The sequence below is a fragment of the Myotis nattereri genome (genome assembly GCF_964212035.1).
Source record: "Myotis nattereri genome assembly, chromosome: 10".
NCBI classification, from domain to species: domain Eukaryota; kingdom Metazoa; phylum Chordata; class Mammalia; order Chiroptera; family Vespertilionidae; genus Myotis; species Myotis nattereri.
The window spans coordinates 73,171,907-73,224,158 of NC_138085.1; the positions used below are offsets into that span (position 1 = coordinate 73,171,907).

At 47.7% G+C, this 52,252-nt stretch overlaps 1 protein-coding gene across 1 annotated transcript; it reads left to right on the forward strand.

The window, feature by feature from the left end:
* The first annotated feature begins 20,000 nt into the window (after positions 1 to 20,000).
* On the forward strand, positions 20,001 to 51,621 carry KIF3C (kinesin family member 3C). Its single transcript, XM_081101368.1, has 8 exons — positions 20,001 to 22,379; positions 40,275 to 40,376; positions 41,075 to 41,197; positions 42,250 to 42,368; positions 42,818 to 42,934; positions 49,481 to 49,589; positions 49,782 to 49,954; positions 50,176 to 51,621. The coding sequence occupies exons 1-8, from the start codon at positions 20,844 to 20,846 to the stop codon at positions 50,267 to 50,269; spliced, it is 2,373 nt and encodes a 790-aa protein (XP_080957494.1). The 5' UTR covers positions 20,001 to 20,843; the 3' UTR covers positions 50,270 to 51,621.
* The last annotated feature ends 631 nt before the right edge of the window (positions 51,622 to 52,252 follow it).

The window sequence follows — 52,252 nt, forward strand, 5'->3', positions numbered from 1 at the left end:
CCCCACACCCCTTTCCCCCAAAGAATTGTCAGTCCACTCCCTTTCTATGCCCCTGATTCTATTATATTCACCAGTTTATTCTGTTCATCAGCTTTTTTATTCATTTGATTTTTAGATTCACTTGTTGATAGATAGGTATTTGTTGTTCATAATTTTTTTTTTTTTATTGATTTTTCACAGAGAGGAAGGGAGAGGGATAGAGAGTTAGAAACATCGATGAGAGAGAAACATCAATCAGCTGCCTCCTGCACACCTCCCACCAGGGATGTGCCCGCAACCAATGTACATGCCCTTGACCAGAATCGAACCTGGGACCCTTCAGTCCGCAGGCCGACGCTCTATCCACTGAGCCAAACCAGTTAGGGCTGTTGTTCATAATTTTTATCTTTACCTTTTTCTTCTTCTTCCTCTTCTTAAAGAATACCTTTCAGCATTTCATATAACACTGGTTTGGTGGTAATGAACTCCTTTAACTTTTTCTTATCTGTGAAGCTCTTTATCTGACCTTCAATTCTGAATGATAGCTTTGCTGGGTAAAGTAATCTTGGTTGTAGGTTCTTGCTATTCATCACTTTGAATATTTCTTGCCACTCCCTTCTGGCCTGCAAAGTTTCTGTTGAGAAATCAGCTGACAGTCATATGGGTACTCCCTTGTAGGTAACTAACTATTTTTCTCTTGCTGCTTTTAAGATTCTCTCTTTGTCTTTTGCTCTTGGCATTTTAATTACGATGTGTCTTGGTGTGGTCCTCTTTGGGTTCCTTTGTTTGCGGTTCTCTGCGCTTCCTGGACTTGTAAGTCTATTTCTTTCACCAGGTAGGGGAAGTTTTCTGTCATTATTTCTTCAAATAGGTTTTCAATATCTTGCTCTCTCTCTTCTTCTGGCACCCCCATAATTCGGATGTTGGTACACTTGAAGCTGTCCCAGAGGCTCCTTACACTATCTTCATATTTTTGTATTCTTTTTTCCTTTTGCTTTTCCGGTTGGGTGTTTTTTGCTTCTTCGTATTTCAAATCTTTGACTTGATTCTTGCAATCCTCTAGTCTGCTGTTGAATTTCTGTTTAATATTCTTTATTTCAGTCAGTGTATGCTTAATTTCTAGTTGGTCCTTTTTCATATCCTCGAGGGTCTCACTAGATTTATAGAGGATCTCACTGAATTTATCAGCGGTTTCTAGAAAATTCTTGAAAAACCTTATAACCGTGGTTTTGAACTCTATATCCAGTAGTTTGCTTTCTTCCATTTCTGTCATTTGTGACCTGTTTCTTTGTTTCCACATTTTGGCTGCTTCCCTGTGTTGATAGAGTGGCTTTCTGTGCTAGGTGTCCTATAGGACCCAGTGGCTCAGCCTCCCCAATTACCTGAGGTGGACACTCTTGGTGCACCCCTTTGTGGGCTTTGTGCATAGTCTTGTTGTAGTTAAGCCTTGATTGTTGTTGGTATCAGTAGGAGGAATTGACCACCAGGCCAATTGGCTGTGAGATTCAGCTGTGTCTACAGTGGGAGAACTTCTGTGCTGGAGACACCCTTATGGGGCAAGACTTGCTTCAGTGGGGCTTTGGTGCTCACTGAGTCTGTCCCCTGAGTGTATCCCTTATGGATCTGAGGAGTTGTAATCTGGATCGTCCCACTCTGACCACTGGGTACACTGGCTCTTGGATCTCTAAGGAGGTGCTAATTTAGCCTCTGTCTGAGGCTACCCAGCAGAACCTACGGAGAGATTTGCAGATTCCTCTTCTTTGTTTGGGGTTTGGAGGTGCCCAAATGAGGCCCAGCTGTGAAGCAATGCAAGCTGCTGTGGGGCCTTGGGCCTTCTTTTGGATGTTCTGGATCTCTCTTACCCAGCTGCAGTTTGTTAGGTAATTTTAGATTGCAAAGGGCCAGATCATTCATATGCAAAAGCCTCTGCGCACAACTTGGGTGGGGCGGGGTCTCAGGGAATCATCAGGGAGGAGCAAACAGCTATGGCTGATCCTCAATCCTACCCTAAGAGGCCCCGAATCTCAGTCTCCCGGTAATCGCTGGAAGCACCTCTGAGAGAAAGCCGCCCTCGAGTTCCGCCCTATGCCAGACAGTCCAGTTTCTCCCCATATGAGCCTAGGTCCCCAGAGACTTGCCTGGAACTGGAGTTCAGAGCCTTCGGGAGCTTGAGACTCCCTCCCGATTCAAAAAGACAACCGCGTCCTCAGTTGCCAGCCCTTTCTCCATGTGTCTCCTTACCTCTGCACTTTACTTCCACACCTCCTCTGAGTCTTAGTGTGCTTTTCTCTTTCCTTCTAGCTGTAGAATTTCCACTCAGCCAGCCTTCCTGTGGTTCTGGATGATGTCCATTTTGTCTTTTAGTTGTATTTTTGAAGTGGTTGTGCGATGCAGCAATTTCAGGTGTTTACCTATGCCGCCATCTTGGTTTCTCTCCGAATATACATTTTTGTTGTTGTTGTTCACTGAGATATCACTGGCACCTAGCAAGTACATGGCAGCATAGTTGCTCAACATGTATTTGTTTTAAAAAAAAAAAAAAAGCCCAGCTGGCATGGCTCAGTGGTTGAGCATCGACCTATGAACCAGGAGGTCATAGTTCAGTGACGGTGAACCTTTTGAGGTCGGCGTGTCAGCATTTTGAAAAACCCTAACTTAACTCTGGTGCCGTGTCACATATAGAAATTTTTTTATATTTACAACTGTAGTAAAACAAATATTTATATTTTTGATATTTATTTTATATATTTAAATGCCATTTAACAAAGAAAAATCAACCAAAAAAAATGAGTTCGCATGTCACCTCTGACACGCGTGTCATAGGTTCGCCATCACTGTCATAGTTCAATTCCCAGTCAGGGCACATGCCCGAGTTGTAGGCTTGATCCCCATTGTGGGGCATGCAGGAGGCAGCCATTCAATGATTCTCTCTCATCACTGATGTTTTTATCTCTTTCTCCATCTCCCTTCCTCTTTGAAATCAATAAAAATATATTTTTTAAAAGATGTAATAGAAAGATGATCTTCTGAATACTGAAGCATAAGAATGCAATTCCTTCTTTGAGGTCCAGCATCTGCAAAACTGAAAAGAGAACATCCTGGAAGGGGGCCACACTAGACCAAGGTCTCCTGTCATTTATTAGCACCAATGTGAACTACAAAGACTGACATCTGTGCTCATGTGGGAGAGAAGATGTCAGAGGGAAGGAGACTTCTGAGTGGTCAGTTATGAAGGGCAGAGAAGGCTCCATCTGCTGCCTTCCCCCACCCCCTCCCAGGTCCTGCTGGTATTGTGTGGAGAAGTTGGCATGGAGACCTGAGACATTTCTGACAAAATGTCTCATTTGGGAAGGTGTGGAAAGAAAGGAGATTTGACATCTGCACCTCTTGCCTTTTCTCAGGTGACTGGTAGGAGTTTCTCCTTAGGAAGAAGTGAGGTTTTAGGAATCTTTACCCAGGGCCACTAGGAACATTGAAGGAGGCAACATACACGACCAACTTGAGTGAAAATAGGTAAGCAGCTGTAGACATTCTAGGCCTCTGGGCTGGAGCAGCACCCATCTATGGAAGCCCCCACTAGCACACACAGCTATGCACAGACTTGAGAGCAAATGCTTGTATGCGCTCACAGCCAGTGCACCGCCATGCCTGTCTCAAAGGCACTGTGGTGTAATTGAGGTCTCATCTCTTACCAGCTGTTCCTCTCAGAGGCCCAACTTCTCACACTCCCCCTCCCCCAACTCTAAACTTGACATAGTTCACCTAGAAGGCTGGGGGGAAGGGTGAGGTGGCAATGAGCTGTGTGGGAGAGAGCAAGGGTGTGAGTATGCCTGGGCCCAATCATGGATGTTCCATGCTAGGACCCTAGAGGGCTGCCTGAGTCTAGCCAAGGAGCTGAGCCTGCATATGCCACTGTACAGGCTGTGCAAAAAATATACTGACAATGGTTTTTACTTGAGGAGGGGGACACTTTTCCAAATGTGCAGAAGGTAGTGGAAGCCTGGGCCTTGCGCTACATGCCTCCACTCCTCTTTTTTACATCTTTTTTTCCCCCCAAAATACATTTTATTGATTTTTTAAAAGAGAGGAGGGGAGATGGATAGAGAGTTAGAAACATCGATCAACTGCCTCCTGCACACTCCCTACTGGGTATGTGCCCGCAATCAAGGTACATGCCCTTGATCAGAATCGAACCTGGGACCCTTCAGTCCGCAGGCCGACGCTCTATCCACTGAGCCAAACCGGTTAGGGCCAATTCAATGAGTTTTGACAAATGCAGCCACTGCCACAATCATGATACAGAGTGTTTCTATTACACCAAAAATTTCCCTCATGGCCCTTAACATTCAATTTTCCAACTTCTGGCCCTTGGCAACTACTGACCTACTTTTTATTACTGTTGCTTTTCCTTTTCCAGAATTTTATATAAATGGAACCATACATTACAGAGTCTTGTGTCTGGCTTCTCTCTCTTAGCATAATGCTTGTAAGATTCATCCATATTGTGCATGTAGTCTGTTCCCTTCGATTGCTGAGTAGTGCTCCGTTGCATGGGCATACCATAGATTGCTTATCCATTCAGTGAGGACAGTCCGAGAAGTGAGTAGACTGTCCAATTCTGTTTTTTTCTTTAGTATCTTTAGGCAGTTCCTTTTGTTTTAATCCCAGGTTTTATGACTGTTTTCTGCAGGCAAGAGTTGTGCAGTATAATCTTTAGCAAACCCAGAAGCAGAGTTTCACTTTTGTATTTCTGAAAGCCTATTTCAACTTCATTTTTGAAAGATATTTTGTTTTTGGTTGGCAGTTTTTCTTTCAGTGTTTTAAACATGTTTCTCCACTATTTTCTGGTTTGCAATGTGTCCAAGATGTTTGCTAGCATCCTTATCTTTGTTCCTCTGCACATAATCTGTTTTTTTCCTTCTGGCTGCTTTTCACATTTTCTTATCATTAGTTTTCTTCAGCAATTTGATCATGAGGTGCCTTGGTGGAGTTTTCTTTATGCTTTTCTGCTTGGGGCTTGTTGAGCTTCTTTGGCTTATGAGTTTATAGTTTTTATCAAATTTTCAGCCATTGTTTTTTTAAAATATTTTTTCTGGCCTCTCCTTCACCCCCCTCCCCCCTTTCTGGGACTCCAGGTACATGTATGTAAGGCTTAAGGTTGTATCAGCTAACTAATGTTCTGTTCATTTGTTGTTTTATAATCTTCACCCAAAGATATATTTTTTATTGATTTTTTTTTAAGAGAGAGAAAGAGAAACATCGATGGAAGAGAGAAACATCAATTGGCTGCTTCCCACACACGCCCTGACTGGGGATCAAACCCACATCCTGGGTACATGCCCTGACCAGGAATCAAACCTTTGGGTATATGGAATGATGCTCCAACCAACTGAGCCACACTGGCTAGGGCTATTGTAATTTCTAACACTGTAGTGTCTGTTTTTGAACTTTATATAAATAAAATCACGTAGTGTGTACTCTTTTATGTCTGGCTTCTTTCACTCAGCATTATGTTTGTCAGATTTATCCATTTTATTGTGAAGCAAGAATTCATTTCTTTTCATTGCTCTATCACATTCCATTTTATGAATATACCATATTATTCATCTATTTTGCTGCTGATAGCATTTGAGTTGTTTCCAGTTTGGGGCTATTATGAATAGTGTTGCTATGATCATGTTTGCTCAGTTTTTTTGTGTGTTCTCTGTTTGTATTTCTAGGAATAGAACTGCTGAATCATAGGCTAGGCTTCTCTTCTACTTTAATAGATGTCACCAGGCAGTTTTCCACAGTCGTTATTCCAATTTACATTCCGACTGGCATTGTATCAGAGTTCCAGTTGTTCCATATCCTCACCAACACTTGCTCTTATGTCTTTTTCTTTTTAGCCATTTGATAAATTTTATTTAAATTGCCTTTCATCAAACACCACAGGCATAATAAAACTACCAGGCAGAAGGAGCTAACAGTGGGCTGTTTGAGACTCTTGTATTAAGGTGTTTCTTCTCAATGGCTTTGAGCACTTCCAAAAGCATTCCGTTGTTACATACGTGTTCCTCAGCATTGTTTGAGAGTCTGAAAGCTAACTGTGGGATGGTTCACCAGGTGAAGAGATGATGGGAAGAAAGGCAAACAAGGGTGTTCTTGGCAGAGGGTGCAATATATGGGAAGGAAGGAAGTCATAAAACGTCTTGGCTCAGGGCTGCCTGGTAGAGTTGTAATGGTTCTTGGAGGCACAGGTCACTCTTTTGTCTATGGGAATGGCACCTCTAGGAACTGTGTAGTGCACTACCCATGAATCTGTACAGCAGTCATGCCCGTCATGGTCAGGGGTGATTAGAAATTTGGTGTGATTAGAGGGCAAAGTGAGGAGGGTAGAGGAACAAGAGAAGCCAGATCCAGAATTGGAGCAATATAACTGACTCAGCCTTTGTTAAAAGTCACTATAAAACTCCACCCCACCCCCACCCTACTAGATGAGGGATTGTACAAGCTTCCTCCTCTTGGATCCCTCAGCCCTCTGAACCAAGAGAGCTGCCACTGAACTGGGGCCGAGGTGAAACCCAAGTCAGGAAGGAGAAATGCTGATCATGCTCCAGCTTGTCTTGCTACACAACTTTGGTCTCAACAAGTTGAGAAAGCAACACCCTGTCCTTCCTCTGTCTTGGGCTTCCTCTCTTGCCTGCGGCCTCAGCACACTCCTCTGCCTGGGAAAACTGGGTAAACCTGGATGGAAAGCCGTGCCCCATCTCTCTAAACGGAGTGAGCCACTAGGGGTGGTTCCTGAAGACACAAGGAACTGAAAGGAAAATCCCAGGGCCCCCACGTGTCTTTGCCATGGCTTGCCAGAGTGAAGGGTACCCCTCTGGAGGAAAGAGACTCTTTGGGTTGATGCTGTTTGTCTCTAAGCCCTTATTACATTTTGTATGTACTAGTATGTGTGTCTTGTATGCTTGTGTAGGGCATTAAATGGTTGAGGTGGGGCTCGCCGATTGGGCTGTAAGGAACGATCCATTCTCTGAAAGGCCTCTTCTGGAACATGAGGTTCATGTTCAAGTTCTGCCTTCCTTCTAGTTACTTTGTTAAACACACACACACACACACACACACACACACACACACACACACACACACAAAACAAAAACACACACCCGTATTCCTTAAAGTAGAAATTGGGGCTGGTGGAAGAGTTCCAGAGAATGGCAGAATGAGAATCTCTGTTGGCTCTGGTTACAAAGGCAGTAGCTCTGGGGAAATAAGTGGTAAGTTGGCACCCCCTCAAGGAAGAGACAAAAGCCAGGACAAGGAACCTGGGAAAGGTGCCCATAGTTTCACCAGAACTTTGGAACTAAGTATATATCATGAGACCAGCTGTCAGCTGGAAATTTGTGGGCCCTGGGACCAAGTTGACTATCATATGAGTAGAAACCTTTCCAACCTAGCTAGTCAACTCTCGAATCAATCAAAAGGAATATCTTGCACGCTTAAAATGTGTTCACTGTACTTGTGCCTTATACAGAGTAGAGGACTGTCAGATACATTGTAATATTCCTAAACAATAAATAAACAAGATAATGAAAGGCCATATCTAAGTAATTGCTAAGTGATGCAGGAGAACTAAATGCTGAGGGGACCCACAGGTACCCAAGAGGCTCTAGGTGCTGGGGAAAGTCCAGTTCTCACTGGACTGGGGAATAGAGTCAGCTTTGGATAAAATAGTCAAAGGGCATTCTGGATAGGTGATCAGTGTGATAAAAGGGTAAACAATCGTCTTCAAAATCACTCCCATTTCTATTGAATTTTAAAGTTTTCAAAAAACCTTCATTGCCCTAATCTTCCCTCTCTCCGAGCCCCCACCCCCACCCCTAATATCTTTAAGCATTTTGCAGAACAGATTCCCACTCACAAAGGAAGTGAGAGCTGGAGAGTATCCGTTGATTTTGTCTGCTCAGCAGCCCTCTCTCCCACCTTCAGCACCTGGCACCCTGAATTTTTTTGGGAAGGCATCTCTCTCCACTCTCAGACCAACCACGGGTTCTGACTCCACCCTTAAGTCCAAGGTGAACCTACCAGGCCTAGCTCACCACTGACCACAGTAGTTTAGGGATGGACATGTGATCCAAGCCGGTGAATGAGACATCCAGACCTTTCCTGGAACAATTGGGGAAGAGGATAAAGCCAACACAGAGGAAAGCGGAGCCAAGAGACTTTGGGTCTTCAAATCCAGCTGTGCCTGAAGCTACAAGATACGCTCCAGTTCTAGTCTTGTTTCATCCATTTATGGTTCACTCATTGATTTATTCAAAGAATATTTGTTAAGTGCCAAGTACTTGCCTGGTACTGGGGATATAATATTGAGCAAGATCAATTAGGCAGAGGTTTTCTATGGAGAGAGTGTGTACTTTTTCCTCCCAGGATATTACATACTCATGCATGTGTACACATACACACATCAGACACATGCATGTATACAGACATATGCATACAGGCACACACACACATGCTTATACTAGTATGCACACACGCACACACGTACACACACACAGGCTCACCAACCCTTTCTGTTTACATCCTCTCCAAAGCCTCTGACTTGGGACCCAGCGGCCAGGCATGCGATCTATGTGGGACACAGACTATGGGAAGGAAGTTAGGCCAGTAGGCTAAGGAAGAGAGTCAGACAGCCCAGAGGGAGCTGGCCACTCCGAATAGCAGTACCCACTGGAGAAGGGCACACGCTGGAATCCCAGTTCTGGGCCACTTCAGGCAGTGCCTAAGGCATGGTCCTTCCCAGGAGGCCAAAGAGCTGCGGTTCTCAACCTGTGGGTCGTGACCCCTTTGGGGGTCGAACGACCCTTTCACAGGGGTCGCCTAAGACCATCGGAAAACACATATTGAATATATAATTACATATTGTTTTTGTGATTAATCACTATGCTTTAATTATGTTCAATTTGTAACAATGAAAATACATCCTGCATATCAGATATTTACATTACGATTCATAACAGTAGCAAAATGACAGTTATGAAGTAGCAACGAAAATAATTTTGTGGTTGGGGGTCACCACAACATGAAGAACTGTATTAAAGGGTCGCGGCATTAGGAAGGTTGAGAACCACTGCCAAAGAGGGACCTGGGGACCTGGTTCCAGCATTTTGGGAGGCAAGCGGTCCAGGGCTATGCCTGCTACAGCGCACTTCTTTCCTGAATCCTGGTCTTGCTCCTGGAGCAGGAAGCCCCTAAAACTGTCCCCCTAGAGAGGGGAGTCCCTGAGCAGGACCCTGGCATCTTATAAATGCAAGGAGCCTTTTAAAAAAAACCACCTTGGAAATCTGAACAAAACGAGAACCACAACTTGTTGTTCTCATCGGAAACTGAGGTAAAATAAATAAATAAATAAATAAATAAATAAATAAAATAAAAAGTAAGTTCAAGGAGCCGGCCAGTTAGGGCTCCAGCTAGCTGGGCACTCAAGAGTTCTCATGATGGAAGGTCCCAAAATTTTCTTTTCTTTCTCTTCCTAGGGAATTTTATAAAGTAAATGAAGAATAAAAAGGAGAAAGAAGAGGGGAGAAGGAGAAGGAAAAGAAGTGGAGAAGGAAAGTATTTTTAAAAACGTATAGCCTTGATCATAGCATTTCTCTGCCTAAAAACCTTTAATAACTTCCCATTGCTCATGAGATAACCACACCCCCTTTTCACTCTGCTCCCCCTTCCTGCCGCACCCCTTCCAGTCACATGGGGTTCTAGGGCCTTGCTAGGATGTGTTCATACAGGTCTTATGGGAAATTGCCTCATGGGGTTACAGCAACTGAAACAGAGAGAACACCATAATGGGCCCATCATGAGCATAGAGAGCTGCATAGGGTGGTTTTAGTCCTAAGGCTGTGACTATAGGGCCATGGGAAAATCATGGTCTTTAAGCCTCCTTTTCTTCATCTGATCAGTGGTCAAGGGAAATAATCCCCACCCAGCCTGCCTCGCTGAGTCACTGTGAGGCTCAGGTGAGATAAAGAACCTAGAGAAACCCTTTGTGAAGGACCAAGCACTGAACAAATACGGGATTGTTTCTATTACCCAGCAAATCATACTGAGAAGTGTCCGAGGCCCGCCCCGTTCATCTCTCAGCACTCTTCTTTCTAATAACCCTTCATGTCGGTGTAGCACCTTACGCTTTTCAAAGTACTTTTACATATAATGTGCCATTTCTTCTGACACCATCTCTGTGCAGTGCCTGGGCACGGCTGCCCCTTGCTGGGCATATAAGGGCACAGGCTCAGGAGCTGAAGTCACCAGCAGGCCCAGTGTCACGGGGTGTGCTGTGGCAGAGCCAGGCCTGAGCTCAGGTTTCCTGACTGCAGCTCGGGCCTGCACCCAGCGCCTGGAGCCACTCTGCTCCCATTACGTACCAGCTGTTGTTCTGTTTAGATTCTACACCTTCGGAGGGTACAGACAGCATCTTCTTAGGGGATTAACATCCCCATCAGTGAGCATGACCTTGGGTGGAGCTATTTCAGAGGATACTTGAGACAGGCTTGGTTTTTGAAAGTCTACTTGCCAGAGCCGTGGGAGTTTACCCAGGCCCCTTTGTCACTCCTCCGTGAGGGTAGTCAACCAATAGGCCAGAGGTGCGAATTTGGGATCATTTTGGAATCCTTCCTCCAGGTGGGATTCTAATCACAAAATGTGCTCATGCCTAAGCACCCCACAAACCTCATCTGCTGGCTCACTCTCACATGGAGTGTTAGCCATGTCCAGCCCCTGAGTCAGGGCAAGGCAGAGGAATTCATGCATGCCCCTGACCTGCAGCTGCTCACAGCTGGAGAAACAGCACCCGGGGGGGGGGGGGGCGTTAATAGCAAAGAGGACAGAGTGAGCGTCTTCTTGGGGGCACACAGTAACCCCGGGATGAAAGAGATTGTGAGCTCAGAAAGGCAGAGATCTCTGGGGACTGGGAGGCTCCGAGGAAGCTTCCTGGCTGAGGACACGGAGTCCCCCTCCCCAAGTCGGTCTCTGTGTCAGACTGAAGCATTCTTGCTGTTGGTGAATCACACCAGGAAACCGCCCTTGCAGCATTCCAGGATGCAGAAGCCAGGACCTTGGTCTGATTGCTGATTGGTGGTGGTGAGTCAGCGTAAGGGCACCAGACGGGCAGTCTGGAGATGCAGGGGACTTCAGGGATCCTGGCAATGTCCTTTTTTTGGCCTGGGTGGCTTGTACAGGGATCTTGTTTTATAATAATTATTTAAGTGTTAATGCAACTGTAATACATGGCATTGACAATATTCAACCATTTTTAACCTACAAAATGGCCATTTCATATGGTTCAACCTAATATTTCACAATGAAATTTCACAATTTACACTGTTAAGCAACATTCAAAATAATGATTGTGAAGGCTATTAATAACTTCATGCACTCATTTATTCATTAAACAAATGCTTCCTGGGGTTTTTGATGAACTGGTCATATTTCCAGACATTGGAATACAGAATAAAATTCTGTCATGGTGCTTGTTTTCTAATGGAAAATAATCCATAAACAAACATAGAAACATCTAGAATGTTATATTGTGGCAAGCGCTATGAATAAACAAAGGATAGTAAGAGTAGGAGAGTGATGAAGAGAGACTTGAGGAGGCTTCTCTGAGGAGATGACGTTTGAAAGCACAGCTGAATGAGAGAGAGAACCATGAGCAGCCGTGGGAGGAGCCTCGGGCAGAGGAAAGAGCAGCGCACAGCCCTGCAACCGGAATGTGCCTGGCAGGCCCGGAGAACAAGGAGGCCAGTGTTACTGGATCAGAGGGGGTGGGGGGAGTATGAAGACATGAAATGGGAGACGTAACCAGGGACCTGATCGATCGCGGAAGGCCTGAGCGCCCTGGGGAGGGGCTTCGGATTTTATTCTGAGAGTGATGAGAGGGCATTGGGAGTTTAGAGCAGGAAGTGGTGTGATTTGATTTATAGTTTAGAAGGAAGACTCTGGCTGTTCTGTGGAGGAGGGAGAGTAGGGTGGTGGAAGCAGGGTTTCCTGTTAAAATGTTACCATGGTGTCCAGGCAAGAGGTGAAGGTGGCATGGGCTAGGGTGGCAGTAGTGGTGGCACACAGGGTTTTGGAGTCAGGATTGGTAGATTTTTGTAGGCAGGGCCCAGATGGGATTTGTGGATAGACTGCATGTAGAGTAGGAAAAAGTGGATGATAAGGTCTATAATATTTTAAAAACTTAGCCCTGGCCGGGTGGCTCGGTTGGTTGGAGTTACATTTGGGTTCCATTCTTGGTCAGGACACATACTTAAGTGCGGGTTCAATCCTGGTCAGGGCACTTACGGGAGGCAACCAATCAATGTTTCTCACATCAATCTCTCTCTCTCTCTCTCTCTCTCTCTCTCTCTCTCTCTCTCTCAAATCAATAAAAAACAAGCATATCTTCGGGTGAGGATTGAAAAATAAAAAAAGACATGAAAACATGCTCAAAGTCACTAATCATCCGAGAGATGCAAATCAAAACAACAATGAGGTACCATCTCACACCTGTCAGACTGGCTATCATCAACAAATCAACAAACGACAAGTGCTGGAGAGGATGTGGAGAAAAAGGAATACTCGTGCACTGCTGGTGGGAATGCAGACTGGTGCAGCCACTATGGAAGACAGTATGGAGTTTCCTCAAAAAACTGAAAATGGAACTCCCATTTGACCCTGTGATCCCACTTCTAGGAATATATCCCAAGAAACCAGAAACACCAATCAGAAAGGATATATGCACCCCTATGTTCATAGCAGCACAATTCACCATAGCTAAGATCTGGAAACAGCCTAAGTGCCCATCAGTAGATGAATGGATTAGAAAACTGTGGTACATCTACACGATGGAATACTATGCTGCTGTAAAAAGGAAGGAACTCTTACCATTTGCAACGGCATGGATGGAACTGGAGAGCATTATGCTAAGTGAAATAAGCCAGTCAATGAAGGAAAAATACCACATGATCTCACTCATTCATGGATAATAGAGACCATTATAAACTTTTGAACAATAATAGATACAGAGGCAGAGCTGCCTCAAACAGATTGTCAAACTGCAGCGGGAAGGCCGGGGAGGGTTGGGGGGCAGGAGGGAAGGGGGTAAGAGATCAACCAAAGGACTTGTATGCATGCATATAAGCATAACCAATGGACATAAGACACTGGGGGATAGGGGAGGCTAGGGGACTGTCAAGGGCAGGGGGGAAAAAAGGACACATATGTAATACCTTTGTAATACTTTAAGCAATAAAAAAAAAAGAAGAAGAAAAAAGAAAAGAAACCCAATATAGTGAAAGCTCTTCAAACATGTTCTTCAATCATTTCTTTAAAAATATAATTTTGTATTGACTTTTATAGAAAGAGGAAGGGAGAGGGAGAAAGAGAGAAATAGCGATGTGAGAATGAAACATTAATTGGCTGCCTCATGCATACCCCTTACCAAGGAATGACCCCCGCACAACCTGGGCATGTGCCCTTACTGGAATCAAACCAGCAACCCTTTGGCCAGGGCGATCTTTAATTACTTTTGTAGTGAGAAACTTAAGTATAGCAAAGTAGAAGAAATGCAGTTGGGGAGACAGAATATTTTCATAGTGATATGATCACATCATAAAACAAAAAAGCAGATGTTCATTGTTAAAGGCGGTAAAGAAGGGAAGAGACCCCTGAGGCTGGAAGAGGCAGGAAAGTGTTGAAAGAAGGTAGAGTTAGTCCAGCTAGGGGATGGATTGGGAGCTAAACCTCAGGCCCCAGTGGTGGAAAGAACACAGGCTTTGGAGTTGGAGAAATTAGGCTCAAGCCTCAGTACTGCTCAAGTCTTAGTACTGCCACTTACCACCTGGGTTAATGTGAAGGTTAAATAAAACATCTGTACCACCTATTAGGTGCTCAACAAAGCTACCCAGAAGAGTGCATTTTTAAAAATATGTTTTTACTGATTTTTAGAGAGGGGAAGGGAGAAATAGAAACATTGATGCAAGAAGAATATCAATTGGTTGCCTCCTGCATGCCCCCTACTGGGGATGGAGCCCACAACCTGGGCATGTGCCCTGACCAGGAATCGAACCAGTAACCTCTTGGTGCATGGGTTGACAATCCACTGAGCCACACCCACACTGGCTGGGCAAACAGTGCCTTTTTAATATTTAGATTTTTCTATTCTTTTAGGGAAGGGGATGGGGAGTTGACTCAAATCCCATTCTCCAGAAATTACAGCAGAGAAAGAAGGAAAAGAGGAGCTATTAGTAATCTAGATTTGAACACAACTGGGTGGCTCTTGAATTAGATAATGTCGCAGTGATTGAGAAGCCGGAAGCTTGGAGCTCATCCAGTGATTCTGTCACATACTCATGTCTCCATCTGCTGGCAGAACTTGGTTTTACAAGGCAAACTCAAATCCTGAATTACGTGCATATGGAAATTTGCAGGCCCCAGGATTACTAAAGAGCTAACTCTGTCTTCTTGGTATAATTTCACTCTGTTACTGGGATCACACTGGAAGACGAGGCTGGTGTGGAAATCCCCTGGGAGAAAATGACGGTCATTGTCGAAGGAGAAACAGGAAGGAAGCTTTTGCCTCCTACCAAGCCAAAGACGGGTCTGGACTCCAAAGAAACTGTCATTCACACCAGGACTGAGAAGCACCTGTTCTGCCCTCTCCATGGTAAGCTCCCCCCTTGACATAGGAAAAGACCCCAGGTTGCAGATTTGGAGTCTGAAGATTGACTTTGCCACTTGGTGGCTAGGTTTACTTCCTTAGTCATTTAGTTGGTCTGAAGCTTGAAATCCTCTTTACAATAAGAAAATATTAATGTTTTCCCCTTTCCTGGGGTTGACATGAGGATCAAGTGAGTAATATATGTGATAATACTCTGTTAACTGTAACGTATTCCACAAATCTAAGAATTTATTACTGTTCTTCATTCTGTCTTCCCATTTTCTTGCCCTGAAGGTCTTGGAACATTCATTCACTTGGTTAGCCATCGATATTGATTACCTAAAATGTATTTGGTACTGTGCTAGATATGGGTAAATGAGGCACAATGACAAAAGCCACAGCTCCTGTCTTCAGGAGATATACATTATGGTAAGGGAGACATATGCAGTTAATCATAAGTCAGACTATGATGGGTACTATACAGCTAGTTCAATAATGAGCAATAGGATCATGAAAAAAGTAAAGATTAGTTAGAAGGCAGACTCAGGGAAGTCAAAGAAAGATCCCCAGAAGAGGTGATATTCATAAGGGGCTTTTATTTATGTCACTTATTTATAAAAATAGTTACTGAGCACATATTATATGCCAGAAACTAGACTAGTCATTGTGTATAAAAAAAACTGAATGAAGCAGATATATTATGTCTTCAAAGAACAACAGAGGAAGTGGGTGAATAACCATTTAATTATAATTATGCTAACTTCTATGAAAGAAATACAGGGAACAATGAGAATATATTGCAAAGGGACATAAACTAGGTGGGAAAGTCAAGAAAGGTGCCCTTAGGAAGTGACATTCAAGCTGAGAGCTGAAGGATGAAGAGCAGGTTACCTAGGCAAAGATGGTGAGGATAAATGTTCTATGCAATAGGAACAGAATGTGTAAGGGCCCTGTGGTGGGAAGTTGGAAAGGAGCTGAAGAAAACCATTGTTATAACAGCCCAGAGAGCAAGGTGGAAAGTGGCATGAGATGTGACAGGAGATATGGGCAGGTACCAGGTTATGTAGGGCCTTGGGGGCTGCATTAATGATTTGGATTTTACCTTAAGAGCAGTGAGAAGCCTTGAAAGGTTTTAAGCATTGGTGATATGATTAGTCAGGTGTTATTGAAAGACTAGAGGCCTGTTGCATGAAGAGATTCGTGCAATAGGCCTTCCTTCCCCTGGCTGCCGGCACTGGTTTTCCTCCGGCTCCCAGGACCCAGGCCTTCGCTCTGGTCGCAGCGGAGAAGCCAAGCTTGGATGCTTCTCTGCTCTGGCCGCAGTGGAGAAGGCAAGCCTCTTCAGTCTTCAGTCATCTTCAGTCTTCTTCAGTCTTCACTCCGTGCCTGCATATGCAAATTAACCGCCATCTTTGTTGGGCTAATTTGCATACTCATCCTGATTGGCTGGTGGGCATAGCGGAGTGACATCAATTTGCATGTTTCTCTTTTATTAGTGTAGATCACCTTATAGAGAATGGATGGGTAGAGACAAGAGCACACCTAGGAAGACCAGATTGGAGGTATTTTGGGAGGTCAGGCCAGAGAAGATAACGGCTTGGAAAAAAAGTAGATAGATCTGAGAAATATTTAGGGAGTTGAGTTGATAGGATTTGGTGTTTGAATGGATATATTGAGGGTGAGGCAAGAGTTGTTTACAAAGCTAAGGACCATTCCTAGAGGACCAGGTTTGGATGGGAGGATGATGAATTCAGTTGGACAAATAGAATTTCATATATATGGGAGCTATCCAAGTAGCTATGTCCATTAGAGAACTGGACATATAACTTGGAACTCAGAGAAGTCTGGACTGAAGATACAAATTTAGGAATCACTTAGACAATACTGAACCCATAAACTGTAGTGATCATCAGAGAGGGACATTGGAAGAAAAGGGGGGCTTAGGATTTAGCCTTAGTGAACTTCAACATTTAATGTTGGGGTTCAGTGAGATCAACCAGTTAAGAAGACTGCGAGTTCTGGGAGCTGTAGGAAGAATACCAGAAAAAGTTCAGAATCATGGAAACCATGGGCAGTGAGAGTTTGATAAAGAATAAAGTGGATTATGTCAAATGCTCCTATTGAAAGGGGCCCACTAGAATTGGCCATGGAGTTAACTGATGTCCTTCATAAGAGAAATCTCTATTGAGCTGTAGAAGTGGAAGCCATGTAAGGTCAAGTTATAGAATTAATAGAAGGTGAAGCTCTGTAGGCAGGGACAAAGTTAGAAGGACATTTCTGGCTGAGGAACAGCATGAGCAAAGATATGGAAACATGAAAAACTACGTGTTTGGAGGACCTTTAGCGAACCAGAAAGGCTGGAGACGAGTGTGTAAGAGGGTGCAGGAAAGAAGGATGGCTGGAGACAGTGCTGAAAAGGGAGACAAAGAATGTGAACAACCTGAATGCAAAGGATAAAAGGGAGGAAAACTACAATTTCTTCAATGTTTTCTATGCCCTGGGAGTTTTCACATACATTATCTCACTTAATCCTCATGTAAACCCTGTGAGTCAGGCAAGCATTCTTATCCTCACTTTTACCGCTGAGAAAATAGCTGCTCAGAAGTTTAATATTTTACTTAGGGTCATACATTATGTAAGCAATGGGAATCCAGTATCCCTCCCATATGGGAGGATTTGGACAAGTGCCCTGACAGGTAATGACATCAGGTGGGGAGAACAGGGAAAGGATCTGTTTTATCCAGCACTGTAGAGTCAGGTGGGTTAGCCAAAGTAGAGAAAGGGTAGTCCAAAAACCAAAGCCAAGTGCAACAAGAAAATCGTTCAACAGCCAAATCGTCCATCCAGAAGTCAGATTGCCAGAGCCAGGAGAGGTTAGTGTACAAAGCCAAAACCCCACCCAAGAATTGATTCAAAAGCCAAGTTAATCACAAGCAGTTAAGCTTGATCAAAGAAAGAGAGGGCTGAGGAAGGCCAAGAAGTTACAGACGTGGACCAGCCACCAGCTAAGCCTTAAGCTTCCAGTTGAGCTGGCATTCAGGTCCTAGGGACTTGAAGATAGGGAAGAAGTAAGGAGATAGGTTCTGTAGAGTTGAAGAACACACAATTAGGCCTCTCTAGAGAATAACATAATGAGAGAATAACATTATTCTCTCTCTAGAGAATAATGTTGTATGGACAGATTCTTCTGGTGCCTCTATGAATGGCCTGAAAGTTTCAGATAACAGCATCTCCTCTATCTGGATCTCACATGGAGGATAAGGACAACTGGGGCCCAGTCTACAGATTCAGCTCCACGCTGCAGAGTGGAACATGGATAGGATACTGGCTTCATCCTTGGATTTGAAGAATTATAAGTGATTTGTATCCTAGAGGGAAAAAATATGAAGACACAAAAGAGAAACAGCAAGCATAGGCCTGGGCTATCCAGGATGCTCAAAGAAGCAGGAGCTATCAGACAATCTAAGGTCATGTACGTTATTAAGGGCTTGCTTAAAACAAGTCTTTTCATTGGTGCAATACTTTATGATTCATTCTTTGAGTCTCACAACCATCCCAGAAAGAGATACTATTTCTTGCCCCCTTTCCAATTTTTCTTAAACAGATGAGGAAACTAAAGCTGGGGCAAGATAAGTGACTGCCCAGAGTCACACAGTTGGATGAAGAGCAAAACTGGAACTGGAATGTGAGTTTTTTGTTTTATGCAAATTATGTGTCTCTTTCTGCTATGGGAAAGGCATTGGTCAGGGAAGACTTCACAGAGGAGGTGCTTGAATTACCCAAGTGTCAGGGCGCCAAGTACACAAGGGGGACAGGGTCCTCTGGGCAAAGGCACAAAGATGCAACACAGCACAGCCAGTTAAGGAAACAAAACATGGTTTCTAGAATGTGAACTCCTTGAGGACAAGAAGGTCCAGCTCCTTGAATGGGGCCTGGGTTTAGCAAGCAAGGTTTGAAGGAAGGAATGTCTGGAACACAGACCCTCCATAGGAGAGTAGCTGTGGGGGAGGATAGGAAGTTAGGCAAGAGTCAGAAGATGGAGAGCCTTTTATACAATACCAGGAGCCCAGTGCACGAATTCGTGCACCTTGAAAGGAACTGTGGGCTGTGAGGCTGCGGTGGGCAAAAGGGCGGGTCTTTTTTTAAAAAAAATATATTTTATTGAATTTTTACAGAGAGGAAAGGAGAGGGATAGAGAGTTAGAAACATTGATGAGAGAGAAACATCTATCAGCTGCCTCCTGCACACTCCCCACTGGGGATGTGCCTGCAACCGAGGCACATGCCTTTGACCGGAATTGAACCTGGGACCCTTGAGTCCGCAGGCCGACACTCTGTCCACTGAGCCAAACCTGCTAGGGCACAAGGGTGGGTCTTGCCCATCCTCCGTGCCCCCGCCTGGCCCCTCCCGCCTTGGTCCCCTGTCTGCTGGCAGCCCTGCTCCCGCCACCGCTTCTCGCACCCACTGACAGCTAAGAGTGATGGGGGCCAGCACCAGCAGCGGGTGCTAGTGGTGGCTGCTGTTCCGATCACCCCTCAGGAGCAGGGGGAGGTGGAGAAGTCCTCAGGGGTGATTGGGGCCAGCAGCCACTGCTCGCACCTGCTGATGGCGCCAAGCAGTTGGGGCTGGCACCGGCAGCAGGTGTGAGCAGGGCCAGCACAGGCAGTAGGTGTGAGCGCCAGGCGAGACCGCAGCACGGGGGAGCAAAGAATTTTCAGTAACCACCAGAGGCTCGCCCCGATGACAGCGACTGGCGCCCCACCTTGGTCGGGCACCCCCCACTCACCTGCTCCACCATTCCACCGCAGCTGACGCTGGCCATGTTCTGTGCTCTGCCACCTGCTGCCGACGCCCACCATGTTCTTCCCTCTGGTGGTCAGCGCACCAGTTGTTCGGTCTATTTGCACATTGCCTTTTATTATATAGGATAGAAAACTGGTGGAGGAGGAGGGGTGCGTGTGGGGAGAGGAGGTGAGGAGAAAATCAGCTGGAAGGAGGCTCCAGGAGAGAGAAGACAACAGGAGTAAACCAGGGGAGGGCGAGGAAAAGATTAGGAATTAGGGTACCTGGAGACCCTGAAGGGGAGGGGTGACATGTACCTGTCTGCAGACAGAAAGGCAGGCGCATTGGAGAGACAAGGATGGTGGCTGTGGAGGGAACACATGTGGGTAGTGGGTCACCCGCCTTCCCCCACCAGGTAGGCTGAAACCTCAGCAGTCACGCTGGGAGTTTCATGCCAGAGAGGGAGGGGCTTCCCCTGATGTGAGAAGGCAGCAGCAACCTGCCAGATCCGGGTTAACAAAGGCGGGACTACAACTCCCAGCATGCTCGGCTTCGTGGGGTGACGGCGGGCGGTGGCTGCGCTGCCACTCGCCTGGTGGGCGCAGGACCTGAGTCGGCACCAGAGTCTGTCATTCCGGAGGGGTCTAAGGGCGCTGATCGGCGATGCACCCCGGTCCCGGGCGCACTGGCTGCGGCGGACTGGCGCCTCCCGTCCCGGGGCCCCGCCCCGCGCCCCACCCCAGCCCGGAGGCTTAGCTGGGGCCACAGCGCAGCGGCAACATCAGTCTCACCGCCGCTGCTCCGCCCCATCGCCTTCTGTTTTTCTCTCATTCTCCGGTGGCGGCGGGGAAGGGCAGAGGCGGCAGCGGCAGCAGCAGCGCTGGCTGCAATGAATGACCCCCCAGCTGGGGAGGAGGACTCCAGGTGAGCCTCTGCCCTCAGCAGGGCCGAGACCCCCGGCCGCCCAGGACCCGCAGCCCCCGCCATGGATCCCTAGAGGAGGAGGCTGAGAAGACAGCCCTGCCGCCCACCCCCATCCCATTTTCCTCTTCCTTTATCTCATTGTTGCCGTAGCTGTTTACGTCTGGGCTCTTCTGCCCCAGCATGGGGCAGGCTCCGGGCACTGCCATCCGGCTGGCACGGCTCCCGCGGCTGCCCGGAGATTCTGCCTAATTCTCCCTGTCCAGCCGGTGCAGCGAGGACCAGAGAGCGGAGGAGGCCCGGACTGCAGCGGCGGCGGGGCCACCTCCCAGCATCCCCACCCCGGGAGGCTGCATGCGGATTGAAGAGCGGCGCCTCAGGGCTGGGCTGGGCCGGCCCCCGCTGATACCTACCTAGGGAGGACGCAGGACTGCCCAGCCTACGGACGGGTCCCTGGGGCAGGAAGGACTGGAGCAAGATGGCCAATAAAACCAAGGGCAGTGAGGCCCTGAAGGTGGTGGCCCGGTGCCGCCCCCTCAGCCGGAAGGAGGAGGCTGCTGGTCATGAGCAAATCCTGACCATGGACGTGAAACTGGGCCAGGTGACCCTGCGGAACCCCCGTGCTGCCCTGGGGGAGCTGCCCAAGACCTTCACCTTTGATGCCGTGTATGATGCCAGCTCCAAGCAGGCAGACTTGTATGATGAAACTGTGAGGCCCCTGGTAGACTCGGTGCTTCAGGGTTTCAATGGCACGGTGTTTGCCTATGGCCAGACGGGCACTGGCAAGACCTACACCATGCAAGGGACCTGGGTGGAGCCCGAGCTGCGTGGGGTCATCCCTAATGCCTTCGAGCACATCTTCACCCACATCTCTCGCTCCCAGAACCAGCAGTACCTGGTCCGGGCCTCCTACCTGGAGATCTACCAGGAGGAGATCCGAGACCTGCTCTCCAAGGAGCCTGGCAAGAGGCTGGAGCTGAAGGAGAATCCAGAGACAGGTGTCTACATCAAGGACCTCTCCTCCTTTGTCACCAAGAATGTCAAGGAGATCGAGCATGTGATGAACCTGGGGAACCAGACCCGGGCAGTGGGCAGCACACACATGAATGAGGTCAGCTCCCGCTCCCACGCCATCTTCGTCATCACCGTGGAGTGCAGTGAGCGTGGTTCAGATGGCCAGGACCACATCCGTGTGGGCAAGCTCAACCTGGTGGACCTGGCTGGTAGTGAGAGGCAGAATAAGGCGGGCCCCAACACAGCTGGAGGGGCTGCCACACAGTCCACAGGTAGTGGCAGCGGTGGAGGGGGCGGTGGGAGTGGGGAGAGGCCTAAGGAAGCCTCCAAAATCAACCTCTCGCTGTCTGCCCTGGGCAACGTGATCGCTGCTCTGGCGGGCAACAGGAGCACCCATATCCCCTACCGGGACTCCAAGCTGACCCGGCTGCTCCAGGACTCTCTTGGGGGGAATGCCAAGACCATTATGGTGGCCACGCTGGGACCAGCTTCTCACAGCTACGATGAGAGCCTCTCTACCCTGCGCTTTGCCAACCGGGCCAAAAACATCAAGAACAGGCCCCGGGTGAACGAGGACCCTAAGGACACACTGCTGAGGGAATTCCAGGAGGAGATCGCCCGCCTGAAGGCCCAGCTAGAGAAGAAAGGGATGCTGGGGAAGCGGCTCCGGAGAAAGAGCAGTCGTAGAAAGAAGGCCGTGTCGGCCCCCGCCGGCTACCCTGAGGGGCCAGTGATCGAGGCCTGGGTGGCCGAAGAGGAGGATGACAACAACAACAACCATCACCCGCCCCAGCCCATCCTGGACTCAGCCTTGGACAAGAACATGGAGAATTACCTGCAGGAGCAGAAGGAACAGCTGGAGGAAGAGAAGGCAGCCATCCAGGATGACCGAAGCCTGGTCAGCGAGGAGAAGCAGAAGCTGCTGGAGGAGAAGGAGAAGATGCTGGAAGAACTGCGGCGCGAGCAGCAGGCCACAGAGCTGCTCGCAGCCAAGTACAAGGTAAGGTCCCCAAGGAAGCAGGGACACCCAGAAGTCCCCAGAGGGATCTGGGCTGGCAGGCTTTCCTATGTGGGTCTCTGAGCTGGCTGAAGCAAGGGGTCCCTTCCCAGCACCATACACTGCCCTCCTGCCAAATGCTCCCCTGGAAAAGCCAGGCAAATTCCAGGCTAGCCTCCTTGGAGTACCTAGGAGGATGGACAGGGACACACACACACACACACACACACACACACACACACACACACGACAAAGCAGGCAGCCAGTCTCTTAGGCCAATGGACTTGGGCTGGTCTGGCCTGCTGCCTGCCAGTCTCTGCTGGTAGCCCCTAGTATCAGTCAGGTCCATGGGGTGGCCAGGCAGGCCCTCTGCCCCATGTGGTTGTGGGTTTTCACTGGTGCATAGCCTCCTCACCTGTGACCTCCTCCCTCTGCTGCACCTTCAAACCTCACACCCTTTTAGGAATATTTGACATTTGGAGAGCACTTCACAGTTTACAAAGTGTCCCTCATATGTGATCTCGTTGGATCCTCACAGTAGCCATCCGGGGAACTGGTTCTTAAATCCCCATTTTACAGGCGAGGAACTAAGGCAGAGCTGAGCGGGAACCCTTGGGCCTCATGCTCTTCAGTTCTTGGATGGCAAGGTGGGACTAGGAATGGTTCTGCTCCTTGTGAATGAGGTCCATTGGGCCCATGCGGAGCAGGCCCATTACATGGTATCATTAAGAAGGAGTTTGGGGGATCACGGCAGAGGGGGGAAAGAGTACTTACTGGGCTCTACACTGGGGACCTGGAGTCTAGTCTCAGTGAGAGACCTTGTGTAAGTGGCTTCCTCTTTTCCTAAAGCCTCAGTTTTTCTTTTTGTAAAATGGAAGATTGGCCTGGCTGATTTCTGAGGCTCTTCCAATCTGCTAATTCTTTGACCTGTATTAACAAACTGAGGCAGAGTAAGGCCTCATCCCAGTAAGAGCCAATTCCCCATTGCCCTGGGCGATATCAGGCCTCAGTGTCCTTCCTGAGCTGTTCCCTCCCCCGGGAGCCCCCAGGCCTTAGGGGCTAGGCTTAGCTACAGAGGCCCCTGCCTGGCCAGCCACAGACCTGCTAAATTTTAGTGCTGCAGATGCCATAACTCAATGTTCCTGGCATTTTTAGGTCCCTGGGGCCATTAACACTGGGGGTTGGAAGGGGGTCACAGGGACCCATAGCTGGTCACAGCAGAACATTACTATTTCTTATTCCTTGTTCTCAGGAGTGTGGGCTGGGAGCAGGGAAGTCCAGCCTGGAAAGGGAGGGCTGGAGCCTCTGTGGTGGTGACAGATGAGTGGGATGCCATTGTCCGTGTTGTGGGGATGTGCTGCTGCACCAGGTGCCCTAGCCTGGCACATTTAGTATTTAATTCGCCTCTATGAGCTCAGCAAGGGTCATGCCGAGCTGCTTCCTCAGGGGCCTGGCACATTTGGGGCCGTCCTGGGAGAAGCAGGATGTGAAAGGCAGGATGTGTTAGTCAGCTGTCCCTAGGAGGAAGGGAATCCAGGCAGTCTTGTGCTTTCCACTGGGAAATCTTACATGGGCAATCAGTCATTGGCTTCACTACCAAGAGCACCTATGCCCACCTGCCATGGCCCTCGCTCCCCTTCCCATCCTTACCCCCCTCCATCCTTAAGGCTGAGAAGCCACTGAGGCCAAGAGAGTACCCGAAGCCTACTTCAGCCCTGAGGACATGGGTAGAGGGATGGAGCAAAGCCTCCAGTGGGACCTTCCACTGTGGGGGACTGACCAGCTCCCTCAATAAGATGCTTGGATCTAAGGCAATGTGGGGGCACAGATAATAGGACAGTCAGGAGATCAGGGTGGCTGATGCCAGAATTTCTGCACCAGAGGCATAGCCCTCAGAACCCTGTGTTAGAGCTGGCACGGCCTTGGGAAACTGAGGCCAGGACATGCCCAGGGCCCCACAGGTGAGTTAAGGAGAGCCCAAACTATATTTGGCCCAGCCTCTTTCCATTATGCCATAATCCTGACGTTACCTATGCCACTTGATAATCAGAGTAATTCATTTTTATATAATACTTTGACATCTTGATCTCTTACAATCTTTCCAGCAACCCCAAGAGATGAGTATTATTTCCATTTGACAGTTAATGAAAACCAAGGCTGGAGAGGTTGAGTGACTGGTGACTCTGGCTGATAAAGGGCGGAGCCAGGACTGGAACCCAGGTTTTCTGATTTCCCCAGTCCTGTGTTCTTCCTAAGTCATCACGGAGCCCTCCATGTTTGCTCACTATGTGACTCAGGGCAAAGGCCTTTGCCTCTCTAGGCCTCAGGTTTCCATTCGCCTAATGAGGAGAAGTCTGACATCGCTCTCTGGGGAGTGGGTGAAATGGACATTGTGTGTCAGGCTTTCAGATATAAGCAAAGGGGGAGGGTGCCTGGGAAATTCCAAGAGGGGAATGATTCCATATCCTGTGACTTCTCGTCAGACCCAGCCCAGGACAGACAGCAGCAAGCAAGCCAGGAATGGAGCCGAGGCAGAGGACCTCCTTATAGGCCCTATGGGGGATGTTTCTGTGGAGGAAGCAATTTGAGGGCCCTTGAGGGACCCACAGGGAAAAGAGGAGAGGGACATGTCAGAGATAATCCCAGACCTGCCTCTTTCACAGGGCTGTGCTGAAGACTAAATGAGACCTTTAGTGTGAGGGTGTTTGAACTATGTTGAGAGCACCAAATAAATGGAGGGCACTAGCAGCCATGGGTGGCTTCTGTCTGCCAAGCAGGGGTCCAGTGATCTCCAGGACTGACATCTTTGTTGTTAGTTTAACTCCTTCCTTCCTTCCTTCCTCTGCCATCCCGGCTGCCTTGCCATAACCCTGAAGCCCTAGTAGCAGAGCCAGGCAAGGTGGATTGAGGAGGCAAGGGGAGACCAGATCAAAAGGCAAGAGCTTGGGTCCCTCCTGGAAATAAGCTGAACTGGTGCCCACTTTCTGAGTAATAGCACCAACTCCCCTTCTCGCCTCCCCCCCATTCCCTTCTTCCAGTTCACACTACCCTCTGGAGGCAGCTAAGCAATAGCTGATGCGACCCAGTGCCCTCATTCACTCTCTTTGACTCATCTAACCGTCTGCCTCGCCTGCTTTTCCTGCCTGCCACCCCCAGGCTCCCCGTTCCCTTTGTTCTCCCCTCACTGTGTACAAACACCATGCACGTCTCCTTAGAGTCTCCTTTCATATTTACTGTGGACCTCGGGGGATGTTAGAGTGCGCACATGTGTGAGGGTGTGTGATTGTGAGCAGTGCCCTGTTACTGTCCATCATTAGCCATCCGTACTTACGTATATCACCGGGGGCTTGGATAGCTGACTAGGCCTGGGAGGGAGGGGTGTAAAGTCCCAGACAGACCTGCACTGAGGTTGGCTGTGCACAGTGAAAATGCAAGTGTTTGTGCACACATAGTGCACATACTGCAATGATGATGGATGCATGCAGATTGACTGGGAGAGGCCTACTTTACTAAATTTAATTGTGCAAGAAATTTTTAAAAAATATATTTTAGCCAAAACCGGTTTGGCTCAGTGGATAGAGCGTCGGCCTGTGGACTGAAAGGTCCCGGGTTCGATTCCGGTCAAGGGCATGTACCTAGGTTGCGGGCACATCCCCAGTGGGAAGTGTGCAGGAGGCAGCTGATCGATGTTTCTCTCTCATCGATGTTTCTAACTCTCTATCTCTCTCCCTTCCTCTCTGTGGAAAATCAATAAAATATATAAAATAAATAAATAAATAAATAAAAATAAAAAATATATTTTAATCGATTTCAGAGAGGGAAAGAGAGAGATAGAAACATCAATGATGAGAGAGAATCATTGATCTGCTGCCTCCTGCATACCCCCCACTGGAGGTTCAGCCCACATCCCGGGCATGTGCCCTGACTAGGAATCAAACTGTGACCTCCTGGTCCCGTGGTCGGTAAACTGCGGCTTGCGAGCCACATGCGGCTCTTTGGCCCCTTGAGTGTGGCTCTTCCTAAGCCTTAGGAGTGCCCTAATTAAGTTAATAACAGTGTACCTACCTATATAGTTTAAATTTAAAAAATTTGGCTCTCAAAAGAAATTTCAATCGTTGTACTGTTGATATTTGGCTCTGTTGGCTAATGAGTTTGCCGACCACTGTCCTGGTCTATAGGTCAATGCTCAACCACTGAGCTACACCAGCCAGAGAAGAACCTTTTTTTAAAATGGCTTTTAATTTTAAACTTCAGTTTTTGAGGGATTGGACTAGGCGATTTCTAAAACTTTGATTCTAGATACTTTGAGGGAAAGGAGGGTGTCTGGGGAGACAAAGGCAACAGATGACACAAAATGCAGGCTCCAGCTGAAGAGAGTGGAAGAGGTAGAAACAGCAACACTGCTTGTTGATCCCCAAGTAAGAAGGTTTGGCGGGAGAATGGGGGTCTTGGCTAGAGCCCAGTTCTCTCTGTGGGTGTGGAAGAGACCCTACAGCCCAGAAGTCAGAAGGATGAGGTCACTACAGGGAGCACAAACTGCATTGACTTTTTATCATCTCCTTTGTGGGTCCCTCTTCTTCCTCCCACCTCTCAGCATCAGAATGAGCCATCAATGGATACGTAAGAGAGGGACTTTTAAACCTGAGAAACAACAGTCACAGCACTAATAATCCCATTTATCAGCCATTCACTAGATGCCAAGCACTGTATTATCTGTTATATACAAATTGTCTCATTTAATCCCCATAAGCACCTTCCAAGAAAGGTCTTGTGACTTTCCATTTCATAGATGAGAAAACTGAGACCCACTAAGGTTCAGTAACTTGCCCAAAGCCTCAGGGTTTGTATATGGCACTTCTAGTTGAGCCCAGGTTGGTTTGACACAAAATTTGATCCACTTTCATGCTTAAAGAATAGGAATATCAGGCTTGGAACTGGTTGCTGGGAAGGTAGTGAAAAATTACAGGAGCTGGTGACAAAATCCAGTGGTCAGCTGATGACACGCAGTGAGTTTAGGAGCAAGCACAAGACTGGAAACGGAGATTGGGGCCCATCTTCAGAAGAAGGCTGGAATGAAACCTATGGCTTCTGTTCTTGGCATTCTCTCCCTCTATGTAAGCGACTCCCAGATTGAAGTCTCCTGTCCTGGTCTCTCTGCTGACCTTCTTTTGTAGAGCATTGTATTCAGAGCACAGGCATCAGAGTCAGGCAGGCCTGGGTTTAGTGACTTACTAGTTCTGAGGCCTCATTTTTTTTTTTGTTTTTCAGTTTTTTCATCTATAAAATAGGGTGATACTAGTACCTATGCCATAGTGCTATTGAGAGCATTAAATGAGATAAGCACTTTGCATAGTTCCTGGCGTGTAAGTGGTCAGTAAGTAACAACTGTTTATTAGTGTTACCTCCAACTGTCCAATGGATGTTTTCACTCGGCCACCTTCCTCATATGTCAAACACATCACATTTTACTCTGCATTCAAAGCCTGCCAGAGCCTGACTGCAATATATCTCTTCAATCTTCCTGCCCAAGCAAGCTACTCCAATAGGCTAACCTCACAGCCAGCTGGTCTACCCCTATCCTTTTACCCTAAATGTGCCTCACTGCCCTTTGGCTGATCGCAGTGTTTTTGTATTCTGGGTAGTAAGGGAATTATGGGAGTAGATTCATCTCAACATAAAGAAGAACTTTTTAGCAGTTAGAATTGTGCTGTTTCAAAAGGCAATGACTCCCATCTCTGGATGTGTGTTCAAGGAGAAACTGAATGTCAGAGGTGCTCTAAAGGGATTCGTGTATAAGAAATGCCATTGAACTGGATGACCGCCAGAGTTTCTTCCTCTTAAAAGTCCTTCATTGTGAGGATAACATTTTCTAGAGTAAAACATAAAATGTTTCATTGTTTTGAAAATTAAAATTAGAGGGTTTAAATTTTAATGTATGAATTCAACCAATAATGAAAAATATTTTTTTAGCTTTCTACCATGGCCAATTAGAGAAAAACAAGGCAAAGAAGAGCAGAAAGAGAACATGAGGAGAAGGACAGAAAAGAAATAGAGGCGGGTAGTGAAGAGGGGAAAGAGAAATAGAGTCATAGAGTCAGGGTGAAAAGAGAGCGAGTGGGTAAAGGGTAGGGTTTCTGGGAGAAGAAACCCCAATTGGGAAAACATAGTGTAGAGGAGAGAGTTAAATACTCAGGGCCATTCCACTGTCCTGATCTTGATGTTAGTCTCCAAATAGGGCTATACCCAGTTTCCAGAGACCCCCTAATAATATAGGGAGCATCTGATTTTCCAAAGCTGGTCTGGTTCCATCCACATGTCCCCAAGGACACCAGCCCCATACTAGACACTGAGGTTTATGGGGCTAGGTGAGCAGGGATTGTGTGCACCCCCACCCAATCGGAGTCAGCCATGACCCTTGAGAGAAGCCTCATGATAATAAGTGACCAGTGCTCCAAGCTGTGTCTGGCATCAGAGCCATGGCCTCTTGGCGTTGATGGAAGCAGTGACTTATACTCCTTCTCCCCCCTGGCGGTGTGATCAGTTAACAGAATTGTCCTAAGCTGGGGCATTTTGTCACGATTTGACCAGCAGGAGGTATATAAAACTAATACATTTCCATAGAGGTTCTGGGCTTCAAGTTATGTGGGGGCTCAGCAGGCCTTTTGGTCAAGTGTTGGGTTTCTGTTGATGTGTGTTGGCTGGATGAGCGTATTCTCATATTGCCCTGAGTCATTTTTTCAGCCCCGGATAGTGCTAGATTGGATGAAGTGGCTGTGATAGTGCTCTCATTGTGCACTGAGGACTAGGAGGAAGGGCCCGGAATTCAGCTAGAGAAGGGCATCCCTGCCAGCCTGCTGCGGCTGGCCAGTCTGGAGCATTTCTGAGCGTAGCTGAACTAGGTGGCTGGTCTGAGTGGATAAGAGAATGGTCTTCTTCCCACGGGTCCTTCAGCCCTGCAGGCCATGCAAGACAGATCTCTATGCTCATAGCCTGTAGGGCACCTACCCTTGTGGTTTGGTGTATCTAGAATTTTTAATATCTGGAGACATTTCTGGTCATTAACTCCTAGTCAGACTAAAGTGTTACTTTTGAGTTGTCTCCTTTTTCCCCCAGATGTACTCACCAGAAGGAGTACCAGGCCCTGAGTTGAATTGTTTCTATAGCGCTAGGTAATTCAGTCTTTCTCCTCGAGGTGCTCCAGCAGAAAAATAATCACAACAAGAATAATGGTAGCTACCATTTCTTTAGTGCACGCTTAATGCCAAGCACTCTGCTCTATTATGTGCATTGTTTTATTCAATCCTCACAATAGTACCATAAGAAGTAGTACTATTTTAATCTCCATGTGACAAATGAGGACACTGAGGCACATTAAGGAAGAAACAACCCATAGTCACATGCCTAGAAAGTGTTAGGGCCAGAATATGAGCCTATGTCCAAAGCCCATGTTCTTAACCTCCACAGTGTACTATGAACTCAGAAAAGAAGGATTTAAGCCAGATCTCCCTGGGAGCTCTTGTCTGCTGAGATGCTTAACTCATCTGCCTTTTTGTGTGATGGAAGCCCCTGGCCCCTGACCTCAGCTGAGCACCATTCATTCCTATAATCAACAAATCTTTTGGAGTAGCCATGGCCAAGAATATAAATCAGTAGATATAGTTAACTTTGGTTTTAAATTAAGGTTCCTGGTGTTGCTCAGTGGTTGAGCTTCGACCTATGAACCAGGAGGTCACGGTTCAATTCTTGGGTTAGGGCACATGTCTGGGTTGCAGGCTCGATCTCCAATAGGAGGCATGCAGGAGGCAGCCAATCGACAGTTTCCTCTCATCATTGGTATTTCTATCTCACCCTCTTCCTTCCTCTCTCTGAAATCAATAAAAATATATTTATAAACAAATAATAATAAAATAAAGTTTTTAGAAAGAATCACAATAACTCACTAATAGCAATTATCTCTAAGGATTTCAATAGGAAGGGATACTTTTATTTTTTACTTTATACTTCTATTTTTTTTATAGTAAGCATATATTACTTTGCTAACTAAACAAAAGCTAATCTAAATTTTTGAAGGGAGAAAACGTATAAAACAAATGTGTTCACACCTGATTGGAAGATTTAAAGGTAATGCATAATTGAGGGAAATCCAGGGTTGATAATAATACTCAATGATACCCAGTTATTGGTAATCTGGTGATCTTAGACAAGTCAGTCCCCTTCCAGGGACTGTAAATAGTAGTCAGTAGATGTTTCCTTGCTTTCTGCACCATTTGCTGATTCGCCTTGGAAGCAGTGGGTCAGGAGCCCAGGATTAGAGATCCGCCTGAATGGGGGGCAGTGAGGGCTGGAGGAATGACCGAGCACCGTCTGGCAGCTGGAGGCTGCATGATGTGGGACTACCCACGAAGCCCTTTGGACCTGTAAAACGCTGAGCCTGTACTTTATGCATCCTTAGGTCTCACCCACTTCTGACACTGTAGCATTCTATTGTCTGGCTGGATTTGCATCCCTGGTGCTGAAGAGAAACCTTGTAGAATACCACAAAGACGGGAATTAGGGGAGAAAGATGAAGGTCAGGACTGAAGTAGATGGGCTGGCTTTTTTCTCCCTGCTTTTCTTCAAGGTGAACTGAAGCACTCTGGGCATCCATCCCCTGCCTGTCCAGTATGAGGCTGGAGTAGAGTCCAGCTCACCTCACTCTCCAGCCCATATGTTTCCTGATCTCTAACTGTCCTTGCTTCTTGATGAGACTCCTGATTTGTGTCCAATCCCAGGACAGAGAATCACTGAAAATAGCAATCTTCTTCCCTTCACCATTTTCTCTTTCATTTCTTCTTCCCTTCTTGCCGGCTTCTCAAGATTGACAACCAGGAAGCCGCCAAAGGAGAAAGAGCCTGTGGTGATGGGGATAGCTGTTTCCTAAGAGACTGTTGTGCGAATTTTTTTGTTTCACTCTTTGTGATGAGTGGTGGGTAAATGTCTATTAGATACTGAAACAGCAAATAACCACTGATGTTTGATTGCTTTATCATTTACCAAGTGCTTTCACAACAACTACCCAACTCACCATTTTCACCCAAAGCCTGCAAGGTAGTGGGGATTCTCCCCATATTACAGATGAGAAAACTGAAGTCCAGGGCCTGATGCCTTAGCAAACAGGGTGGCAGAGTGTGACAAGGACCCAGGCTGTCTTTCGCAGCAGTCTTTTAAAAATATATTATTATTATTATTATTGATTTCAGAGAGGAAGAGAGAGAGAGAGTGAGAGAGAGAGAGAGATCAGTGATGAGAATCATTGATTGGCTGCCTCTTGCACGCCCCACAGTGGGGATCGCGCCCCCAACCCAGGCATGTACCCTGACCAGGAATCGAACCATCATAGGTCAATGCTCAACCACTGAGCCACGCTGGCCGGGCTCCCAGCACTCTTTATGTCATTTACCCTGGGACTTGTGAGGTGGCCCTTCCATGAGCATTCCAGGTTTGAGCTTCTCTTAGGGATGCTAATTACAGCCTCCCCCCAAGCTCCTAGCCAAAAACTCTAACCTACTCATCTCAGAGCCTCACAAAAGCAGAAGCATTCTCAGCACCCTGCCTGGAAGAGGAAGAAAAGGTGCTCTGAGCTTTTCTGATGGTTCCCGAGTTGACAGAGGTGCAAATACCAAATGTGGCTTCTCTCCAAGGTGCCTTCCTGCCTGAACCTGGGAGAAAGCTGTGAAAGACGGGAAAGGACACTGGACTTAGAATTAGGAGGCTGGTGTTCAAACATCACTTCTGCCAATTACTGGCACCATAACCTTGTGCAAGTCACTTCACCTGTCTGAGCCTGTGTTTTCTCTTATGTCGAATGGGGATCATATTCGTTATCTCATAAGGTTAGTTTGATGATTAATGTAAAAAGGACCTAGCCCAGCTGCAGGCACATGGCAACTTGTATCTGAGATTCCTGGCTCCTGCAAAATGTCACAGATTAGCTGGCAGTGGCAGGGAAGAGCCCCTTTGGCTTCTCTGTCCTTGTAAATTATACTTGATGGTATCTTCTCGGAAGAGTGGCTGGCTGGGCCTGGCTGTCTCCATTCTGGCTTTCCAGATCAGCACTTAACGAGTGCTGTGGCCTCCTTTCTCCACCTTCTGGTTTTATACTCCAGTTGCTTCTGGAACAGGAAAAGGTGAGCCTCTGAATATCCCAAGCTATGTGTGCAAGCGAACATGGTTCCTCTGGTGATCTCGGCAGTTAACTACCATAGCACCTGACCTGCCTCTAATACCTGGGATCAGGATTTGGCTCAGTGGTTGAGCATCGACCTATGATCCAGGAGGTCATGGTTCGATTCTTGGACAGGACACCTACCTGGGTTACAGGCTCAATCCCCGATACGGCTTATGTCAAAGGCAGCCAGCCCATCACTGATTCTCTCTCATCATTGATGTTTATCTCTCTCTCCCTCTCTGAAATCAATAATTTTTTTTAAAGACTTAGATCAAATTGGGAGATTATCTGGAAAGTGCATAGTCAATATAGGAGCAAATACACTTAAAGATTCCCTGATTATGAACTGTGGGCTTAGAGTACTCCATCTCTGGCCCTCAGTTTCTTTATCTGTAAAGCCAAAGCGTTTAGGGTTGATGATTCCCTGAGGTCAGCTAGTTAGCATGTGATTTGTATCCCTCTCTCCAGAGCCAGACCATGGTGCCTGGAACTCCCAACCTGCCTTTCCTGCCCCCACTGCCTCTGCTGACCTCTTAGCTACACTGGATGTATTTAGAACCAGCCGGACTAAACCCAGTTCTGTCCACAGGCTTCACCCACCGGTACTCCTTTGTCCAAGAGATCACAAAGGCAGAAACTCGGGCAGCTCAGAGCTCCAGAGAACCTTTCCTGGGACTAGGAAGCCCATATTTCCTGCCTCTGCTTACTACCCCCAGCCTGAAGTGGGCCTAGGCACTGGAGGCATCCTGTCCCTCCCTGCTCTCCGTAGGTGATAGTTAAGGATAGGGATCTCTGAGGAAAAGGAGAAGGTGGCCACTGGTATCCTCAGAGAAATGGGGAAAATAACAAACAAAAGCAAGAAAAAAAAGCCTGTTTCTAAGCAAAGAATTGAAGCTCATGCATGACATATTTCAGAGCGTGGGGGTGAAGCAGACGGCATGAATTGAGACTGAGGAGAGGGAGGGGGCTGAGACCTTGCACCTGAATGGAGGCCCACCCACAGATTTCGTGCCAGGGCCCACCCCCTCTTCTAGCACAATACAGGTTCTGTCGGGCAGGCTTGGCTGATAGTGTGGGCTGGGCAAGTGGGCAAGGTTTGGCGAGTAACCGATAAGGCAGATTCAGTTGTCATTCAGACCACGTCTGTGCTGGGTTCTGGCAGAGCAGGCAGAGAAACACTGGGGCAGTGAACAAACAGAATGGGGTGATAATGGGCAGTCAGGCATCGTCCAGGAATTCTCTTGGTGGAGTCCAGGCTCAGCCAGAAGGAGAGGTCCTAAAGAAGAGGTCCATAACCAAGGTGGATGAGCAAGAACCAACACAGAACCCAATCCTGGGAATCTTGTCATGGGGATGGGGGCCTCGTAGTTTTGGCTTATGCATCAAATTCCAGGCCTGATTAGCAGCTCAAATTCTGGCTCATAATGTCCAAATGGGTTGGTTACCTAGTTCTTGAACCAATTTGGGCATTGTCAGGCAGAATGTTGAATGAGGAGAGCGTGGTAGTAGGTGTGGTTAGTTAGAAAAGTGGTTAAATAAACAATTGTTTTGAGTCAGAGATCTACCTCCTCACTTAAAAATCACCCCCCAAAAGCATAAAAGTGTATCTTGTAAAAGGGGATATAAGGCCTCTAAAGTATAGGAGTATAAAGTAAGTAGGGAGGCTCAATTTTATATCTCTTATTATAGACAATTAAAAAATAATAAGAACTCATGCATATGATATTCTAATGAAAGTGGTTCCATTACTATTGCTGGCAGTAGTTTAAATGGTATGAACCATTAGAGGTAACTTGACAGTATGTTCTAAGATACCCAAATTATTTGTAACCCTTTACCCACCCCTGAAATTTCCTTCTAAGAAAGTCACCTAAAAAGGCAGCAAATTATATGGACAAGGATGTTTATTGCACACATTGTAAACAACCAATAATAATCTTATAATGGGTGTTAATTAGATATATTATAAATTATCCACTCTAAATATTATGCAATCATTAAATTTACAATCATCAGCATTATGGAAGTAACAGACAATTCTTGAAATATTTGATAAAGTGGAAATAGCAGGACATAAGCTTGTATTTATGCCATGAAAAAATGATGTGTGCATATGGAAAATTTGATAAAAACAAGGATATAACCGAAGCTGATTAGCTTTGGTGAGAAAAATGTGAAGTATTTTCTCATATTATTTCTCTGGTTATTTTTATGTTAGTGCTTTTTTTTCTGAAGGAGAGGAAGACAATAAAAGGTTAAAAATATGTCCCCAGAATTCCTTAATAAACTGTTAAGTATTTATTCTATTTTTAAAAATATTTTTTTATTGATTTCAGAGAGAGAGAGGGAGAGAAAGATAGAAACATCAATGATGAGAGAGAATCATTGACCGGCTGCCTCCTGCACACCCCACACTGGGGACTGAGCCCATAACCCGGCAAGTGCCCTGACCAGGAATGGAACCGTAACCTCTTGGTTCACAGGTTGACGCTCAACCACTGAGCCACACTGGCTGGGCATAAACTGTTAAGTATTTGATTTCATGTTCCTGAGATGCCAGATTCCATAAATGTATCACCCGTAAACAGTAGCACTTCCCTTTGTTTCTCCTAAAAACTCAAGGTGTAAGCTCTTACTCTGTGTACCAGGACGGATTGGAAAGGTCTGGCTCTTTGCTTTTCACACCTTTCTTGATTGTATGGTTTCCAGGCCTATCCTCTAACCTTCCTTTGTCTTTGCAGAGTAGAGTCCTATTTTTTAAAGTCTCTTAGAATAGCCCTTCTCTGAATGGTTTTAGCCGCCTTCCTCTGGATCTCTTGCCTTCGTGTCCCCGGAGATACAGGGAGGGAACTGTGCACAGTACTCCAGATTCAGCTTCGTCGTGGTTTTATATTTGGATAGAATGCTTGTTGTTTTGTTTCTAAAAAGCCTTCAGGATGGTGGCTGGCCAGATGCGGTTGGCTTTTTTAGCTGTGGCAGCATATTAAGCCAATGCCTTCTGGGAACAATAGAGATCAATTCTCTACTCCCCTGTCCCCCCCCCCCTTTCTGGCTTATAACTGATTGCTCATAGCTACCCTTTAATGAGTAGGGCTAGAAGTACTTTTTCCCAAACTGTAAAACTATCATTGAAGCTTATCTGCCATTTTTTTGTCGGCTCACCCAGCCTAGAGATTCCCTTGTGCGCTACCCCCAGGAAGGATGTGGGAGCATCTGTGAAGCTGGGCATTTCATTTCACCAGTGCACGCTTTCCAACGGAGATCAGTCCCCCCAACATTTAACGTTTGAACACTTTTCCATCTCGAGGGACGCCCATGTATTTGTTTCCTTTTGTTAACCCACCTTTCAGTTATGAGAAAACATTTCCCTTTCTCCATCTCCTCACCCACTGTGTAACTTTGAATAACCTCTGATGAAGAACCTTGCCAGGAGCATTTTAACCTCTAAAATTCTGGCCACTGGCTTCCCCACGAATGGTAATGACCTTGGGGATTAGTCAGATATGATTTTCTCTTGCTGGACACAATTTGCTTTTCTTTGAGCAGGTTCTGCTTCCTGGAGCACTCACCACAATGTCTGCAGTAGAAAGAGCATGGGCTTTGGAGCCAGGCCAAGCTGGGTCTGGATTCTCCATTTATATTTAATGTCCATGATGTGACCTGGGATGGATTACTTAACCTCTCTGCGTTTTCATTGGAAAAATGACGGTGCTAATAATATGCCCCTTAAAGTCACCTGGGATCTCGTTACAATGCAGTTTTTTTATTCACTGGGTCTGGGAGGACCTGAGATTCTGCATTTTAACAAGCTCCCAAGTAATGCTGATTCAGGAGACTTCAAAAAGCATTGATTCTCAAATTCAACTGCGCCGTGAAATCACCTGGGAACCTTTCAAAACCACCAGTGCTTGGACCTCACCCCTGCCCTCTCTCCCCCGTTCCAGTTTAACTGGCAGTGGGGTGTAGCCTGGGCACTGGGTTTTTTCAAAGATGATTCTAATATACATGGAAGTTTGAGACCCACTGCTTAAAGGGGGATCTGATGTGAGGTGATGTGATGTGATGTGATGTGATGTGATGTGATGTGATGTGATGTGATAAACCCGGCACGTAGTAGGGACAAAGAAAATAATGGGTTTCTTCCTACTGGTTGCTGGTCCTGTGCTTCCCACTCTCCACTCCAGTGCCCAGTCTTTAAATCAGGCAGGAAACAACAGGGCAGCGACTGTCGTTGGCTCTTCGCTAGAGCCCCTGTCCTAGTTCTCACAGCTGTGAGTGGAAGGGACCGGGATAATGCGGTGGGCCTGGCACTGGGAATTTTAAAAGCGCCTCAGCTTTCATATGTAACCATATTCTAATACGTAACCAAGTCTGAGAACTAGTATCTTTTTATTAGCTAGCAAAGACTGAAGAACACTGCAGTTAAATACAATGCCAAAGGAAGTGCAAGGAGTCCGGGCTGGAATGGCCAAGTACGTCCCAGAATGGGGTGGTCCCTCGAGACTCCCTTCCCCGGTAGTTGGAGGGACCCGTCATCCATGGCCCACAGCACTAGTGGCTTCCTCGTGCCTTCTCTCCTTCTCCTTCCTCACACCCAGCCAGTCCCTCCTACAGGTGCCCAAGAGGCCCAGGCCCTGCTGCTCTGCCCTTTGGCCCTGCAACAGTGAGTGTGGATTGGTCCGTTGAAGCTGGGGTGAGAGAGCCCAGAGAAAGGACCTGGAGCCCCCTCTGGAGCAACCCCACGGCTTCCTTTCAGTTCATCAAACATTGATTGGGCACTTACTCTGTGCCTAGCCCTGTGCTAAGCCCTGACACCGAGATCGATGAGACATAATTCCTGCCCTGAAGCAGCTCTCAGGAGAGGCAGGACGTAAACCAATAGTGGGATGTGACGTCAGAACAGCAGGAAGGTGTCCTGGTTATTGAGGAGGCCAGAGGAGGGAATGTGCAGGTTGGAGGGAATCAGAGGTAAGGTCCCAAGATGCTCAAGCTGCGTCTTTGCAGAAGTAGCGGTTTTCCGGGTGGACGTGGCGTGGGAAGAGAGAGCAGCGTGGTGGAAAGGCTCAGCACATCCTGGGAGCTGGAGGAGAACAGAGCACACCGTGGGGGTGGGGAGTAAGCGGTAAGAGGACACTGGGAGGCTAGGCCAGCCCACTGGCCTGTCACTTGGGTGTCTGTCCCGTAAGAAGTGCATGAGTTTGCAGCAGAGGAGAGGCACGCTCAGGCTTGTGTTTCTGTGGCTCCTCTGAGTGTCATGTGGAGATGGATGGAAGGGGAAACTGAGGCAGTGACTCGCTCATGGCAGTGGTCCACGTGAGTCCTGAGGATCTCAGTGAAGTCGGCAGCTATCACGAGGCTGAAAAGAATAGAATGGTGTGGGCCACACCAAGAAGACAGACCTGATGGGATTTGAGGACTGGCCGATGTTGGGAGGTATGTGAGATGCGGGGCGGGCACTCGGGTGAGGTAGGCAAGGTGCCTAGGACACAGAATGTAAGGAGTTGCTCGCCCACCTTGAGTGAAAGGGAAGTCTAGGATGAGTTCAGGCCTGTGATTATGGTGGGGTGAATGGTGAGACATTAACCACAAGCAGGGCCTGGGAAGGTTCAAGTGCAGCAGGTGGCTGTGGTGTGGTAGCGAGGACAGGCAGCCACTGGAGGGCGCCTTTCCCTGCAGCAGCTCTCTCCTTGGCCTCAAGGCTGCATGGGGCTGCTCCAACTGACCCAACTTTGCTCAGTGTCCTCTGGCACCTTCACATAGTTCAACCTCTGACCTCCCCAATGCACCCTTAACCTCTGCCTTGCTCTCTCCCCAGTGATGAGGTCTCACAGGTGGCATAGGGGTCCCCTTCTGACAGCACCCACTGCTTTGAAAGTGCTCAGGCAGCTCAGCTGGTTCCACTGGGAAAAATTCCAGTGGGGAGACAGCCAATGTTTCCTGGTGGCTCAAGGTGATTTCAACCTTCCAGGAAGCCTGGGATGAAGTCAGAGGACAGCTGGAGTGCCTGGGGCAGCACCTCTGACTAGCAACAGTGAAAATGCATTTCATGTAGCCCTAGCCGATTTGGCTCAGTGGATAGAGCGTCAGCCTGCGGACTGAAGGGTCCCAGGTTCGATTCCAGTCAAGGGCACATGCCCGGGTTGCAGGCTTGATCCCCAGTGTGGGGCATGCAGAAGGCAGCCTATCAATGATTCTCTCTCATCATTGATGTTTCTATCTCTCTCTCCCTTTCCCTTTTTCTCTGAAATAAATAAATATTAAAAAAAGAAAGAAAATGCATTTCATGTAGTCACAATTTACACAGCTCACACAAATCTGTTACCATTTAAGCTTCAGAGTCAGCAGGCACCCATGGAATGTCTGTGCCAAGCACTGGGCTAGGAGCTTCCACAGTTAGACCGGGAGTGAGGGGCGGGGGGGAGATGGAGGGGGGGGGCAGGTTTGTTAACTACCTGCCTGCCTGAGTTCCCCAGTGGCGTGGAGCTGCCTGAGTTCCCCTCAATTTCTTTCTTTGTTAAAGAGGCAGAGTAGCCCTGGCCAGTGTGGCTCATCCACACACCAAAAGGTCACCAGTTCGATTCCTGGTCAGGGCACATGCCCTGGTTGTGGGCTCAATCCCCAGGGGGGATGTGCAGGAGGCAGCCAATTGATGTTTTTCTCTCTTTCTCTCTCTTTCCCTCCCTCCCCCTCTCTTTCCCTTCCTCTCTCTCTAAAATAAATTTTTAAAAATTTAAAAACAGAGAAAGTAATACTACCTCTCTCGGGGTAAGGACAGAGATAATGTCTGTTAAGGGTCTAGTTCAGCCCCTAGCGCATGCTTGGCAGCCATCCTGGTCATAGTCGGTGCTGATGTTAGATGTGAGAACTGAAGCGGGTAACTTGGCCAAGGCTTTGCAGTGAGTGGGTAGAACCCCGTCTGGCCATCTCCAAAGCTATGTGCCTCTTAGTATTACAGAGTCTTCTGCCTTTGGCTTTTCTTTTGCTTTCCATGTCCGCCTACAACTAGGCTCTTCCGTTGCCTGTGTTGAGATCCCTCTTCCTGCATCGGGAGACAGTCCTCCAAAAAGCTGGGCCACCCAGTGACTATCTTCTGAGCTCCCCCTCCTGAGCACCAGCTGGGTGCTGATCGCCAGGTTTAGGTTGCCATCTGCACCCACCACCCCCAGGCCTGTGAACCATCTTCCATCTGGATCCAAAGCAAACAGATCAGGTGCCCTATGTCCCCTGAGGGATTCCCTCTCCTTTTCTCACCCAATGGTCCTGCCAACAATGGTCGCCTTGTGCTGGGGCCCAAGAAGCTGGAGGAAAACGCTTCCTTCTTTTTTTTTTTTTTTAATATATTTTATTGATTTTTTACAGAGAGGAAGGGAGAGAGAGAGTTAGAAACATCGATGAGAGAGAAACATCGATCAGCTGCCTCCTGCACATCTCCCACTGGGGATATGCCCGCAACCCAGGTACATGCCCTTGACCGGAATCGAACCCGGGACCTTTCAGTCCACAGGCCGACGCTCTATCCACTGAGCCAAACCGGTTTTGGCAAAACATTTCCTTCTTGTTGGAGGCCCCATTGGGACACATCTTGTGTCCCTTCTTGGAAGGACCACAGAGAGCAGGGAAGCAGAACCTCTCAGCCTGGGGATCCTGTGCCCCTTTAAAAAGCCTGTCTCTAACCCCATCTGTATCCCCAGGCCATGGAGAGCAAGCTGCTCATCGGGGGCAGGAACATCATGGATCACACAAACGAGCAGCAAAAGATGTTGGAACTGAAGAGGCAGGAGATTGCCGAGCAGGTAGGGCTGGGGCTTCAGGTCCCTGGGGGCACATGGCCTTGAGGTCATGTCTGAGGGGCATGGGGCAGTAAGCCATCCTTGACTCAGGATATGTGGACCAGTACCAAGAATCTAATACAAGCTGCCCTGGATCCCATGGGTCCTCCAGCCCAGGGCCTGTCTCTGGCAGGGGCACTGCTAGCTGGTGGGTGAGAGAAAGTGGTGGCTCTCCACCATGTCAGCCTCCACAGCACCTGGTGCTCATTCCTGGGCCTTCCACAAGGTGCGAGTCCTTGGCCAAGTGTATGGCTATGTCCTGAATCATCACGAACCACAATTTGTTGCTCTTACCAGTCAACTGTAACACTAGGTGGGGAGATGGTGAGGCGGCTGGGAAGCCCGTATGCAGACATCTGTGTAAGTGGTTGACACCTCTGGAATGTGCCAGTGACGAGGGCTGGGTCTCCATCCCCAGGGGCAGTGCCTAGGAAAGGCATGGCAATAGGAGCTGAGAAGAAGGTTCAGAGAGGAGAGGCTCCACTGAGGTTGGGGTGGGAGCCATGGATGAGGGCCATGCTACTCTCCCTTCTCCCTCCTGGCAGCTGGGGCCATAGGGAAGCCATGTCCCACGGGAGGCAGAGTGAGCCTGTCCCTGAGCTCCCTTGACCTTCCGTGGTATGTGCTGCTGCTCTGAGCCCCTATGCCCTGCACTGGCCTAGAAACGCCGCGAGCGGGAGATGCAGCAGGAGATGATGCTCCGGGATGAGGAGACCATGGAGCTCCGGGGCACCTACACATCCCTGCAGCAGGAGGTGGAGGTCAAAACCAAGAAACTCAAGAAGGTGAGATGCCACGGCAGGACGGGGTCTGGGGGTGTGAGGGACAGTCACCTGTCCAAAGAGTATGTCTTTTAGGTCCTCTCCCCACTTTGCTTGAACTGCTGAACCCAGTGACATTGCCTGGGCTGCTGGGGGTGAGGAGCGCAGAAGGCAGGGGTTGGTGTTAGGGTGGAACAGAGCTGTTTCTCCTGGGTCAGGCTAGGCCTGATGGGCTGGGAACACCGTCATTTCTGGTCTCCAGGGTGATTGTCCTCATGGTCCTGGGTAACTTCCCCTTTTACAGTGTCGCCAGTGAGTCACAGTTTGGATAGCTGGGCCTGGAGCAGGGCCAGGGGAGTGGTGAGCCTGGGGGAGCTCCAAGAAGGAAACACAGGGCCCTCAAGGGCATGTGAAGGGATGAGAATATCATCACCAGAACCCTGCAAAGGCAATGCTGGGAAAACGTGTGTGCATGAGATGAGGGTCGAGGGTAGGAAGCTGCAAGTCTCAGCCTGGATTCTAGTAAGAACCTGGAGAGCTCTTAGGGTTGCCGATGTGGCTGCCCCAGAGTAGGCCAGGCAGCGGCCCAGTCCCTGGCAGTTTCCAGGGACACACCCTCCGTGGCTGGGAGTGGGGCAGCGGGGCTGCCCTCTGCACCCCCCGCTTCTGAGAACCCCTGGAGAGGGAGGAGTGGGGTGCTTCACCTTCCAAACTGGCTTAGACCCCTTCCACTGCCTAAGCCCTGGACTTAGGCCCTGATTCTGGCTCTTCTATTAACTAGTTTTGTGACCTTGAGCAAGTCTGCACATGAGTTTCCTCACCTATAGCAAGAGGGTGTTGAGCCAAAAGGTCCCCAGAGTCCCTTCCAGTTTGAACATTCCATGCTGCCGACAGCAGCTGAGAGAGAGCAGGTAACAGGCCAGCATGCAGGAGGGACAGGGCAGCCTTTGGATCCCCTGTCCTGACTGGTGGTGGAGCCGCCGGAGGGAGATTCAGACCTGGCCCTGGCCTCATCCTATGCTGAGCCTGGGATCCTGAGCCCGGGTGGCCTCTGAGCTGCACCTGTCCCCACCCAGCTCTACGCCAAGCTGCAGGCGGTGAAGGCGGAGATCCAGGACCAGCATGACGAGTACATCCGTGTGCGGCAGGACCTGGAGGAGGCGCAGAATGAGCAGACCCGGGAGCTCAAGCTCAAGTAGGCTCCCTCCTCTTCCCATTCCTGGTCCACAGCCAGCCCGTGGGCCCCGAGCTTCTCCCGACAGGATCTTCTCCTTCCTGAAGGCCTCCTTCCGCCTGTCACCCATGAGTCCATGTGTCTTAGGAATAACGTGCCGGAGGGATGAGGGAGAGGCCCAGGTTCTGGAGTTTCTTCTACCTCCTTCCCTCCTCAGCCTGCATTTGATGAACTCCCCCAAAGTGCAGGCTGGGTGCTGGCCAGAAGGAGCCCCTTTGGCCCTGAACCGGCACTCTTTGCGTTAGAAGTGATGTTCAAGGCCTGCTATTTCCCCTCCCCCAACAGTGTGGTTTCTCCGCCTGTGTCCCTTCCTTCTGCCTCTTTGCTTCTTACTTCTGATCCTTCAACTTCACAGATACGTGTGGGGTCCCTCTGCCCAATTCCCATCCCTACCTCCTTTCTGCTCCCAGGTACCTAATTATTGAGAACTTCATCCCCGCTGAGGAGAAGAACAAGATCATGAACCGGCTCTTCCTGGACTGCGAGGAGGAGCAGTGGAAGCTCCAGCCGCTCGTGCCCGCCGGCGCGTGAGTCTCTCACCCAGCCGCCTGGGCCTCGGGACTGGGGCTGGGGTGGGGGTGGCCGGGGGCCCGTGGGGAGACAGGTTTCTACAGATTGGAGAGCAAAGAGGATGATTCAGATGGAGGATGGATTTTCCAGGACCTGATGTAGGGGTCTTCATGAAGGAAGGGTGTCCCCCCACCCCCCACAAAAATGTCTCCTTGGCCTGGGATGCAGAAAATTTTATATGAAGGGCCTGAAGGGGGGATAGGGGGGCGGAAGAGCATCTCAGCCTCTTGGCAATCCCAGTGAATGCTAACATTTGGCCAGTCTGATGAATTTTCATTTGTCTGGTGCCAAGAGCAGCAGCAATAGTTAATATTTACCTTCCTGTGTGTTGGGCACAATGGGAGACTCTGCAGACAGCAGGTAAAGCCAACTCAGTCAGCACACAAGTCCGGTGGGGAATACAGGGAAGTAACTAGATCAGGAAATGATAGAGGTGGGACCCAGTCTTTATAGCTTCACTCAGCTCCATGATTCAGCATTTCCACCTGTTTCCACATCCTAGCCCTTAGGTATTTGAGTCCACTGGGTGGGTGTGCAGCTCCCTCTGCTGGTAGCCATGAAGAACAAGGCCGGATAGTCAAATCCAACAGAGTAACTGCCTCACTCAGCCGGACCACCGTCCCTTCGTTGTGTGTATAGAAGGTTTATTTTTAAATTAGTATATATTTTCATTCAATTTATATATTAAACTTAGTGATGGACACATTAAACAAATTACTACAAATTGCAGGTTTATACAATTGATTACAAATGTCACATTAAATAAATTACTACACTATTAACTAAAAAAGGATATGCAGAATCTTAAATTACCGTTGTGGAGCACTGAGTAATGGCCTCCACAGAAATGCTAGTGAGGCTTCTGCTCTGTAGGCCCTTGGAACCTGTGAGAAATTACCTCATCTGGCAAAAGAGACTTCGCAGGTCTGATGAAATTAAGGGGCTTGAGGAGGAGTATCCTGTGTTATGCAGGTGGACCTTAAATGTAATCACAAGTGTCCTTAAAAAAGGAAGGCAGAGGAAGATGAGACGCTAGAAGTAAGAGATGTGACAACAGAAACAAGAGACGACAGTGACGTAGTTGTGAGGCAAAGATTTCCGAGGAATGCCCATAGCCTCTAGAGCAGTGGTTCTCAACCTTCTGGCCCTTTATTTATTTTTTTAAAATATATTTTATTGATATTTTACAGAGAGGAAGGGGGAGGGATAGAGAGTTAGAAACATCAATGAGAGAGAAACATTGATCAGCTGCCTCCTGCACACCACCTACTGGGGATGTGCCCGCAACCAAGGTACATGCCCTTGACCGGAATCGAACCTGGGACCCTTCAGTCCGCAGGCCGACGCTCTATCCACTGAGCCAAACCTGTTAGGGCAACCTTCTGGCCCTTTAAATACAGTTCCTCATGTTGTGACCCAACCATAAAATTATTTTCGTTGCTACTGCTATGAATCGTAATGTTATGAATCTGATATGCAGGATGGTCTTAGGTGACCCCTGTGAAAGGGTCGTTTGACCGCCAAAGGGGTCAGGACCCACAAGTTGAGAACCGCTGCTCTAGAGGTTGGCATTGGCAAGGAACAGACTCCGCCCTGGAGCTGCTAGAAGAAACCAATCCTGCTGACACCTTGATTGTGTGTTAGTCCTGTAGACTCACCGATGCACATAGAGGTATTTAGGAGGCCAAATACCAGTGCACTTGCCCAGAGATTCTTTGCTCTCTCTGTCCGCAAATATTAATGCCCAGATAGGGCGGGAGTCTCCCCTAAGCGGGGTTGGGAGGCTAGCTGTGCAGGTCTGTAGCTTCTCACTGGAGCATCAGATGCCGCTTCATCTGACTACGTTCTGAAAGGCTGATCCTGCCCAAGGTGACACTACACAGGTTTGTAAGGGGCACGTTCATGAGTAGAAGACTTCTCAATCGTGTCATTTTGCACTTAAAATCTACCTTTCCAATCCCGGTAGAGACCCACAGTAGTACAGCATCTAATGCAGACATTCTCCACCCTGGCTGAAGCTAGAATCACCTGTAAGCTGGGCTACAAAGAGCCTGATTTAAAGGGTCTTGGGTGGATCCCAGGACAATTTTTTTTTTTTTCCAAAGCTTCCAGGTAAGGCTTCCAACAAAGAAGCCGGGCGCAAAAACTACTACTCCAGCGCCCTCTGCTGGAAGGAAATGCTAGTGAAGCTTCTGCTCTAGGGTTATCTTGTGCTTAGAAAACTTCAGTTTCAACTTTGCAGATGGAGGCATTTCTTTGTGTTGGCTAAATATGGGATGAGAGAGAACCTGAGGAAGGGATGTGTTTTTTAAACTTTTTATTTTGAAAAATAAGAATTGTAAGAATAATACAAAGAATTCCCATATACCCTCATGAAAATTCACTAATTAATATTTTGCCACCTCTTGTTTTATTAATAACTCCTTCACCCCACCACCCCAACCATTTGAGATTAAGTGGCGGATGTCCTAGCCCATCACTTGTATTTCCTAAAAATGAGGACATTGTCTTACATAACCACAATACAATGATCACACTTAGGAAATTTTATATCAACACAATACTATTATATAAACAATATTCAGTTTTAGCCAGTACCACAATAATGTCCTTTATGGCCTTTTCCTCCTCCTCCCCCAATCCACACACCTGAGATGGTGCATTGCGTTTGTCATGCTTCTTTAGTCTTCTATAATCTGTAACTGAAAAGGGATATATTTTATTTAATTTAAAAAAACCCTGTTTTTGTTGATTTTAGGGAGAGGGATAGAGAGATAGAAATATCCATAATCAGCTGCCTCCTGCACGCCCCCTACTGGGTGGGGATCAAGCCCTCAATCCGGCATGTGCCCTTGACCGGAATTAAACCCAGACTTTCAGTCTGCAGGCCGATGCTCTATCCACTGAGCCAAACCGGCTAGGGCTGTCAGGCAACTCTTGAAACATGCCCATATCAGCTTATTTTGGAAGTCTATCTTTTATTTTTCCACCATTATCTCTATGTGGTTACTGGTTGATACACAACATCTTCAGGTGAGGTGCCTTCCTTCATCACCAACAATTTTTCAACCAGCTCTAGCAATAACTTTTTCAAGTATGACCTTTTCATTTTTTATTTCTCATAATAGACTTTATTTTTAATTGTGTTTATACAAAATTATCTTCTAAGGGTTGGATATTGGGCAGTGTCTGTAGCGCATGGTTTACAGTTGACAAAATTCTATTGTAACTTTAGCTCTTTAGCCTACTGCAGAGGGTCAGTCACGGAAAGTAGGCCTGGGGCAGAAGAGGGAGTAGATGGGGAGTTTGGTGTCCCAATTACAGACTCCCCTCCCCCAGCCCCTTCTTCCCGCATGCCACCCAGAATAGCCCTGGCATCTTTGTAGGGTCAGGCTGCCAATTCACACTGATCCACTGCTCTGCTCACCCCGCCCAGCCATGTCCTCTGTCCTGTTCCCAGAGCCTGCAGCCTTCAAGGCGCCCCTCAGCCCCAGGCCGGTTCACGTGTACTCCTGAGACAGTGCCGCATCGTGGAATATCCGGGAAGGTTCAGTTCCTGTCTCTTCCTAATTGGATGACCTTGGACACCAAAGACAGCATGGTGTCTGCCCTGTCTGCACCTCAGGAGGCTGTGGTCCAATTCAAATGGGATCTGTAGGCTCTCCTTATAAATGCTTAGCTGTTATTTTACTAATTTCCCCGCTGCCCTCCGAGCTGTCACGATGCTGGTCTCTCGGGTGCACAGCCCCCGGGGCTCCACCGCAGCAGAGCCCGAGAGGTGGGGCTTCTGCAGCCTCATCCTTGCTTGCCCTCCTCCATAAAGAGGAGTCAACAGGGACCCAGGTGGGGCCCCGCACTCTTCTTTTACCTTTCGAAAATGAACCACAAGGATGCTACCACTCTCGCTGCAGACGGCAGGCATTGTTCGTGGGCTCCTGCCTGGCTTGTTCTATTCAAGGACAGAGCGTCCTACCTGTGAATTACTTGCCTGTTTCATCCCCTCTTCTGTCTTCTAGCTGACTGCCTTTTGGCTTCTTTCATTGCTCATTTGTGTCCCTGCTTGAAATTAGCAAGTGGCATTGAGAATAAATCACCATCGCAGGGGCCATGTGCTGAGTCCTTGCAGTGTCCCGTGCTCGGTGTTTATCTTGGTTCACCTCAGCCTTTGGAGGACAGGCTGCCATAGCCGAGGCTCAGAGAGAGGAAGCCACGTCCCGAGGTCTCAAAGCTCCCAGAACCAACATTCAAACCCCGGTCCGTCTTCCTCCAAAACCTGTGTGGGTTTTTTTTTTTTGTTTGTTTTTTAATTAAAATAACTTTCTTGTATTCTTTTCTATCTTTTTCTGTTTGTTTCTAATAATAAAGCAATACATCACACTCATCAAATTGCTGGAAGTAAAAATTCTGACATACCATGAGTTGGCAATGGAAACTTTCATAGGAATAACTACTTTGAAAGGCAACTTGGCAATATCTAGTCAAGTTGGAATGCACATGCCCTATAATGCGACCATTCCATTCCTGGGTATTTACCCCCAGGAATCTGTTGAACATATACTTGAAGATACCTGTACAGAAATGTTCACAGCGGCACTGTATTTAATGTATTTAATGGGGGGCGGCGGGCGGCGGGGAGGAATCAACCTAGATAACCATCAACAAGAGAATATATACATAAAAATATATATGCATTGCCCTAGCTGGTTTGGCTCAGAGGATAAAGCATTGGCCTGCGGACTGAGGGGTCCCAGGTTCGATTCCGGTCAAGGGCACATGCCTGGGTTGTGGGCTCGGTCCCCAGTGGGGGGCATGTAGGAGGCAACCGATCAATGATTCTCTCTCATTATTGATGTTTCTATCTCTCTCTCTCCCCCTCTCCCTTCCTCTCTGAAATCAATAAAAATATATATTTAAAAAATGTATATATATATATATATATATATATATATATATATATTGTTATCTTAAAATATGCACAAGCCAGTGTGGCTCAGTGGTTGAGTGTTCACCCAGGAACCAAGAAGTCACTGGTTCAGTTCAGCACGAAAGGCTTGTCAGGTTGAAAACAGAAGTTTGGGTCAACAACCGAGACATTTTTTGTGTGAACAGTCGAGAACCAAATTGTTGGAGATGGGAGACATTCGAGAAACGAGGTTTGACTGTAATTAATAATGTTGAGTATCTTTTCATGTGCTCACTGGCCATTTGTAAATGGCTATGCAGCTTCTTTGTCCATTTTAAAACTGGGTTGTGTGTCTTTTTTGTTGTTGATTTATAAAAGTTATAGATAGATTCTGGATACAAGTTCCTTATCAAATACATGATTTGCAGATATTCCCCCCATTTTGTAGATTGTCTTTTCACTTTCTTTCTACTGTCCTTTGAAGCAAAAAGTTTGTAGTGTTCATAAAGTCTTATTTATCTATTTTTTTCTTTAGTTACTTGAGCTTTTGATGTCATAATGGGTAAGAAACTATTGCATAACTTAAGAGCATAAAGATTTACTACTATGTTTTATTTGAAAAGTTTTATAGATTAGATTTTTACATTTAAGTCTATGATCCATTTGGGGTTAATTTTTATATTTGGTGCAAGGTAAGGGTCCAACCTCATTTTTTTTTTTTTTGCCTGTGCATAATGCAGTGGACCCAGTATCACTTTTTAAAAATTATATTTTATTTTTATTGTTGACATTATTACGGATGTCCCCTATTCCCCCCCCCCCCCACCGCTTTACCCCCCTCTACCTAGACCCTACCTTCCCCTCCGTCTGTCCCTCACCACATGTTGTCTGTGTCCATGGCTATGTTTATATGTTCTTTGCCAGTATCATTTATTGATGAGACTATTCTTTCTCCATTAAATGGTCTTGGTACCCGTATAGAAAATTAATTATGGTAAATATGACAGTTTATTTCTAGGCTCTCCATTCTATTCCATTGATACATGTATCTGTCTGCATGCCAGTACCTTATAGCCTTGATTACTATAATGTTGTAATAAGCTTTCAAATTGGGAAATGTGAGTCCTCCAACTTTGTTCTTTTTCAAGATTGTTTTGGCTATTTTTGGACCCTTGCGTTTCAAACCTGAGTTTTTAGTCATTTTGTTGTGCTAACTCCTGTGAAGGAAAATGAGAAGCAGAACCACCAGTCATCAGTGGTTTTGTGGAGTATGTGAAATTAGTATATGAATCTGAAAGCTAAAAAAAAATTGAATTTGATTTTTTCATTCCAGTCCTCAAGCAACCCTTGGTACTGTGGGAAATAATTGAAGCAACAAGAGTGAAGAAACATGTGCCTCCTTGTGTTATACTGCTTTTGTTTGTTTTTCTATGCTATACTACTTTTAGTTGTGAGGTTGCATTAGAGCAAAGAGAAGAAAATTCCAGAACCTGCAGTCTGCAGGGCCTCCTGTCTACCTGAATGATACTTACTTCCTCAGAATATCATCTTTCCTTTGTGTTTGAAGGAAATCCATTCTAATATAGCCTCTCCCCTACAGCAATAACAGCCAAATGAAGAAGCGGCCAACCTCTGCAGTGGGCTACAAGAGGCCTATCAGCCAGTATGCTCGGGTTGCCATGGCAATGGGGTCCCACCCCAGGTACAGGGTAAGAAGCTGGAAAGTAGAAGCGGGGAGGGGAGAGAGAGCCCAGGGGAGGTGATGCTCACAGCCTCTGCTGCCTCCACCTACCTCATCACCCTTGCTCTCCACCTACCTCATCACCCTTGCTACACCCGGTATTTACTGAAGGTACAGTCATGGGCTGCTGCTTATGTCTGGTATGATGCTCCTACCACAGGCTGAAAACATAATGTTTCTGGAGTTGGATGTGTCCCCTCCCACTGTCTTCGAGATGGAATTCTCTCATGACCAAGACCAAGATCCCCGAGCACTACACATGGAGAGGCTCATGCGGTTGGACAGCTTTCTGGAAAGACCCTCCACATCAAAAGTTCGAAAATCCAGATCCTGGTCAGTACCACCGTGACCAGAGTGGGCAGTGGCCTCAGGGTCGGAGGCAGGGAGACTGCACGGGCTACGGGGCTACCGGGAGGGTGTGAAGGGGGGTGATGACGGGGGCGGTGGGGGAGGAGTTTCTACAGCAATAGGGTGAGGGAATGGACGGTCCTCACTGCCCTCTTTCCTGCACTTTCCCAACCTCCCCTTTCACCCACTGTCCCCACCCCCTGCAGGTGCCAGAGTCCTCAGCGGCCTCCACCCTCCACCGCACACGCCTCACTGGCCTCCGCTGCTCTGCGCCCCGCGACAGTGCTAGACCATGAGTGACAACCTTCAGTTAGGCTGCCCGTCTGACAGACGCCTGGGATGGGCCCACCAACCCTGGATCATCTCATCTGCCGCTTGGTGTGTGTGTGTGTGTGTGTGTGTGTGTGCACACGCATGTGCGTGTTTGTATGTGTGAGGGGGTGAGACTCTGGCAGACCGTGCCTCTGCCTGCTCTTCTCAGCCTCCTTTATTTAATTCATGTTATTTATTCATGGAGCTCAGTTCGTGTGGGGGAGAGGCCCGCGCCTGAGCCTGCCGGGGTCACGGCATAGCCTCCTTTTCTGCTGACTCTAGACCCCCCCCATCCCCCAGTCAGACCTCAGGCTCCTCCCTGTTCCTTCTCCCCAGAAGGGAAGGTGGCCAGTGCCTGAGAAGAGAGGACTTTTTCTACCTGTCTCCAAAATCTCCATCTCCTCCTGTGCTGATGGTGAGCAGCTCCTAAGCACCTTCTGGGACTGGGAAAATGCTGGGTGCCCCTGAGGACAGGAGAGGGCCTGACAGTGCTCCCAGCACTTTCTGGGCCTCAGAAAACCTTGTTCAGCTTCTTGGGCTCCTTCTCAAAGACTTGAAAGACCTCACCCTCCCAGCCCATGCTCTTCAGCTTGCCAAGAACCCATGGCTTCCCAGACTGCTTCCTGCGCACCTTCCCAAGCCTCGGGTAGGAGTTGTGAACCAACCAGTTGCTGCCTCCTCGGACCTGCAGGAAATGGAACAGTAATGGAGACACTGTGGACAGTCACCAAGGGAAGTCCCTCCTCTCCTCCCATGTCCTTTGTGTCTGCCCCTCCGAGAAGTAACTTTGGTCCACAAGTGGTCAAGCCAACTCCCTGTTTTTGAGATGCTGCTCCTTCCTGCTTCAGATGTCTTCCCTGTAGCTGCCTGGATCCCAGTTCATAGTGGAGGGGGCGATGTCAGTATCCCCCCGGCTAAACAAAGGCATCGGAACCTGTTGCTCCCCCCTTCATGTAGCACAGGAGGCGGAGACCCAGCACGATCTGCCAGCTTGGCCTGTTACCCCTGCTTCTGAGTCACATGTGTTGGGCTCTGTTTTGTGGAAAACTAACCAACCCCATCTTCGGCATTGTGCACATTGGGCCCTAAGGAAGCGCTCTCCGTCTTCTTTTGTGACATCCCAAGATGTCTCCAGGTATCTCAAGTGATAAGTAAATTTCTACCAAAAAAAGAAAAGAGATTAATTTCCATTGACTTCTTAAGTATGTGTGTTGGTGGAGGGTTGAAGAGGTAATCATGAGAGAAAACCAATGGTTTAGGATTTTAAAATGCCCTATTAATGGGAGTCTGCAATTCCTAGAATATGAGGAATTTAGTCATTATATAAAATCATAAAATTGACTGATTTGCCTGAAATTTAGTGTGTGGGAGGTGGCGGTCGGGCTGTTTGCCTGGTTATTCTCTTTCCATCAGGAAATTAACCCTTTTTACACTTTTCAAGTTCTGCTCTGAGGACCAACTGTGGGTTTTGTGTGGGGTTTTTTTAATCAATATGCTGCCATTTCTGCTGCAATTTCTGGACTAGATGGTTGGGCAAACTCAATTGCCATTTGCTCCTGTCCATCAAGGATATAACATTTTTTCATCAGAGCCCAAGAGATTATTTGAGACTCAGAATTCAGATACTTGATTCGGCTGAGGCTGGGACAGGAGTTGTATGTAGAAATCCCCCAGGTGCCTGGGCCCAGGGGGCCTCCGGGCCTGCATTGAGCAGCCTCTCCCAGTGACCTCCTTCTCGTTTGTGGATGAAGCAGCACGTGTCACCCCATTCGCACTTGGACACATTGACTCTGCATTGTCTGGTCACTTGACCCTCACAGTCTTATAGCACAATCTGCCCAAGTTCACCGCCCCTGGTCCGAGGGCTGGGCCCGAGGTGTGGTCAGAGGAGGAGCTCCTGCCTGCAGTTTTGTGTATGTGCGTATGTGTGTGCGTGTTTGTGTGTGTTTAACTCCACCAGGAATACTCTAT

What these genes read in the sequence shown, in the direction of transcription:
- KIF3C (XM_081101368.1), top strand. Translation starts at nt 20,844, where the DNA reads ATGGCCAATAAAACCAAGGGCAGTGAGGCCCTGAAGGTGGTGGCCCGG. An exon ending in AAACCAAGAAACTCAAGAAG is followed by an intron (nt 41,198 to 42,249) that starts GTGAGATGCCAC and finishes GTCCCCACCCAG; the next exon opens with CTCTACGCCAAGCTGCAGGC. An exon ending in CCGCTCGTGCCCGCCGGCGC is followed by an intron (nt 42,935 to 49,480) that starts GTGAGTCTCTCA and finishes TCTCCCCTACAG; the next exon opens with CAATAACAGCCAAATGAAGA.